Consider the following 53,209-nt stretch of genomic DNA (forward strand, 5'->3'; position numbering starts at 1 on the left):
CTATCCTCTCCTCTCCTCCTCTCCTCTCCTCTCCTCCCTCCCCTCTCCTCCCTCCCTTCTCCTCTCCTCTCTCCTCCTCTCCTCTCCTCTCCTCTCCTTTCTCCCTCCTCTCTCTCCCTCCCCAATAAAATTTGAAGCATAATTTTAAAAATGAAAACTTATTTAACAGGTAACCTGAAGTTGTTTCCCATGGTTACATGAACTCGTTGTTTGTCTTCTGTTTGATTGCTCTGAGTCGTTTTTCCTGGAGGTTGATGATGGTTTGGACGTCTGAGGCTCTTCCTTCACTGTTTGATGAGGATTTGACGACGTTCCATAAAACACTTTATCTTCCACACGACCTCTGACCAGAACATGAACTGATACCACGGGTGTGTGTGTTGTGTGTGTGTGTGTGGGTGTGTGTGTGGTGTGTGTGTGTGTGTGTGTGTGTGTGTGTGTGTGTGCCTCATCTGCGTCCTGTTATAAACGGACAGTCGAGAAGCAGTAAGAAACTCCACATTTGTTAACAGAACGTTCTGGACCTTTTTCAACTATTTTTAGGTGTGAGGCGACAGGAAGGTTCGACCCGCTCCGGTGGGTCCGTTTCAGAACATTAGTGGCCACTCAGAAACAGCAATCTGACCTGTGTTGACTGGACTTTTAATGTGACCCGCTGGACTCTGTGTTCCCATCATGCTTTGGGTGGTTGTGTTCGCTCTGGCATTCGAAAAGTGCAGCGTCCACGCTTGTAACATGGTCCAGTTCGCCCAGGAACACACGGAGAAGGTAGACCTGACATGGCTGCAGAGGTGCTGGTCATGACGCATGGCGGCGGCCGGCGGGCGGCGGCGGCGCGTCAGGGTCACCCTCCCTCCCTCCTCGTCCACCCTCGAGCCAAACGCTCCCTGTGGTCGTCTGCCAGCTGAGCTTGGCTTGGTGCCTGGTCTGAGTGAATCATCTCCTGCGGCGGGCGGCAGAACCTCGGCTCTCCTCTCTGGATTCTGGATACCTGAAACCACCGGACGGATCGGACGTTCAGTCACCCAACACTGAGGTGAAGGGAGATGTTTGTAGTGGGCCCAACGGTTCCTCCGGAGCGTCGCCTGTTTCCAGCTGCTTTCACTTGTATCTTGTATCTTGTTTCTTTACCTCTGGACTTCTTCTCTCGACCCGAAATAATCATTTTCAGATCATTGAGCAGATGTGATTGGTCCATAGTGAAACCAGGCCTCTCTTCTATGCTTCAGACAGGAGAAACATAGAACAGCTGAAACCCCCTGAAGACTGGGCTCAACTGATAACTGACATCAACTAAATCCTAAAGTTGAAGCGTTCAGCAAAGATTTGAGCCTTTTCCAGAGGATTGATGCTCATCAATCGGATTAAATTAAAGATATAGATGCTTTAAGCATCTCAGGTGTTGAATATGGACAGAATATGATCAGAATGAGGTCGAATCCCGTTTATCTACACAGAAAACAGGTTCACACGGGTCTGAGGCTGCAATCACACCTCAACAGGCCGGCAGGTTTGGCCTCACAAGGATGGAGCCGCTAACGACTGCAGGGGACCCAGGGTGGACGTGAGCAGGGTCCCAGGGGACCCAGGGTGGACGTGAGCAGGGTCCCAGGGGACCCAGGGTGGACGTGAGCAGGGTCCCAGGGGACCCAGGGTGGACGTGGACAAGTGCGTACGTGAGGGAGAGCCACAGCAGAATGAAACCAGAACCGAGCAGCTCGTCAGGACCGACTGTACTGCTCACACGTGTGAGAGACTGAGTGGATGACAGCTTTGATAAGAATAGAAAACAGAGTTAGATTTTCCTTTGATGTGACAAACACACGCGCGCACACAGACACACACACACACAACAAATCAGATTTGGGAGCTGTGAAGAATAAATGTATGAAAGGTTAAAAATGGAGGCCTGTCTGATCATTCAATTAGGATCCAAGGCAGATGGTTCCTCAATCACACACACACACACACACACACACACACACACCATTTCACTCCGATTCCCATAATTAATGTGAGATGCCGTGTTCAGCAAAGACAGCGTCACCAGTGTGTGTTAGTGTTACACTTGTCGCCACTTATCGCTGATTGTTATCACGATTCTCCCAATTGTGTGTGAGCAGCTGGTGTACTGGACCAGTCAGCAGCAGGATCAGGATGAGAAGATGGCTGGCTGTGTGTTTCCAATGGGACCAGAGAGCTTTCAGCGCTTCACGCCGGACTCCCTGGCGGCCATCGAGCAGCGCATCATCCAGGAGGAGGCCCGACTCAAGAAACAGTACAAGGAGGTACACACACACACACACACACACACACACACACACACACACACACACAGAAAATGCTACATTCTCCTTCCAACCCAAAAAATCAGACTTCCAGGTGACATTTTCCGTGTGTGTGTGTGTGTGTGTGTGTGTGTCCACCCTCACATCAGGACCTGGGTGATGTGGAGCTCCCGCAGGCCCGTCCTGACCTGGAGGCAGGAAAACAGCTGCCACGGATCTTCGCCGACATCCCGTCTCACCTGGTGGGCGTTCCCCTGGAAGACATCGACCCGTACTACTTCAGAGACAAGAGGGTGCGTCTCCGAGCGTTGTCTTTGTCCGAGAGAGTTCCTCGGAAGGTTCCCAGCTCTTCTGTATGACGTCCCTTGGCAGGTCCTGTTAGAGCGGTTGATGGGATGGAACCCTGCAGTGATAAAGTCAGTCAGAATGTGTAGTTGTTGGGCCTGTAGGCCCCCCCAGGCTGGCTGGAGGAGACCACCCCTCTCATCATGGTCCAGTGTTCCTGCTGTATGAAACGTGTCCACCTCTTAACGCGTCCTCTCTCCTTTTCCCTCAGACCTTCATAGTCCTGAACAAAGGAAAGGCCATCTTCCGTTTTAGTGCCACATCAGCCCTCTACTTCTTCAGCCCACTTCCACCCTGTCCGCAGAATTGCCATCAAAATCCTGGTCCACTCATATCCTTCCGCTGCTGTATGTAGTCCCTGTGGTCCCTGCGGCCGGCAGCTCCACCGATGTGTGTTTGATGGTTCAGGTGTTCTCTGACGTGTTGCTGCTGAGCAACAGCCTTTGTTCTTTATACAGTTCTGAGGGATGGTCGACATTCTAACGCGCTCCCCCGACAATCCCAAACTGTCCTCCCGCTCTGAGCGCAGCCCAAATCACATAGAGACAGGTCACATGACCTCTGCGTGGAGGGAATGGAGGGAGGGGGGTGTGGGGTCTGTGATGGACGGGTCACCTGTCCAGGTGCGTTCCTGCCTCTTACCTGCTGACCTTTGGAAAGGAATAAGTGACGGGGACAGGGGGGATCCATGAAGTGACTTCTCCTAAGACAGAGAAGATGAAAGGAATAGGTCAAGGGTCACGAAGTGCCTTTGAATTTTCCGACATCATCTGATATCCGATTAAATTCCAGATTGGTGAATCAAAGGTCTGGTGGCGCCCATGCCGGCATCCACCTCGAGTACTAAACACCATGCTGACATGACAGACGCAACTTCACACCCAAAAGCGGAGCGGTCCGCGACACCCCGCCCTCGCTCCACCTCACACACGTCTATTTTTATTGGTGGACGCGGTCGCTAACGCTGAGAGACACGCTGCTGCTCTTGGGAGGGGATAAGTGGGGGAAGAGGTCGCCGTCAGAGGTGTGGAGGCACCAAAGTGTGCTCGTTGAGTGTGTGCGTGTTATTATCAGCGCGTGTGTCATCATCAAGTGTGTGGTGGGCCACAGTGGCGCCACGGTGACCAGTGGAGGTGTGAGATGAACACATGCGAACCTCACATGTGGCTTCAGGACGCCAGGATCTGCTGCATTAGACAGGAAATGTCAGCAGAAGCTGAAGCCGTTTCCCATCATGCATTGTTGTGCTCCAGTAAATCCACAGATCACCTGATCACCTGGATGCCCTCACCCCCTGTGGGATCCTTGATTATACTTAATAAGTATTTTTCTTTTCTTTTTTCTTCCTCTGTCTTATAACTGATGGATCAAACACACCAAAACCGGCCGAACCGAGACTGAAAGTTGAAGTATTTTGACTTTGTGGAACCGCCGTATGTCATATTTCTCAATGTGGGAGGTGTAATGACGTTACCAGAACGCTGTCCTGGAGGGTCATAACCGCAGCACTGTTATTACGCCGTAATTAGTCCCTCACTGGAAGGTGACGGCGGCGGGACGCTTGTGTTGTTTGTCATGGGCTAACTGTATTATCCGGCTGCCTGCTGCCACAACAGCGTTTCAGTCAACAAGTCAGAGCTGGTTTGGGCGGCGCTCACGCGGGGAGCATGTTTCTCCTGCCAAATTACAATAATTAGCTTTCATTTTTAGCTGTGATTGACAGGTCTCCTCCCACCTGATGGCCTGTGGCGAGCAGAGCGCTGCGGCTGGAGGTGATGTTTTCTCGCAGGCAAAGGATCAGATCTCGCCGTTACGTGATGGTGTGGTGGGAGGGGGCTCGCCCGCTCCCGCCGCCATTAGTGGAATCGTAATTAGCTGCGCTCAGGGTGGCAAGCAGTGAAACGCTAACGCGAGCTAAAGGTTTCGAGGCGATTCTCAGTCTGACTCCTCCCACTCCCGTGGCCATAGCAACACGTGAAGGTTGTTGACGTTCAGAGGAGTTGAGAAAGTGTCGGTTGAGTCGTGTGTTCTCCTGAACCTCAGCACCTTATTCAGCTTGTTCATCATGTGCACCATCCTGACCAACTGCTGCTTCATGGCCATGTCTGAGCCAGCCAACTGGGCCAAGTATCTGGAGTAAGTATACCTGAGAAGACCCCTGCCCAGGCGGAAGACCGCCCGAGTTACCTGCTCTTCATCACCTCTCTCAGGTACACCTTCACGGGCATCTACACCTTCGAGTCGCTTATCAAGATCCTGGCCAGAGGGTTCTGTGTGGGACCTTTCACCTTCCTGAGAGACCCATGGAACTGGCTGGACTTCAGCGTCATCGTCATGGCGTGAGTCTGACACACACACACACACGCACACACACATGCACACACACATACGCACACACACGTCCTTGTACTTATATCTTTGTGTGGACTTTCATTGATATAAAACAGCTCCTTACCATAAGCATCCCAACTAACTTCTAATCCTGACCATAACCTAAACCCACTTCTAGCCTCAATATAATATAATATAATATAATATAATATATTGACTTATCCTTGCAGGTCAGGCTGGTTAGTGATCAGGTGACCATCGGTTATAGCAGCGGTAGTAGTGGAAGGTTTGAGTGTGTGTGTGAGTGTGTGTGTGTGTGTGTGTGTGTGTGGGGGGATAAATGATCGGTGTGAACTGATCGGATCAATAACTGACCCGAGGCTTCAGCTCTGAGCTGTAATGAAGTGGTGTCACCTCACTCCACTAAAGTGTCCTGGTGAAGGTGACCAACGTCCAGGCGACCAACGTCTCCGCTGAGAAGGACAAAACCCCCATAAGACAGACGTCATCCTGGTCTGCTCACATCAGCGTGAGGGAGCATTGGGGAATATTACGGTTCCTGCATCAGTTCTCCAGGAATTGAGTCCTGGCAGGAAGTCCTCATCAAACTGGACACAAGGATTTGATTGGACGGTTTGAGACAACAAACCGTCCATCCCCCCGTAGATGTTCCACATGGAAACAAACACACTTCAAAAATCTCCAACATCACAAATGGAGACAAACCTGGACTCTGCCCCTCCAGGCCGGTGTTTCCTGGTTACCTGAAACACCTGACCTCTCAGTCCAGCTCGGCATGGCGTGAGGAGGCACACACACACACACACACACAGGCACACACACATGCAGTCAGTTGGTGTCCTTGAACCGGGGGCCGTCCTGTGGTCAGTCATGTCTTTAGATACATAGGGACACATAAGTCAAACACGCACACACACATACACACACGCTCCGCCCCTGACACGTCACCCCTCTGTGCCCATCCTTTATTAAAACCAGAGTAATGGCTGGTGAACACACACACACACACACACACACACACAAACACACACACACTCACAGTGATTGATGCTGTTCCCCCTCCCACTGAGTCAGGAATCCCATGGTAACAGAGTCCATCACCCCACCTCACCCCTGCATACACATGCAGACTCTGGCTCCGCCCCCTTGTGTCCAGGTATTACAGTGTAATGACATGATAATGGCGTCCGTCAGAGCCGCTGCCGCTTCAGTCTCGTCAGCATCAGTTTATTTCCTGCTGTCCCTCCCGCGGAGCCGCCGCCGCCGCCGCCCTCCTGACCACCGTAACATCTGCCGAGCGTTACTGCGACGCATTCTTTAACTCCAGTCCTTAACCGACGATGAAGACGTGAACATCTGTGTGGAAGATAAGAACACGTGTGTCGTCCTGGCTGTGAAGCGCCTGTGGCGTCACCGCTTCCTCATCAACTCCGCCTGAATGTAAACGGCCTGCTCTGGCCTCCATCGCTGCCCGCCCCCGCTGTAATTCAATCAGCCTGCCAGTCACCGGCGCTGAAATATGAGCCGTAATGGATGGCTGTTAGCAGCCTCCAATCAGAAGACTTGATCTTAGCACGGGGCCAAAATGGCTGCCATCGCCAGTGCCCTTCTTGATCTGATTCGGCCTGACCTGTGGACGCGGATTCTTTAGAAACGTTCTTTTTCGAGGATATTCTTTCATCCTTTCATTCAAACGTAAGAATTAATAACTCAGAATTAGCCACAGCTTTAGAACTGCACAGATTCCAGATTACCATTCAGTAAAATCACAGATTTTGGGTGTTTTGATGTTGTCTGAACTTGCTGATGTCACGTCATGGTTTTATACTTCAACCTCTACTTTCGAACGTCCGTTTCACCAGCGTTTGTGATGTTTTTCTTCTTTGTTGTGTGCTGAAATCACCACACTGCCCCCTGCAGGCTGTTAACAGAGTTTATCAAAGTAGGGAACCTGCAGGCGCTGAGAACCTTTAGAGTGCTGAGAGCCCTGAAAACGATCTCAGTCATCCCAGGTAAGCAGCACCGCCACCAGGGGGCAGCGAGTCCAGAACAGATGTCGTAACCTTGTCGTCCTCTCTCGTTAGTCCATGTCTTCCATGTGCCCTCTGACCCGTCCGTGGTCACCAGTGTAATCGCCTGATCTGTGACAGGAAAGGAGGAAAAGTCCGACAGGATCTGAACGTTCAGTTCTGAACTGGAGAAGACGAACAATCAGAATTCACCTTAGCAAACAAGTCAAAGCCAAATGTTTGCAAATACATCTCCCCCCCCCCCCCCCCAGTTGGCTGGAAAAGCCGTTCTGGTTCTGGCTTCTCTCTCCAGTTCAAATCCAGGTCTGACTTGCTCTCCTCAGAGGTCCAGGTCTCCACCCGGCTTCATCTCCGTGTGTCGCTGGTTGCTCCTCAGTGTGGTCAAACCTTCTGTGTGTGTTTTTGTGCGTCTGTCTCCGGCCTGTTGCAGATATGTGACTGAGTTTGTGGACCTGGGTAATGTGTCAGCGTTAAGGACCTTCAGGGTGCTGCGAGCGCTCAAAACCATCTCGGTCATCCCAGGTGAGGAAGCTGGAGAAACGGGTCCTCCTCCTGACGTCACTGTTTATGGTTGCAGTGTTCTGGAGCCGAACGGTCAAGGTTGTGGGAACATCAGAGGTCTTGCACAGATAGGAGGTCCCACCTCAGACATTAGCTGCCTTTAATGCCCACAGGGAACCCAAGGAACAGCGGAGCTTTGGGTTGATGGTTTCAGCTACATCGGGGTTCAACTATTTCTGATGAAAATGGATCTCTCAAACGTCCAAATTCATTCAAACCCCACATGAATCTCGTGCTCGCCTCTGTATGTTTCCTCTCTGCATGTGAGCCTGCACGTTGCGCCGGCAGCGAGCCTGTTATAACATATCTGCCACATGTTATTACACACTCGTGGCAGCGCCCGCCTTCGTCACCAGCCTCCGCACTAATGAGCCGATGTAATAAGTAAAGGCGCCGCTGGAGGACAGTTGGCACGTCTGCAGCCTTTGTGTTCTTCGTGTTTGGCCCCTTCTGTTTTCACCATCTTTTCATGTCTGTTCATGAGTTTTGTGGTTGTTCTGCTTCATGTCGCGACAATGAGAACTCGTGTTTAATGTTTCGAACCCGCTGGTGGAGGGGGAATTGAGGGGATTTTAAAGCTGCAGAGACACCTGCGACTCCACCACCTTTCCTGCCCCTGGTCACCAGCCGAGCCAACAGGACCTGGACTCATTTATCATCAAAGACCTGATTGGGTCTTTGGTTCCAGGACTCGATTATCACTCGTGTCTGACTGCAGCTTTAACCGAATGAGCCTTTTCTTTATTTTGGATTTGAAATTGGTGACATTTCCATTAAAAGTGGAGTCGTTTGTGTTAAATCTGATAAAGATGGCGTCTCTTCAATATTCCCAAGCACATTTTAGCCATTTTTGAAAGCCAAAACAACAAATTTGGACCTAATTTCCTGTCTTCAACCCATTTCTGTGGAGGCTCATGAAGTTGAAGCGGCGCTCATCTTTACGCTGGACTCACGACGCTCGTTCGGTCCAAACGTGACCTTCACGGCAACGTGACCTCCTCCTGTGGTTCATCCGCTCATCTTTTGTCCTCTGTGGGCGACAGGCCTGAAGACCATTGTCGGAGCTCTGATCCAGTCGGTGAAGAAACTCGCTGATGTGATGATCCTCACCGTCTTCTGCCTGAGCGTCTTCGCTCTCATCGGCCTGCAGCTCTTCATGGGAAACCTGCGGCAGAAATGCGTCCGCAGCACAGCGCATTGCGTCAACGACAGCCTGCCCGCCAACGCCTCCTTCTTCTGCAACAACAAGACCTGGACTTCCATGAAGGACTTCATCAACGAAGAAGGTGAGGATCAGCCTCGCGGGGGGTTGTGGGCGGAGTCACTTGTTACGGGTGTTGATGCGAATATGACAGATTAATGGTTGATGATCTAAAACGACCCATCACCATCAGGTGAAGATCTGGTGATTGGACATTGTCTTTCAGTGTCTCCTGTCAGGACAAGACGCCACCCAAACGTCTCCTGCTGCTTAGATTTGGAAATCAAAGCCACTTTGAGTCAGGCTAACGTCGCTGTGGGGACATGCTGCTTCTGTAATCTGCTCTCTGTTCAGTCATTTCCAGTTGGCTCTGCTGTCCATCACACCACAGAAATGTCCCCTGCAGGCCCCGGTATCGACCTGTAAAAAGCTAAGCTGAAATGTGAGAGCCCCCCCATCGGAGAAAGCCTCCCTGACTCGGGAATCGATGCTCCCGTCACCAAACTTTTCCCATCACACCCATCTGATCTGTCTGCTCAGCTCGTGACATCATCGGTGCCGGTGGAAGCTCTGAAATCACCAACGAGCGTCCAGCAGCGACAGCCTTCGCTCACACAGCCACTTCCTGTTAAACAAGTGCACGGGTCGAGGTTCTGGCTCTGTTTGAGCTCTTTGTTTTCCTCCGATGAACTTAAAAACTGTTTGTCTCACTGAAGTGAAATCCATCTGCAGCTCTTTGAGCTCTCTCGTTTATGATCTATTGGATTTCTACATAATGTTAAAACACACAAATGCACACTTTCGTATTTAGCTACTGAATAAAACATCAGCCCAGAGTTTGTTCCCGTAAGGCCAAACGAGAAGTAAAGCTCTCAGGCCTAATTCAGGAACAGCGGTGGGCGGGGCTTCACAGAGGAGGCGGGGCTTGTGAATGTATGGCAGGCGTGAAATTATGGGATTTTGTTCCAGGTTTTCCACTGGCAGGAAGTGAAGGAACTCGGGTTGAGACCTAATTGTCACCGTCAGTTAGCCGCAGGTCTCAGACCGGCAGGTCTCAGATCAGCAGGTCTCAGATCAGAAGGTCTCAGATCAGAAGGTCTCACACCAGCAGGTCTCAGACCAGCAGGTCTCAGACCAGCAGGTCTCAGACCAGCAGGTCTCAGACCAGGTGAGCGTGAGCAGAGTTCAGGTCGCTGTCTGTCAGTGAAGCGCCCGTACAGAAAGCGAGGTGCATTAAAAGCCTTCCAGGTCGCGTGTGTGTGGTTCCAGCGTGTTCGGGTCGGAGATAGAGCTGAAGTAGCGCAGTTAAGTGTTTAATGTACTTGGAGATGGTTTGTGGTGGGATGGAAGTGTTGCTCAGCAGAGCTGGTTTGGCTTTTAGCCTCCCGTGCAGACGCCGTCTCAACCGTTTAATTGTTGGAGTCCCAACAGGGTTCACGAGCGTCGGCCCGGTTTCACGTCCGTGTTTCTGGAACTTCTAACTGAACTCAAAGAAGATCCGATCCGACTGCAGATGTTCCTCTAACTCCAAAAGGACCAGTGTTTTTTGTTGCCCAAAGTTAATTTATTTCAATATCTGTGCTTATTTTAAACGAGGCGTTGATGAAAGTGATTAAATGTGTTTAGAATTGAACCTGTGTGAATCCCCAAAATGATTTTACAAACTGGGTTTTTCCAGAGAACTTCTACAAGGCGGAAGGAGCCAAAGACGCGTTGATCTGTGGAAACGGCAGTGATGCAGGGTGAGTGCTCCACTTTTCCTTCCTGACAACATCCAAACGCGGAAAAAAACGAAACGTCGTGTTTCGGTCACACGTCACAGGTAAAATCAGTGCCGCCACTAGGGGGCGCTGATTAATGAGAGTACGACTATGATGGGAAGCAAACCGAACCGGCTCAATGAGCCGCCTTCAGTTTTAACAAAACCGGAACCACCGACCAAATGCTGACCTACAATGTTGCATTATGGGTAAACTGGCTGCTTGGTTGGTTGATTGATTGATTGATTGATTGCACATCTGTGGTCAGGTTTTAATAGTGAGAAAGGTGTGAGAGATGAGAACGAGCGTTTCAACGTCCCGTTTATCCAAATCTGAACAACGTCTTTGTTGTGTTTTGGCTCTGAGCAAAGAAAAAGGTGTGAAGAGCTCTTGTTTGTCAGGGACGAGAGAAACGGTCACCATGTTTTTGTCTCTCTGTCACTCATCTAACATGGTGCCAGTGTGAGAGCATTCAGTCTTTGGTTCAGAAATGTCGGGGATAAATGTGTGTGTGTGTGCGTTAAGATCGTCGTCTTTCCATGAATGTTCCAAGTGAATCGGCTGGTAACTTCTCATCCACATCATGTTTGTTGCTGAGCTTCTGGCTCTGCTTTTCCAGCCGAGTCTTGCTGCCGGTTCGAGGATCCGCGGTGCTGTGTGAGCTGTCAGAGAGGAAGAGTATCCGTGCTGACTGTCCACGCTGAGAGCGTGACGCTAACTGACACAACTATGAAAAAAACTGCGTCTGTGTCTGTGTCTGTGCGTGCGACTGACTCAAACCAGTGCTGGGGAAACAGCTAGCCTGGAGCTAACTGGCCGTGTCATGTGAAACCAGTCTGAAGATGCAAACGTGTAGCTGACAGGCTAACAGGAAGCTAACTGACGTGTAGCGCGATGAAAGAAACATGCTACGGGGAGAGTCGGGAGATGGAGAGAACAGAGAGGAGGTGAAACAGGGCGGAGGAAACGAGGACGGAGGAAACGAGGACAGAGGCAACGGCCGAGGTTCGTGGACGCTAAAGCAGCGGATCCTTGAGGTTTTTGGGGAAGGCAGAATAAATCTTGTTTTTCTCCATGAAAGGATGTTTACGATTCGTTTCTTTTCAGATGGGGAATAAAAGTGTTCCTGGGCAGAAACCAGCAGGCTGAACCGGTTTCAGACGCCCTGGAGTGACTGGAGCCAGACTCTTTAATTAGTCTGAAATCCAAACCCTCTTTCTAAATATTTGGAATGATTAACACGCGGATTGTGCTGTGTGTTTGTCACGTGACATCCTCACCTCTGCCCCGGCTCATGCGTGCACGCAGCAGCGGGGACGGCCGGCGCCGTCTCCGTCAGGGTGCATCATTATCGGTGCTGACGAGCGCCACTGCTGCCGAAGCATGTTTGCATGCATCAGGTGACCTCTGAGGTCACCACAAGGGCTTCTGGGCCCGTTTCTAAATGTCCAGTTCCTCTGCCAACAACCGGAAATTCATCTCCTGGTCTCGGTCCCAGTTTGTACCTGTGGTTTAAAACCATTAATGAGCGCGTTTGCTCACGCCGATGCTCCAGTGCCAAAATATTCTCGCAGAATACAAAAAAGCACCAAAGAAGGTTTGAAAATGCGTCCAAAATCCTCAAAGTCTTTCCTCTGCTTTAGAAACATTCCCGTCTGTAAACAGTGAAGCAGGAATTGAGCCGCTTTCACAGGCGTCCCTTCAAAGGGGTGAAAACGCTCCTCCACGGCGGCCTCAGAACGGCGCCATCTGCAGGGACGTATCCAGGCTGCGGCTCCTTTCCTGAATTAACTCTTTATTAACATTATCTAGAATGTCGTTAAGTGCTCGTGACGGCGCAGCGCTCAGACTTCAGGCTGTGTCCACCAGCCTGAAACCTTCCACGTGTCCTGGAAACCCCCAAATGTGCCCTAAAGGTGTCGGCGTGCGACAACCAGCGGCTTATTAAGCAGAAACCCCGGGAGGCCTGAAGTTCCTGGAACACCCATCACTGCATTAACGTTGCATTCAGGTGCATGCACCATAGGCCTGTGTCCAAGTACATGTGTGTGTGTGTGTGTGTGTGTGTGTGTGTGTGTGTGAGACAGTGTGTGTGTGTGTGTGTGTGTGTGTGATAATGATCTGCTCATTCTGCTTCCTCAGACACAGGCTCATTTTGCTCTGATGCACTCCTGTCTGTTGTCGTCCCCCCCCCCCCCCCCCACACACACACACACACACAATTCCAAACAGTTAAAACATTATGTTAAGAGCTAAACCGATCAATATTGCAGGATATTGAAAACATTTGTTATGGTGGGGGTGGATACTTTCTGTGCTTGTGTGTGTGTGTGTGTGTGTGTGTGTGTGTGTGTGTGTGTGTGTGTGTGCTTTGTTATTGCTGATGTTGACATTTTGGCATCTATGATTTTAAATTAGGAGACTATAAAGTCGGATACTCTGATTGGCTGCTTGCACCATCCATCAGCCAATCACGTTGCAGTTTGTACCCATGTGATCAAAGTGAAACTACGGTCAAATTAAAATACAGTCGGAAGTTGTGGAGCAGCTGAACTCCAGCGGCACAATCACTCAAAGCTACATTAAAACGTGATCGACGCTGTGACCTTCTCAGACAAGTGAGTGTCGGCCATCTTGATCATGACCTCCGACCTTTGATGCTCTTTTGGCCGCCAGACTGAATTGTGGGTAAACCAGAGGAAGGATTAGAGGAGGACAGAGACAGCAAGTGTCTCCAGCTCCAGAAGATTGAGATCTTATTTTTGTTTCTTTGTTACCGAACCAGTAACTAAGGTTGTGAGAACATTTAAAGCGGAGCGGGTTTCTGGGTGGCGTCCAGAGGTGATGACAGAGCTACGAAGCTGCGAGAGCGATCGTTCCTCTGTTCGAGCTCCGCGAGAGCCTCGCAGTCGCTGCAGCTTCCATCGGCCCGTTGGAGGCCGAGTGAAAATGAAGCTCGCGGGAAACCGAATGAGACGCGGACGTGTCATTTTTCATCCCAACGTCACACTGGGCAACATATTGCCTCTTTCCCTCCTTTTCTACCCAATTAGTCGCCTCTTTGAGTGAGGATATTTGCTCGCCAGGTTTTGTGGCACCGTCTCAGTTCCAGTTCATTGCAGGCGATAAAGACCCAAACAAATGCTCCTCAAATCAGTAAGAAGCATCAGCATTGGCTGAGTAAAGTCTCCAACACTCTCCTGTTGGCTGAAGATGATGATGATGAAGAGGATGATGAGGATGATGCTTCTCTACCTCTTCTCTGACCACGCCAGGACGTGCTGCTGTATTTACTGACAAACAGCTGTATCGACACCAAAAGAGCAGCAGTGTTGACGCTTGCTGGGCTGTGTGTGCTTATGATGATGAAGGCGCTGAACATTCGCCTCTTAGCGTTAGCGAAACCTCTCCGTTTGTTAGGGTCTGACTCGACGCCGCTGCGTTTGAACACATAAATAAGCGACTAATTACATTTTAACAGATAGAGTTTGGATTAAGTGAGGACGTCTCGGCCGCCAGGCGCTATTTCTGCCGCGTAACTCGATCCGCCGACGCTAATTTGGACCCAGCTCGCCGAGCGTCTCGATGCCCCTGAGGGCAGCGCCCCCTTCAGCAAACACAGAGTAACAAGTCCCCCGAGAGCTGGTTTCTCTGGAATTTCCCTGCAGCCCTGATGGAGTCGGCTGCTCCTCAGCTTCTTCAGAACCTCTGATATGATGAGCGTTTACATCAGAAATAATGAACTCTGGACTCTGTGTGTTTGAACATTTGAACATCTAAACCATCCAAATCACCCAGCAGTTACCCCCCCCCCCACAACACACACACACACACACACGCTCACGCGGTTCGTAGCCAGCCTGCAGTTAGATGCTAACAGCAAGACGTTGTGTCTCAGTGGTGCAGCTGCTATTTCAGGAGCTGTTGTGTTTTTAAAGATTATGGAACGATGTCGATGGTGTGTACGTGCGTGCACGTGAGGGTGCACATGTGTGAGTGTGTGTGTGTGTGCTGCTGAGGACAGTGATGGAATAATGCTGATCGTTCAGATCTCCATTAAACGACCTCACAGGAGGTTTTGGGTGGAACCAACGGCCGAGTAGACGAGGTCACACAGCAGACCTCGGATCAGCCTGGACGCCGGCGTTCGTCTGAGCATGAACCCAAAATCAGAGGATCTGATGGACATTAAAACGAACCCAGAGAGGTTCTGTCACCACAGGTCAGAAACACACACAGACATGCACACACACACTCTCCCCCCAACAGAGATAGCACAAAATAGTTTCCCCCGGCAACCCTCTCTGTGATATGGTTGCTATAGCGATGCTAAGTAGTCTCTTCCTTCCAGACTCTAGTTTACCTGAGTGTTATAATTAGAGGTGTCTGTGTGTGTGTGTGTGTGTGTGTGTGTGTGTGTGTGTGTGGGGAGGCTGTAGGGAATATGAAGTGAATACACAGATGTAAGAGACAATCTTTAGAAGATGACATTCGTTGTCCTTCGGTGTAGGAACTGTCTATTTACCTTCAAAATGTTCTTTAGTTTCTCCCGCTTGAAGCAGTTTTTTTATTTAACTAATGCCTAAACTCAAACAATGCCAGCGGTCACCATGGTAACCACGGCATTTGTCGAGTCACAACTTTCAATGCGGACGAGTGTGTAAGAGCTGATCTGAGGGGCTGCTGTGGTGTGACTGGGGGTCTGAAGTGGTGCCTCTCCATTAACACCAACAGAGGTGTGTGTTAGAGATAACTGATGCACACACACACACACACACACACCATCGCACACACTTCACATTCACTCAGATGCCACCACGTTGACTCACTGGATGCCAGATGAGGGAATGGATTTATGCAAGTGTAGGACACTGTGTGTGTGTGTGTGTGTGTGTGTGTGTTTATGTGTGTGTGTGTGTGTGTGCGTGCGTGTGTGTGTGTGTGTGTGTGTGTGTGTTTGGGGAGATTGGCCTTGCTCTCTGTGTCAGACTAAATGGCATCAACCTGACTGGCGGCCCATGACGGCTCGCCTTGTGCGTGTGTTTCCCTGTTTTCACGCTAATGTCGGGTATCGTGCGTTGTTACCAGAATAATCGCGTCATCTCGCGAGTCTCATCGAATCAGCATTGATCCTGTTACTGTTTCTGTCAGCAGATGTGTGATTTTGTAACCTTGTTACGTAACAATAATACGGTAAAGCTGAAATCAGCAACCGCGTTAGCATTGATCGTGGCTGCCATAGAGGTGCGACTCAGCTGTTTATCATCACAAACATGTTTAACCACCCAACCAGGTGGGTCACATGTGTGGGTTAACCTGGTTAAGACCTCTGCTGGTTTAAAATGACCAGATGTGTTCTTCAGGATGTTCCATGCTGATGCTAACCTTGGCTCGTTGTGGGTGGAGTTGACCCAGGGTAAAGGTCGTTGGTTTGAATCCCCAGATAAGCAACAGAGGTCAGCTGACTGGTGGCTCATCCAGAAGTTTTCATCATCACTCTGTCGTCCTTCGCTGAGCTTTGTGTTGAGGTGCATCTGGACAGAAGCACCTGAAGCTGGTTACAGTCCCTATACTGACAGATACTGGCCCCCACTGGCCCCCGCTGGCCTCCAGTGGCCCTCACTGGCCTCCAGTGGCCTCCACTGGCCCTCACTGGCCCTCACTGACCTCAGTGGTCTCCACTGGCCCCCACTGGCCTCCACTGGCCCCCACTGGTCTCCACTGGCCCCCGGTGGCCCCCACTGGTCTCCACTGGCCTCCAGTGGCCTCCAGTGGCCCCCACTGGCCTCCACTGGTCTCCACTGGCCTCCAGTGGCCCCCACTGGCCTCCACTGGTCTCCACTGGCCTCCAGTGGCCCCCACTGGTGTCCACTGGCCTCCAGTGGCCTCCAGTGGCCCCCACTGGCCTCCACTGGCCTTCACTGGTCTCCACTGGCCTCCAGTGGCCCCCACTGGTCTCCACTGGCCTCCACTGGCCTCAGTGGTCTCCAGTGGCCCCCACTGGCCTCCACTGGCCTCCAGTGGCCCCCACTGGCCTCCACTGGCCTCCACTGGCCCCCACTGGTCTCCACTGGCCCACACTGGTCTCCACTGGCCCCCAGTGGCCCCCACTGGTCTCCTGCGGGTTCAGTGCGAGCTGGGCGACCATGACCTTAAATCTGTGCGCTGCCTCTGACAGGCTGCTTGACTGGATGGGCTCCGACCGTGTGGGCAGCGATTAATGTGATTGTATATGAATGTGGAATATCACTTACATAAACGCCGTCACCGTGGTGAAACGCGTAGGTGGTTCCAGTTTAATGCCGATAACAAAGCTTCGGCGGTGAACGCTGATGAGGAACCAGAGGCAGGAAAATGGAAGATTGTTCTGACTGGACGCCCACTGTCTGATGTGTGACTTCTTCTGAATCACAGTCTGTGAAGGTGTCCTCCCGCTCCATGTTTGTTCATATCTGGGATGGGATGTTTGCTCTACCGTCACAGGAAGTGTCCAGATGGGTTTGAATGTCTGAAGACGGGTCGGAACCCCAACTATGGCTACACGAGCTTTGACACCTTTGGCTGGGCCTTCCTGTCCTTGTTCCGCCTCATGACCCAAGACTGCTGGGAAAATCTCTATCACCAGGTATGAATGATGTGCTCAGGCAAGTCCCTGGTGGTGCCTGGAGCCCATTCAAGGAGCCTGGAGTTCCAGCACCCCACATTTGAGCACCTTATAAACAAGCATATTGGCTTAAACACCAGAAACCAAACCAGAACCTGCGTCTGCTTCTGCCTGCAGACGCTGCGCTCTGCGGGGAAGACCTACATGGTGTTTTTCGTGGTGGTCATCTTCCTGGGCTCGTTCTACCTGATCAACCTCATCCTAGCCGTAGTTGCCATGGCATACGAGGAGCAGAACCAGGCGACCATCGTGGAGGAATGTCAGAAAGAACGGGAGTTCCAGGTGGCCATGGAGAGACTGAAGAAGGACCAGCAGGTAGACCAACAGGAGAGCAGAGATTAAAAAATAGGCAGTAAATTCACGTTTGCTTCCTCGGTTCTCTCTAAGGCTGCCGCACAGAAAGCTCTGGACTCTGACTCGGTCATGTCGCCAGAACTTTCTCCGTTTGCTTTGCCACTGGACCACCAAGAGGGGCGGAGGCAGAGTCAGGTCCTGGTGGGCGTGGCCGAGGCGGAGGCCAACCTGTCGGAGGAAAAGCTGCTACAGGTGGACGTGACGGACGGTGGGAAGGTAAGAGAAGAAGAGTCAGGACCTTTTCTGCTGGCAGCACCATTAGGTGGCAAGCATCTTCTGCTTCCTCCCACAGCCCGTCCACCCACTCCTCGCCCGTTCCTTTTCCGCCAAGACTCGGCGAAGTAGTCAAGTCTCCTCCATCTTCAACTTCCGCTTGAGAAGCCGCGGCTCCGAAGGAGAGATGGCCGATGACGAGTACAGCGTCCCTGAAGATGTGATTGAAGGCGTGGGGGGCGGAACCTACAGTGGCGGCACCTTCAGTGGCATCCTGTCTCACCCGTGGCCCAAACGACGGCCCAGCACCTACAGCACCACCAGCAGGAGCTCCCAGGTACTGCAACCACGTCTTAAAGTCACAGAGACTAAAATAACAGCCACATGCCTAGTTCAGATAAAGAGGTTTAAAATTAGGAATTTTACTGACATGATTCACTCTAAGTCTCTGGGTCACTGTGTGTGTGTGTGTGTGTGTGTGTGTGTGTGTGTGTGTGTGTTTCAGGTATTTTATCCCACTTTGAACATCAACGGGAAGCTGTTTGTTACCATGGACCAGAACGGAGTTTCCCCACCACCTCTACAAGGGCAGCTGCCCGCCTGCACCATGGAGAAGGTCAAGGAAGAGAGTGTGAGTTTGTGTGTGTGTGTGTGTGTGTGTGTGTGTGTGTGTGTGACAGAGTTTGAGTTTAGGTATGTGCAAAAGGAAGGCCACACAGATATGGCTAAGCTGGTATGTGCAGCTTTAACCCATGATGCCATAGCAGTGTGTGTGTGTGTGTGTGTGTGTGTGTGTGTGTGTGTGTGTGTGTGTGCGTGTGTGTGTGTGTGTGTGTGGTGGGGGAAACACCACAACTTTGTTATCTGAGATGGACGATATGAGTGTGTGTTTTTAGTTCATGATGTCAGATTGCAGTTATGCAAATATCTGCTGAGTGCTGGACGGCTGCAGGCGGCACAATTGTTTCCACCATGACACACACACACACACACACACACACACACACACACACACACACACACACACTCGCAGAGGTCCTACGTTTCAAACGCTGATATAACCTTGACCACCAGATTGATACGATCTGGAAAGCTAAACATGATGAGCTTAAATGTCACAAACAGCACAGCAACAAAACAGTCAATAGGTGACCTAATCAGAGTTTTTCCACTCCGGACTACGACTCCATCCCATAATCTGATCCTCCGCATGAATGATAGTCACTTAAATAAAGGAGCATCTTCTGTGGAGCTCCACTGATGAGGAAGTGGGGAGATCATAACATTCAAACTCTAAGGTCTTTTATTTACTCAGCTTAAGTGCAGCTACTTCCTGTCTGCTTATACCGACAAGGTTTTAAAAACACACACACACGCACACGCACACACACACACACACACACACACACAACATGTGTGTTTTTGTATGTTCTGTTGACACCTTATTCTTCGTCACTACCATCTTTAATGCGTTATATAGTGTTTTCTTTCTCAGTGTTATTTAGAAAAACTTCCAAATGAGTTTCTTTCAGGATCTTTTCCTCAGTGTTTCAGTGTTAGACATCAAATCCTCCAGGTTTAGATGTTTTATCTTCAATCTTCCAGAAGGGACTCACAAAGGAAGCTGTGGTTGTCGGCTTCACGTCACCAGGGATTACATTTATTTTAACGCTTGGTTTCAGTTTTCTATTTCCCATCAGGCAGCAGGTTACAAGGACGAACGCAGCAGCTCCACGCCTGGAGGTGTTCACTCACCTCCACCTGCCGACAGCCAGACCCACACTGTCACCTACACCGTTATATAAGAGGCTTTAAAGAGGAAACGGCACCAAAGAAGCAGCAGTGCTGACCTCTCCTCAGAGAGAATTATTTTCTAAAAGTAGCATAAAATCCCTGTCACTTTCAGCCGACTTTTAATAAAGAGAAAGAGATAATTGGACTCATAATACGGTAAATTCAAAGGGACGCTGTCATCAAACTGGCCCTGGCTCCTCACAGGAAGTGGCAGCAGACAGTTCCACGGACAACATGACAGTTCCACACCTGCCGGGTTACAATGCTGCCCCCTATAGTCTCGGAGGAGGCGTCACCCTCTGCATAAAGACCATAATGATACAGGCTCTGCTGGAATTGCAAATGACGACAGTCATCAAGGCTTCCAAAAGCATTTAGCTGAGACAGATGTGCGGCGCGGAGCTCCAGCTCTGTCGAGACGTTGGCAGCGAGACGTGGAGCGGCGCCGCAGGGGCCGTGTGGGTGTTCAGTTCAGGTTATAGCTTCATGTTCGATGTTCTCGCGTCTCCGTCGTCCTGCTGCTCCGACTGATGGAGAGACGAGTGGGAGGAGGGAGGGAGCGCTCACGGAAAGATCGCCATGGCAATGCACAGCCGCTAACGGAAGCTAAATTAGTGCTCTTAGAGTGTGTTTCCCTGGTGCTTCCCTGCCTGGCACGCAGACAGGATGTAGGCGTTGTGGTGGGTGGTGACCTTCAGGCCCCGGCGTCATGTCTCTGTAGAGGACCAGCGAGCAGGAAGTGTTATGTCATCACACCTGAGCAACTTCTCCAGGTTGATTAGTGTGACAGGTCACCAAGTTTGCTCCAACATAATAAACTCTATTATTTATTATGTTGTTACGGTCACAGTTTGTCAGCCCCTCCGCCTCCTCTTTTTCACACACACACACACACACACACACACACACACACACACACACACACACACACACCATGCACGTGTGTGTCAGCCTGTGTATTTTGTGTCTTTTATTTAACGTGCTGCGTGTTGCTCTCAGGCTCCCACATCAACCACGGAGCTCAGCACCATGCTGCTTCCTCGTCCCTCGTCTCTTCAGGGCTCTGTGAGCAGGGGCCGGGCGCTCAGTGCTGCCAGCTACCTAACGGATGCCATGGAAGGTGAGAAACAACGTGTCAACACCAGCGCTTGTTTAAAGAAAAAAGAGATTATTATAAAATCCCAAATCCACTTTTCTTAAGTAATGATGAGGTGAGAGTCAGATATGACAGAGGGCTAATCATTATGTGAGCTAAGCTAACTAGCAGTAGGTGACCTTTGAGTGTTTCTTTCTAATTTCTGTACAGTGGACAGACGAGTATCTGTCTTCTTATCTGGATCAGTGGAAGAAGGTAAATAAAAGCTGCCATATTTACATTTCAAAAGACTTTTGGATCACTTCGGATCACTCACTTACATTTTTTTTCCAAATCACTTCTTTTTTTTGATCTTTTTGTTTTTGGAGATTCCATTTTATTAGAAAATTCACAACTCAAAGTTCTGACATTTTTTCGCTTTGTGCGTGTGTGTGTGTGTGGAGACAGGGATTTCGTAACCTTTCTTTTTTTTAAATTTTGCATCTGAGTGCATCTATTAATGGCATGTGTGTTTCAGGTCACTGTGTGAGTCTGCAGGGATACAGGGTTGTGTAACATGTCTGAATTTTTAGTCACGTGTCTGAATTTGTAGCCGTGTGTGTGTGTGTGTGTGAGAGAGTGTGTGAGAGTGAGGGAGATGCCCCGGCAGATGTCAGGGGAACCACTGTGTGTCTTTGTTTATCTCACAGATTTGGAATGAAGTAGCCACACCACAGAGAAAAAGAAGTGTGTGTGTCCACGAGTGTGTTTGTGTGTGTTCACATCTGTGTGCCTGTATTTGTTTGTGTGTGCGTGTTCGTATGTGTCCATGTCAGTGTTTGTGTGTGCATGTTTGTGTTCTTGTGTGTCCGTAATTTCATGCGTGTTTGATTGTGGGTTCTGTGTGTGCGTGTGTGTGTGCGTGCGTGCGTGTGTGCGTGCGTGCGTGCGTGTGCGTGTGTGTTGGCGTGTGTTCTGCTGAGTCACTGTCTCTCCCCTGGGCAGTCGCTGCTCTTAGAGAACAGATCGTTATAGAAGTAAATCTGTTGGTTTAATCGCCCTTCATGAAACCAAATCATTTTATTTGCATTAGTTTTTCTTTTCTCTCTCTTTGTTTTAAAATGTAAAACACCCTCAGTCAGTTGTGTTAAATGAATATTTTTTGTCTTCTTTTTTGGGTTTTTTCAGGAATTAACAGAAATTCAGACAATGTCTGCGACCTCAGTGTGACCTCGTAATCATCTAAGCTCCGCCCAGATTGACTGTGTAGTTTCACACACGTTCCCAGTGACCTCCGCACACACAACTTCCTGTTTATCACCAGAGTAAACTTACATGTAAACATTATTAACCAGTTATACCAAACCAGTTGTTCATCATCCTCCCAGTTTGGCTCCTGTGAATAATGGTTTGGTTCCTGTCAGGTGAGGGTGGAGCAGGTGAGGGTGGAGCAGCAGGTGAGGGTGGAGCAGCAGGTGAGGGTGGAGCAGGTGAGGGTGGAGCAGCAGGTGAGGGTGGAGCAGCAGGTGAGGGTGGAGCAGCAGGTGAGGGTGGAGCTGCAGGTGAGGGTGGAGCAGGTGAGGGTGGAGCAGCAGGTGAGGGTGGAGCAGGTGAGGGTGGAGCAGCAGGTGAGGGTGGAGCTGCAGGTGAGGGCGGAGCAGCAGGTGAGGGTGGAGCTGCAGGTGAGGGTGGAGCAGCAGATGAGGGTGGAGCTGCAGGTGAGGGCGGAGCAGCAGGTGAGGGTGGAGCTGCAGGTGAGGGTGGAGCAGGTGAGGGTGGAGCTGCAGGTGAGGGTGGAGCAGCAGGTGAGGGTGGAGCTGCAGGTGAGGGTGGAGCAGGTGAGGGTGGAGCTGCAGGTGAGGGTGGAGCAGCAGGTGAGGGTGGAGCTGCAGGTGAGGGTGGAGCTGCAGGTGAGGGCGGAGCTGCAGGTGAGGGCGGAGCAGCAGGTGAGGGTGGAGCTGCAGGTGAGGGTGGAGCAGCAGGTGAGGGTGGAGCTGCAGGTGAGGGTGGAGCAGCAGATGAGGGTGGAGCTGCAGGTGAGGGCGGAGCAGCAGGTGAGGGTGGAGCAGGTGAGGGTGGAGCAGGTGAGGGTGGAGCTGCAGGTGAGGGTGGAGCAGGTGAGGGTGGAGCAGCAGGTGAGGGTGGAGCAGCAGGTGAGGGGTGGAGCTGCAGGTGAGGTGAGGGTGGAGCAGCAGATGAGGGTGGAGCTGCAGGTGAGGGTGGAGCAGCAGGTGAGGGTGGAGCTGCAGGTGAGGGTGGAGCAGGTGAGGGTGGAGCAGCAGGTGAGGGTGGAGCAGGTGTGGGTGGAGCAGCAGGTGAGGGTGGAGCAGCAGGTGAGGGTGGAGCAGCAGATGAGGGTGGAGCTGCAGGTGAGGGTGGAGCAGCAGGTGAGGGTGGAGCTGCAGGTGAGGGTGGAGCAGGTGAGGGTGGAGCTGCAGGTGAGGGTGGAGCTGCAGGTGAGGGTGGAGCTGCAGGTGAGGGTGGAGCAGCAGGTGAGGGTGGAGCTGCAGGTGAGGGTGGAGCTGCAGGTGAGGGTGGAGCAGCAGGTGAGGGTGGAGCTGCAGGTGAGGGTGGAGCAGGTGAGGGTGGAGCTGCAGGTGAGGGTGGAGCAGCAGGTGAGGGTGGAGCAGGTGAGGGTGGAGCTGCAGGTGAGGGTGGAGCTGCAGGTGAGGGTGGAGCAGGTGAGGGTGGAGCAGATTAGATCTTCATTGATATGAAGCTGTGTTCAGAGCATCAGAGGGCAGCTGTAGTCAGGGTGGAAGGAACTGGGACCAGTCAGACCTCCGTCAGAAAGCTGAAGAATAATTTGCCTTCCAACAGGACAACAACCTCCAGAAGCTCCAGGAGACCCATGAAGTTCTGGATGGGTTCAGCAGGAGCCCAAATCTGGATCATCAGTGGGCTGATCTGAAAAAGGCAGCACATCTTGTCTCAGTCTGACAGACTCGGAGAACTTTTGTTTCAGGATGTTGATGTTAATAGACTCCTGATGGGTAATAAAACCAGAAGGTGTTTCTATTCACTGAGACCTTCCTGGATCTGCCCTGATTCCCACCTGGAAGACCTCAATAAGTCCAAACCTCAACCACTCCTCCCAGCATGGCTCTAAAATAGGACGACACTCAATCTGACATCCACACATCAGCTCTCATCATCACAGCTCCTTCAGTTTTGTCTCTGCTCACTTGTCTTCCTTTTCTTCTTCTGTTTTTATTTATCTGGGGGCCCTGCAGAGCTGGAGGAGGCCCATAAGAGGTGCCATCCATGCTGGTATGCCTTCGCCCATCGTTTCCTGGTGTGGGAGTGCTGCCCCTGCTGGCTCAAGGTGAAGCAGCTGGTGAAGGTCATGGTGATGGACCCCTTCCTAGACCTGGCCATCACCATCTGCATTGTTCTCAACACACTCTTCATGGCCATGGAGCACTACCCCATGACTGAGGAGTTCAACGGCATGCTGAGCATCGGAAACCTGGTAGGATGGATGGATGGATGATGGATGGATGGATGGATGGATGGATGGATGATGGATGGATGGATGGATGGATGGATGATGGATGGATGGATGGATGGATGGATGATGGATGTGTGGATGATGGATGGATGGAGATAAAATAATAATCTGGAACGTCCCCTTAAATCATGGCCAAGAACCAACAGGAGAACATCTGGTATGGATGTCTACCAGGGTCCCTGCAGATCCCAGATCCGTCACGATGTCTTTATGGTCAGATCACTGACCGGATCCGTCCTGACCGGATCCGTCCCAGAGATCTGGTGCTGTGGTTAGCCGCCGTCTTTAGCTGCTTTTGGATTCTGTCAGAGTAGAAGGTGAAGTCTGCAGGAACCGTGATGAACCTGCCTGAAATCCTGTAAAAACAGGCCAGTGGATTCATCTCTACGTGAATGCAGGCAGTGTGTGTGTGTGCGTGCGTGCGTGTGCGTGTGTGCGTGTGTGCATGCGTGCGTGCGTGTGCGCGTGCGTGCGTGCGTGTGTATCAGAGTTGACAGAAAAGGGTCAGGTGTGTTTGGAGCGCCGTGACTAACCCCCGTGTTTGACCCTACAGCTGCCAGTGATCCGACACGAGCTGATAGGTTGATGCAATATGGTAATCGGTTCACCTCAGGTGTGAACGACTAATGGCCAAATTCACCTTGTTGTTCTCTCTCACACACACACACCCACACCCCCACACACACACACACACCCACACACACACACCACGTGGTGGTTCTTGACCAGAAGTGTTAACTTCACCTCCAGCTCCAGGCAGCCGTCACAGAACTTAAACTTGGTTGTGGGTTGGTTCAGTCGGCAATGACGTAGCTGATTCCTGGATAAGGATGATATCACTGTTTGTCCTACGAGTGTGTGTCTGTGTGTGTGTGTGTGTGTGTGTGTGTGTGTGTGTGTGTGTGTGGCTGAATGTTGAGTGTTGAATCATGATCTTGTGTTTCTGTTCAAATGAAGAGTTTTGCTGTGCTGCTTCAGTCCAAGTCCATAATAAGAGTTAAAGATCAAAACATGGACCTGATATGTCTGCTTTAAACACACACACACACACACACACACACACACACACACACACACACACACACACACACGTTGGTCCTATGTCAGACGTAATGTGAAGGCTAAATGTTCTCCTCTCCCGCGGTTTGTTTGGGTCGCCCACTTCTGTGGAATGTCAGGATAATTCTTTTCATTTATTTATTCATTTACACCTGGTCAGCTGTCCACGCGGCACCGAAGACTGTTTAGTCAGCTGTTACGTAAAGTCTCCTAGAGTTGCTGTCGCCTCCTCTGCAGTTTGATGCACTTCTGCTGCATAAACGCTCTTTGTTGGCTGGAAAAGCCGCCGAGGTCTCGGAGAGGCTGCGTCTCGTCACCACGATCCGATTTCAGTCTGGAGTTGTTAAGTTCCTCAGAGGATAAAGCCTCTAATCCCCGCAGATGTTTACATAGCATTTAGCCGGCCAGTCTGACGGACAGCTCGGAGCGTGTGCGTTATGTAAGGCCACGCGTGCGCGATCATGTCAGGACAGGACTGTGCTGACGTGATCGATGTCCTCACTCTACTTAAACATATCAATACTTCCATATGGTCGAAGCTCTAAAGGACACATTTACTGGAGGCTTTTATTGATATGTGTGTGTATGTGTATGAAGTGCACACTCTTCTCAGTGTTCTTGGCTGAAATGCTGCGCACACACACACACACACACGCCCACACACGCACACACACACACACACACACACACACACACACACACACACTGTAGGTTTGTTCACCGGACTCCTGCTGAAACACTGAGACTGACCTGTAACTGCTGACGTCTGTCATCGTTGAGCCTTTACGCCATCTATTGGGAGTAAATGCACAGATTTGTCTACAGCTTTGAGTACAACTCAGCACTTAAACACACCCGTGCAGATCTCATTGTGCGTTTGGAGATCGCGTCACTTTCACAAACACTCCAGCGGGTCAGGTTTGATAACATCTCGGTGACATGTGAGCCTCACGTGACGGTTTGTCACAAGCAGCCTGATGTAATGAAGAAGCACCAGGACACACACACACAGACTCACACACACTCACACACACACACACTCACACACACAGACTCACACACACACAGACTCACACACACAGACTCATACACACACTCACAGAGAATCCGTGTCATCCTCTCTCTGCTGATGTTAGTGTTATTAGCCAGTGCTGATGTCAACATCATCTGTCTCACACACACACACACACACACGCACACACACACACGCACACACGCAGTTGCTGCTCAGTGATGTTTTTCATCCCTCTGTTGGTGAATCAGAGACTTTTGCACAAACGCACTCGTCAGAGTCTGAACTTAAAGCTGCGAAGCAGCAGGAAAGTGAAAAGGGCAGCAGCTACAGCGCCGCTGTGGGCCGACCGTAGCCGTGGCGCTGGTGGAGCCACAGAGCACAGGAACATCGAGGATCATCTCTCATTTTCGAGGACAGGAGGCTTGTTAAAGATCGTTAATATAAGGAGGTGTGGCAGCATGTCTCTGTGCTGCTGTGATCCGTCCCTGAAGTGCAGACGGTTCCGAGCCGCGATGTTCCGCTGCTGCGAGGCCACAGGCTGTTGCTGATATTTGACAGTCGAACCGTGTACCTTCATTAACGTGGTCACAGCGACACAAACACGCTGGAAACGGCTTTCATATCAAGCCTGTGCATATTTATTATTAAGTTGATCCTTGACCTCTGACCCTGTGGAACCGGAACCTTCAGAGATGTTAGACAGGTGAGATCTCAACTGACCAATCAACTGCTGGGATTCCTTAACTTCTCTTCTCATTTGCGTCTAATCCGTGGGCTGATTGATTTCACATTATCCTCTTCAGAGTTTTCCTCACCCTTTTTGTCCTGAGAGGGCCTCCTTCACTCATACATCACACACTAAACATGTGTGAGAGGACCTCTCCTCATGTTGCTGACAATAGCAGCATGATTGTTGAGGACCTAATCAACGTACTACAGACTTAATGAGCTTAGAAGAGCATCATCTGTGTGTGTGTGTGTGTGTGTGTGTGTGTGTGTGTGTGTGTCCATGGCGTTACACGTTCACGACTGTGCTTCAGCTTCATAGGCGTTTATGGTTGAATACTGCCCCTACAGGCCGCTGGTGTTATTGCAACGGTTTATGTCATGAAACCTCTTCTGAAACTTTTGATGAATATCTAATTCACGCTAGTGTTTAATCGAAAATTCCTTCTTCTCCTGAGGAGATTGGTCTGAATGCTGGTCGTCCAGGACTGGTTGGGGGTCGCACCTCATCAGCCCGCCCTGACCTTGTCTCACATTGGCCAGTTTTTAATATTCCGATCACTTTTATTTTTGGTCCACAGATTGCGGTTCTTACAATAACAGTGTGTGACCGAGTGAGGACCAAAATAATAAATAACAATCAGACTCGGATCGTGTCAGGATAGAGTCACGCTGGAGATGTTACAACAGTGGAGAGAAGCAGCCACTAACTTCCTGCTGGTTGGCTGACCCATTAGCTGTATGATTCAGGTGACCGGGATGGACCGGTCAACACTGCCTCCAGCATCAGTGGCATGAAGCTATGTGCCGTTTTCAGGTGTTCTCAGGGATCTTCACAGCTGAGATGGTGCTGAAGATCATTGCTCTGGATCCGTACTACTACTTCCAGACGGGCTGGAACATCTTCGACAGCATCATCGTCTGCCTCAGCCTCATGGAGCTCGGCCTGTCCAACGTTGAGGGGCTCAGCGTGTTGCGTTCCTTCAGACTGGTAATTGTTGAAATCACAACTTGTTTTGTTGTTCTGGAATTCGACTCGGTCAGCTCCGTCTTATCATCAGGTTTGGAGGAGATTTCCTCAGAGGAGTAAAAGAACAAGCAGGAGAAACACACAGGGACTCTGATTTGTAGTGACAAATGTCACTGTGTGTTAACTCCGTCACCGGTCCTGCTGTGTTTTACAAGCCTGTTTGTCCTCCATCCTCTCCCCCAGCTTCGTGTCTTTAAGCTGGCTCGCTCGTGGCCGACCCTCAACACCTTGATCAAGATCATCGGGAACTCCATGGGCGCCCTGGGGAACCTGACCCTCGTCCTCGCCATCATCGTTTTCATCTTCGCTGTGGTCGGCATGCAGCTGTTTGGTAAAAACTACCAGGTGAGTCTGCCGCCATCCGACCTCATGACGGGTCAACGATCTTCAGGTCGGTCAGCTGTGGTCCTCTTCTCCGCCCAGGACTGCGTGTGTAAGATCTCCAAGGACTGCACTCTTCCTCGCTGGCACATGAAGGACTTTTTCCACTCCTTCCTCATTGTCTTCAGGGTGCTGTGTGGAGAGTGGATTGAGTCCATGTGGGACTGCATGGAGGTTGCTGGACAGCCTCTCTGCATCCTGGTGTTCATGCTGGTCATGGTCATCGGAAACCTGGTGGTGAGTGACTTCAGCCTGTGGGACTGTTAAATGTTATCAGGGCCTGCTCGTGATACCCCTCCCGGCCCAGGTTTCTGCCAATCTGGATGGAGTCTTCTGAAAGGTCAGATGTCAGGCAGTTTGATGCAGAATCAGACAGAAGGCAAGCACGGAGATGAGGCTGACCCGGTTGGACGCCCCGTCAGTCCCGGGGCAGCGGCAGGTCGACAGGGCTGATGGGACGTTCTTTTGGAGGGTTTCTGGTCTCAGATATTCACGTTAGACCACATTCACCCTTTCAGGTCAAACCTACACACACGCCGCTGGATACGGAGGGTTGGTGTGTCGATGTGGTCTACGGTTGGGTTTCCAGGGGGACCTGGTTTTGGTATCAGGGGAAACTTTGGCTCTGAGCAACAATTTGAGCTTAGAGAGAGTTTCCTGCACAATGGTGACCTCAGTGTTAAATTCAACACACACATTGACCTTCTATGTTAGAGGGGACTCTCATTATTTAGCCCTCAAACAGCAGCTTAAACTTGCGAGGAGCAGCCAGACTGTCCTGACTTCCAAACCCATCCTCAGTCTGCCGGTGAGATGCAGATTCTGGTCATCACTATGTAGCATTTACAAGAAGACACACACGTGTGTGTGCAAGAGATAAGAGGTAATTCCCCATCACGCTGTCTGCTGCTGAAAGCACGGATGCTTATCACACTGAAACACACACACACACACACACACACACACAGAGTCGTATTCACTCAACACGTTTCTGTGTGGAGGGAGATACAGGCGATGAGAGAAGAAGAAGAGGCCACTGACAGAGAGACAGAGATGTGCAGAGAGAGAGAGCGGGTTGGTTCAAGCTTGTTATTAAATATCCATGACACCATTAAGGTAAAGAGTGTGTGGGTGTGTGTGGGGGGGGGGGGGGGGGGGGGGGGGGGGGGGGGGGCTTTGTGTAAGAGAAGATGACAGATAAATTATCCAGAGAAAGGACATCTTTCCACTTCTCTTTATCTTTGGCAAGATGAGCACTCGGCACGTGTGTGTGTGTGTGTGTGTGTGTGTTTTGACAAATGAGTGTGTGAAGACGTGCTGACGCAGCAGCTCACCTGCCATCACACACTCCTGCTGTCCTCCTCTTTATCGTCCTGTTTCTGACCTCTTTGATGGGTCAAAGCCATCACGTCTAAATACCTGCTAAATGCGTGCAGTGAGGAGGAAAAGTGACCTGATCCTCAGCGCCGGGTGGGCGGAGTCAGAGGTGGTCGACCGTCGGGTTTCATCTTTAGCCATTATTGATATTAGTTTAATTAATCGTACAAATACTAGAACTGATCGGAAGTTAGATCTGATACTGGTTAAAAGTGGATGTATTTGTGATGCTATTTTATTTCACTATCCAACAATATTTATAGTTACAGTATTTCCATTTTATTGTCAGATAGCCCCTAAAGTAAACAGGAAGTGAAGTGGCCGTCACAGGTCTTTTATTGAGCTGACCTCATCTGTCAGTATGTTTGATTGGCTATTGGAAAGGATCAAGGTCATTGGTTGAGCTGTTGGGCCATGTTGCCATGTTAACCAATCAACAACATTGATCTATTGGAGTTTGGGTTGGACAGCAGCCAATCAGACAGCAGCAAGCTGACAGGTGGAGCACAAACACACCAGCGGCTGGGATCAATACACACACTGTCTCATGTCCGCATCGACTGCCATCCTGAACAGTCATGAAGATTAAAAGAAGGAGAATATATATGATTTTAAAATGTGACATATTCTGACCAAACCGGGAGTCAAAGATAAAAGGACTGATCGACTGTGCAGAAGTTTCAGACTAAAATTCAGACACTTTAATCTGACGGAGTTTGTTTATGTGGATCCGTGTCTACCAGTTCAGACACTGGCAGGACATTTCCCTCACTGTCTCTCTCTCTCTGTCTCTCTCCCTTCCTCCCTGTCTCTCTCTCTGTCTCTCTCCCTTCCTCCCTGTCTCTCTCTCTGTCTCTCTCTCTTCCTCCCTGTCTCTCTCTCTTCCTCCCTGTCTCTCTCTCTTCCTCCCTGTCTCTCTCTCTGTCTCTCTCCCTTCCTCCCTGTCTCTCTCTCTTCCTCCCTGTCTCTCTCTCTTCCTCCCTGTCTCTCTCTGTCTCTCTCTCTCTCTCTGTCTCTCCCTTCCTCACTGTCTCTCTGTCTCTCTCTCTTCCTCCCTGTCTCTCTCTGTCTCTCTCCCTTCCCCTGTCTCTCTCTGTCTCTCTCCCTTCCTCCCTGTCTCTCTCTCTTCCTCCCTGTCTCTCTCTCTTCCTCCCTGTCTCTCTCTGTCTCTCTCCCTTCCTCACTGTCTCTCTCTCTTCCTCCCTGTCTCTCTCTCTTCCTCCCTGTCTCTCTCTCTGTCTCTCTCTCTCTCTCTGTCTCTCTCCCTTCCTCACTGTCTCTCTCTGTCTCTCTCTCTTCCTCCCTGTCTCTCTCTGTCTCTCTCTCTTCCTCCCTGTCTCTCTCTCTGTCTCTCTCCCTTCCTCACTGTCTCTCTCTGTCTCTCTCTCTTCCTCCCTGTCTCTCTCTGTCTCTTTCCCTTCCTCACTGTCTCTCTCTCTCCCTTCCTCCCTGTCTCTCTCTGTCTCTCTCCCTTCCTCACTGTCTCTCTCTCTCTGTCTCTCTCTCTGTCTCTCTCCCTTCCTCCCTGTCTCTCTCTCTGTCTCTCTCCCTTCCTCACTGTCTCTCTCTGTCTCTCTCTCTTCCTCCCTGTCTCTCTCTGTCTCTCTCCCTTCCTCACTGTCTCTCTCTCTCTGTCTCTCTCCCTTCCTCCCTGTCTCTCTCTCTGTCTCTCTCCCTTCCTCACTGTCTCTCTCTGTCTCTCTCTCTTCCTCCCTGTCTCTCCATCTTCATCTCCAGCTGTTGAACCTCTTCCTGGCTCTCCTCCTCAGCAGTTTCAGCTCTGACAACCTCTCAGCTCCAGATGAGGATGGAGAGATGAACAACCTGCAGATAGCGATCCACAGGATCACCAGAGGCCTGGCCTGGTGCCGCAAACAGGTACCTGTCTGCCTGCCTGCCTGTCTGCCTGCCTGCCTGCCTGCCTGCCTGCCTGCCTGCCTGCCTGCCTGCCTGCCTGTCTACCTGTCTGCCTGCCTGCCTGTCTGTCTGCCTGCCTGCCTGCCTGCCTGTCTACCTGTCTGCCTGCCTGCCTGTCTGTCTGCCTGCCTGCCTGCCTGCCTGCCTGCCTGCCTGCCTGCCTGCCTGCCTGCCTGTCTACCTGTCTGCCTGCCTGCCTGCCTGCCTGCCTGCCTGCCTGCCTGCCTGTCTACCTGTCTGCCTGCCTGCCTGCCTGCCTGTCTACCTGTCTGCCTGCCTGCCTGCCTGCCTGTCTACCTGTCTGCCTGCCTGCCTGCCTGCCTGCCTGCCTGTCTGTCTCTCTGCCTGCCCGTCTGTCTGTGCATCTCCTGAACTCCGGCTTCGTGTCTTCTTGCTGCAGGTGGTGGATTTCTTCAATGGGAACCTGAAGCGCCGCCGTCAGAAGCAGAAGGAGGCGAAGGCCATGATGAAGCTGAAGCGGCTGAGCAGCATCCACATGGAGGTCAACGGGGCCGTCATAGGTGCTGAGACTTCAGAGCCTCCAAATGTGGATGAACCGCAATTCAACAAGAGCATTCAAGGACTATGTGGTTGTTCCAGGGCGCCAAATGGAGAAGTACGTCCCCCCGGAGGATGACAGCTACATGACCAACCCAAACCTCACCATCAGTGTCCCCATCGCCCCCGGAGAGTCAGACGTGGAGTTTCCAGAAGATGAGGATGAAGATGGAGAGGAGGAGGAGGAGGAGAGTGAGGCTTCTCAGGAAGAGGAGGAAAGGGAGGAGGTAAAGAAGACACACACACACACACACGTTGACCTAATGTGTGTGTGTGTTGTTAATTGGCTCAGACAGTATAAATAATTGATCACTGACCACAGATCTTCTGGTCTGGATCACGTCACTGTGGATTTTTGAACAGAACCATGAACAGAACCTGTTTTTCCACATCGTGTAAGGGAGCTGTGACCTTGAGACTGACCTTTCACGGACGCCATAAATATTTTCTGATCCCCGCTGTATTTAAATCACGCCTTAGCCGGAGGTCACGTCGACTGCATGCTAAATTAAAAAGCCAAAGAGGTCAGCAAAAACATCCACTGAGCCTGGGATGATTCGGGGATTTATGTTCAGCGTCAGAACAAAAACCGGTTGGTCCTGAAGCGGACTGGAGGTCCGGAGGGGCCGGATTGAGCCGCGTCACACACTTTGGATGAATGTGCCTATAAAAGGAAGATGTAGACTGGGTAGGTGGCAGACAGCTGGTTTCCACCCTCTGGCTGCATGTGTGATGATGAGGACCGACCCAGTTCTGTGTTAGATAACAGGAAGTTAAAGTAATCTGAAGTGTAATCAGTTAGTTTTGGTCTGCAGAGGTAATCTGGCCTTAGACCTGCCTGTAGGCCTCAGAGTGAGCAGATTTACCTGTTTTAGGATAAAAGGGGAAATGAGGTCACAGTTCAGGCCGTCACGTCTCAGCTTTCAGGTCAGCGGTGTGTTTTTCTTCTTCACTGCACTCGATCCTTCGACAGCTCAGCCCTGAATCTGATCCCAGGATCCCTCAGCATTTCTGACATTCCTTCTGTAATCAGGAACAACCCTCACCTGCACAGGTGATCAGTCTGCTACAGGTCACACACACACACACACACACACACGCGCAGGGGTTTTTCAGTGTGTTTCCCTTTGATTCCCTGTCCCGTCTCCATCTGCCCCGCCTGTGTTGCATTAATGTTTTTAATAGGAGCTGTTCAGCCTCATCTCCACTTTGTTCTAACAGGCCTCACGTCTGCTTATGTAAGGATTAAACAGCTGACCTGAGCTTTAATGGTGTCATAAATAACAGGATGGGGCTTCACTGTCTCATAAAGCAGAAATCAGCTGTTGGAGGCGGACAGCAGATGAGGGCAAAGGTCAGGCTGGAGTGTTTACAGCAGCAGGCATAAAAGTCGGTGTCATTTAAAGCTTTTCTTCATTTATATATAAATGTGTGTGTGTGTGTGTGTGTGTGTGTGTGTGTGTGTGTGTGTGTGTGACAGATATGTTGTCTGAAACACGTACAACCTCTCTATGTAGAACGTCTCAGTTTGTTCCTTTTTGAAACTGTTAAAATGTCATTCGGGTTTCTTCAAATTAGTTATTTACTTCAGGGATTAAAAAGTGATGAAAGGAAGTTTAAAAAATTATCATCGGAAGATAGAATGAGCTGATTTTTCAGGATGATCGAGTAGAATTAGTGAGGATTGAATGAGAATCTCTGAGCTGAGGTTTTATTTATTTTTAATTGTATTATTTTATTAAACACATTATGTATATTTTGACCACAGAGGTGAGATCATTTATGAACACCAGTGATTAAAGATAGTTTGGTATTTGACCTTTCATAGAGAGACAGACATTTATGCCCAAATCAAGTACAATAACTTGCTGTAGACGCTGTCGTCTGCATGTAAAGACTGTTGGAATTAGTGAAATAAACGTTAGTCAGTAAAATTAGTAAGTAACTTCTGCTTCACCCTGACTGAGAACACTTACTCGACCTTTGAACCCTGTTTTCACTTATTTCCAGGTCCCCAAAACAGCTTTTCGTGACGCCGACTCATCATTTAAATAGCTTTACTGAAAGATGGCAGATTCCCACTGTCTCACATCAAATAAGTGCAACAAAAAGAGGCAAAATCATTCAGGCCAGACAGATTTAACTCAGCTGGGGGTTCATAATAATTCCACAGATGCTGAATATTTGATTACCGAGACAAAAACACGCAAGTCCTCATTAGCGGCAAACGTTCGTTTTCCACTGTGAGTGAACTGTGTACCGTTGCCACGGCAACCTGACGTCCAGTGACAGTGCAGACGTACAGGCTGATGTGTTTCCAGGGTGTCTGATGAAAAGCCTTTTCCTTTTAAAGGCAGACGGAGGTTGTGTGCCCATCACTGCCGCGGCGGGTGTGAACAGGAAGCAGCGGAACGTACAGGATGTAGTTTGTGTGACGCACATGGCGCCGTGTCCTGAACGGGCCGATCAAAGAAGCTAAAACCATCCGCTTCCAACCTGGAACAGAATTTCTGGGTTTCAGGTTCCCTGAAAAGCAATCACAGGTTTTTGTCAGCCAGACATTTCCTGTTCTGACTTCACAGCCAGGAATGAGAACAGCTCAGTCTGACATTTACAGTCGGACTTTTATTTAAATCCATGTTTTAGACGGCGAGCTGCACGCCACCCGTGTAATAGGGAGAGAATCTGAGGGCTCAGCTCTCATCCTTGTGGAACACCACGGCTAAACACCTGGGTCACAGGTAAACACCTGGGTCACAGCTGCAGGAGGAAAATGTCAGGGAAAGGCTTCAAACTTCTCTGATCCGATGATGCTCATCATCATCATCATCATCATCATCATTTTATTTGATTCTTTTATTTTGTAAATATTAAATAAGCCTGTTTTTATAGAAACTGTCAGCCTGAGGGGTGTGTGTGTGTGTGTGTGTGTGCGTGTGTGTGTGTGTGTGTGCGCGCGCTTTATTATTCATGTTTGCATCTTTTTATGTGCGTGTCAGAGATTAAATGTGTGTTCAGGTGTATTTGACTTGTGTATGTCTGAACAATTTCTGAGTTAGCTGTTGACTCAGGTAGTTGGTTCACACACACACACACACACACACACACACACACACACACACACACACCTGCTGTGCCTTTGTCCAGGCTTTGAATAAACCCTGCCAAATTTCCTTCCTCAGCCTTCAGCATAAATCCTGCCCCCCCTCTCTCCTTCGTCCCTTTTGTACGTTTAAACCTCCCATGATGCCTTGCAAACGGGGATTTTTGAAGTCATCTTGGGGGAAAACTCTTGACTCTGGACTCTGTTTCACATGATCACACTGATGTCACATGATCAGATTCGTATCTGGTCAGAGCACCTGCCAGCTTGGTGATGGTCCACATTTTCGTATGAGCATTTTTTAACGAAGGTCTATTTTCCGTTAAAGTCTTGGCGGTTCTGTCCGGTGGTACAGAAGAGAAATCATCAAGTTTAACATTAAAGCCGCTCAGAAAAAACAGCATTTAGTGGTTGTGACTGGTCATTTTCCTGTTTTAACCAGCAGAAAGATGAAGTCAGCCTGTCAGAAGGCAGCACAGTGGACCTGAGGAAGCCCGGAGAGGAAAGAAGACGAGTACTCGGAGATGGCGGAAGAGGCCATGGACCCTGAAAACTGTTTTCCAGACGGTAAAAAAACACACGTGGCCAAAATGTCGTCATTTACACGCTGACGTGTCAGATGCAATAGTAAAGAAGTTATTCTCTAAGGGAGCAACTTTGTCCCCTGCTCTGTTATCATAATTATTCCAGTAGCTCGATTATATATAACCCCCCCACCCCCCACCCCTGCCCCAGTCCCTTCATAATTAGATGAATGATCCAGAACAAGCTCAGCCAGGTGAGGAACCAACTCTACATTTCTTTCTGACTCAGCCACTTTCAGTCTGGAATGCTGGGATTTGTCTCAGACCCAGTTCAGCACCACGGAGGAACCGTTTAGCCGACGGAAGCAAACGAATTCCCCGGACAGCTGAGCTGCGCTTGTGTTGTTTGGTGGCCATGAAACTGCAAGCGTCGCCATTTATTTCCTTCAGTATGCAGACGACAAGCAGGCATTCATTTATCCATTCCTTCACGGCAGTGGTGCTTTTTTTTTTAGCTTCATTAGCAATCAGCAACCGTTACTCCGCCCCCTTCAGCTCAGGCCCCTCCCCCTTCACCTTCAAAGGCAACATTTGTGCTAAATTTAGACTCACATTCCTTCCAAATTACCTGTAAGTGCTGTTCCCTCGGGTCAGGGTTATTTTCTGAAAAAGTGCCTTTTAAAAGTCCGTTTTTGGTTCATGTTTTATGTTGAGACGTTTGTTTTATCGGAGGCTTTTTTTACATTTGTGCGTCTGTCCGGGCCAGATCTCATCTTCTTAACCGTTTTATCCTTTTTGGGCTCACGGGAGGGTCCACGATGGGTGAAGGCAGGTCCTCCCCAGGGAGAGTCGCCGGGTTCATGGGTGGGTTCGGTGCCTTGCTCAAGGGCACCTGGGCAGTGCTCTGAAGGTGTTCTGGTACCTTCCCTTGGTACCATGTTTTATCTGCACTGGGGCTGGAACCGAGAACCATCCGCACCTCAGCCCAGTTCCCCAACATGCTGAGCTCACCCCCCCCCCCTTCACGACCTTTGACCCTTTATGTCTTATACTTGTACATGCTGATTTTCCATAAAAGAGGTTTCGGACCCAGCTGTGACGTCCTCAGAAGAGCTTTGGTGGGTGAGCAGGCGTTCTGTTGGTAGCTGTTTATCAAAACCACCCCCACCACCACCCACCTGCCCCAGTACCTTCATCAGTAGGATTTATGATCAGGTGAACAGCAAGCACCTTCCTCCTTCCTGACTCAGCAAAAAAGGATTTGTCTTCCAAGGAACGAAGCAAGTTTGCTTCTGCCGTTGGTGGGAAGTCAAGAAAACGGTACTAAATCAGCAAGATGATGGCGTTCCTGAACGCAGCTTTGAACAGGGCGCAGGATGACGAGTCCGGGCCCGAGCTCGGTGCGTCTGTAGGGGTGCTGGTGGCGGCGTGCTGGGCCATTGCTGGCATGTATGGCTGATGGGTATGGCCAATATTTTGGGTTATCATTGAAGGAATTTTATGGTTTTGCTCTTTTCCCGTGTTTTTTTTTCCATTTTTTCAAGGATGGACAGAGCTCCAAAACGGCGCATGCAGGGTTTAGCACAGACGCTAGCTGTCGTTAGCCTTTCACCGTGACGAGTTCCGCCCAGATTCCATCCACAGGACCGTCTCCGTGTGAGGCGCTGTGGATTGAAGGGCTTGCCAAGCGACAGATGTTGTATTGGCTTTGATTCATTTAGAAGATTGATGGATCCTTCACGAGCGTCCTCGTGCGCTGCCTCTTCCTCCATGACTCAGCAGCGCCTCACAGCAGTCAGACATTTGTCACCTGTGGGATCATCTGCTTAAACACAGACTAAACATTCTGAAATGTGATCCCAAGTCTCCGTGATCCAACGAGTTCCGACAGCAACACGGAAACTTCGGCAGATGAGACGGATGAGGAGGACCGACATAAACGACGCCAGCGTTGCCTGAACGACGACGGTGCAGGAAGCTGATGATCCTTCACCTCCGGGCTCTCCATTAGGAGCAGAGATTTGCAGACTGAATCAGATTTCAGCCTCCCGCGGTGCTGCTGCCGCTGCCTGGTTTTCCCCTCCTGACTCAGCTCGGTCCCCCTCACTCTGGACCAGAACCACCAGCGTGCTGACCCAGCACAGCGGTTCCTGCTCTGCCAGCTGCTGCCGAAGTAGGGCCAGAAATCCCACTAACATCAGCAGGCAGATGCCAGCTGTGGCATTTGTGTGTTGTGTGGTCTGCGTGTGTGGTGTGTGTATGGTTGTGTGTGTGTGTGTGTGTGTGTGTGTGTGTGTGTTGAGTTGCCGTCCGCTGCTGCTAATGTCGTCCCTTCATGTGTATGTTGTTTAGCCAGAACATTAAAACCAGTTGACAGTTGAATTGGGTAAGGTTCTGGCTGAGGAGTGCACATGTGTGGGTGTGTGTGCGTGTACGCACGCGTGTGTGTGCGTGTGGTGTGTGGTTCATTCCTTCACGCTGGGATTACAAAGTACCAACAGCAGCATGTTTTCCTGCTGCGGGCCTCTGGCTGTCAGGAAGACGGAAGTGTGTGTTCGGACCTGAATGGCGCCGCTTCCTCTCCACTAATTATTCACCACACCAGAAAAAGGTCGGTTTAATGGGAAAACCTGGGTGACGAGTGTTAACGAGTCCGAGTAGAGCAGCGCAAGAACGTCCCCGAACGGATGAAGGTCGGTAGTTTTGGTTTCACCTGATACATTCAAACCAACAATCAGAGTCGCAGGACAACCGGCGTGCTCAGGCGCCGCCCAGGCCTCAGCTCACCTGGACGTTCTGGGGCCCGTTTGTTACCTGTCGTCATCTTTACTGGATTTCTTTTTTTTTTTTTTTTTTTAAATGAAAAGGTCAGAATTTGATTTCAGATTCAAAGAAATGTGACATTTGCGGGAGGACAGATTCAGTTATTGATGTTTACTCATCATTTTCTCTTATCAGTCTCTCTCACACTCACTCACAACACACACACACACACACACACACACACACACACACACACATTGATGACCTCAGTCTTGTGTCATGCAGCTTCACTACATTAACCAATGAGGTGGCATTTAAACAACCAATGAGGCAGCTAATATAGCTCCTGCTGTCAGTGCAGGCATCTGTGTGTGTGTGTGTGTGTGTGTGTGTGTGTGTGTGTGTGTGTGTGTGTGTGTTGTGAGAACAGGCTGCAGCTCAAGCATCTCTGGCTCTGAAAGGTCTCTGGTTTGGGGCAGACGTTCCCTTTAGCCAGGCCGCCACCACTGATGCTCCAGAAGTTGGACTTGTTTGTTTATTACAGATAATCCTTTTTTTTTTTTATTATTCCTGGACATTTGAGAAAAATCAAAGAAAATATGGATTTAAAATACATATGAAATAAATAAATGACATGAATGTCAGCGGGATTTGTTAAAATAAAACCAAATTATATAAGCAGCTCCTGTAAATGTTAAAATAAATGTGAATATTTTGTGTTTATAACACTTAGTCAGCAGCTTTTCTGTCTGAATTCACAGTGCTTTAGCGCCACCTACAGGCAAATAGATGAAGTTTACTGAGGAGGCCCTCGGTCACAGCGGAGGGGGTAGTTCTGAAAACACACACACACACACACACACAACACACACACAAATGCCAGTTTGGGTGATTGAGTGTCAGATTTACCACTTGCTTGTTTGCCTGTTTTCATTGGATTACTCCACCAGTATATCAGGAAAAGCTATTAGTAACCATGGCAACAGAACGCCGAGATAATCAGAGGTCTAATTACAGAAGCAGGCAAATGCTGCAATCAAAACCATAAACTGCAGCTTTTAGTCTCCTAACGGGGACAGAGAGTTACCAATCACTTATCAAAACCCCGCGCGTGTGTGTGTGCGTGTGTGTGTGTGTTAACGTACGTAACACACTGTCAAAGTTGCTACATTTCACACTTCACACTGCGGTTGCACCAGAAATCCAAATGAGGCAACAGTTGTTTTAAAAATGTTTTATTTCTTACCTAACTTTTTTTTAGTTTTTTTTAAAAAAAAACTTTCAAATGGCATTTAAAAGTGTTTATTTTTAATCACGTGCACATCGGGATTGAGTTGGAGGCTTTCAGCTAAACTGGCAGTAGCTGTGCAGCAGCAATAGTGTCTGTTGTGTTGCCAATTTGGTCTCATTTGTTGTAAAAATATGCAACAACCTCCACATTAAAAGGACATTTAGCCACATGTCAGCTGCTTCCCTGTCCGCACCAGGGGTCAACACGCCGTCCCAAAGGAAGCGGATCAAGCTCGTTTATAGTGACGTTTGTACCGCGTGGAGGGAAATGTGACGCGAGCCGCCATCCTCGGCCAGCGGGCACGTCAGCATCACTCGCCCGGCCGGCCGGCCGTCCCCCGGGTTCGCCGCCCTGATCGCGAGCGGACGTCAGATTGTGGTTCATCACCGCTGTCGCCCTCGTGGACTCGCTGATTGAATTTAAAAATGTTAGTGACAAGTTCCCAGCGCCACAGGGAGGCGGATGGAATCCGCCCCCCTGTTCTGCAACATGTGACACGTGACCCACGCCGGACACGTGTGTGTGTGCGTGTGTTTGTGTGTGTTCACACATGCGGCGGAGGGTTACCACATCCAAAAAGCTGGAGCGGCCATCTTGTCTTTGTGTCAACAACCCTCAGAGGATTCCAGCAGCACATCTGGATATAAGAGGCTGAACTGCAGATGTGAACTGGCGCGGCTGCTCCAGATATCAGCCGCCTCCTCCTCTGGAGCCGTTTGGAAGCAGCCGTTGGTCAAAGGAACAACTGGCGCTCGCTTCCATTGGTGCTGCTCGTAGCCCCTAATGTAGAGTGGCAAAGGGGTCATGTGACTTCTCCCAGCCAATCAGAGAAGAGCAGGTCACAGCAATGAATACCAGAGCCAACACAAGTCCCTAGAAATATATAAAAGACGTTTTAACCATTCTTTAAAGACAACGGATGCTCCAGATTTTTATTTGATTGATTATCTATAAAGGTTTGTGACCTCAGTTATAAATCGGTACATTTGGATGAGGTTTCCTTGACCTAAAGATGGGAAATGTTTGTTAAAATAAAAGCCTGCTGACATGAGTTATGCAAGAGAACACACCACACACACACACACACACACACACACACACACACACACACACAGCATTTAAAGGCTCCTTATGCTCTGGGTCATGGAAACATGAGAACAAAGCGGCCCTGGCGTGATCCAGTGTGTGGTTTGTGGTTGGGATGCCAGTGTGCCCTGGAGCAAAGCGAGACTAAAGCTGAATCCAGGAGACGTCACTTCTTTATCTTCATGTCTGTGTAAATTCTCAGTCATCCAGGTCATTGTATCCAAGGTAGTTTTCTCTGTCAACTGGACTGGGTTTCTTCTCTTGAAGACGTTCGCCTTCTATCCAGAAGGCTTCTTCAGTTCTGAAATCGCTGGTGAGAGAGCTTGAGAATATATAGCCCCTGGACCATTTGCATGCTAATGATCTGGGTGGTCACCTGAGAGTCGTTAGCAGGGTCGTTGGTCGGGTCGTTGACCTAGTTTCTGTTGAGATGTCTCCCCTTTGTCTGCTGGGTCACATGGTGATGAGTCACTGGGTCCTCTTGGAATGGTGTGAATGTTTGTTTTGCTGTTGGAAGGAGTGGAGGACTGCATTGTATGTGGGTGATAGGAAGTGCCTCAGGCCACCACCCCTGTTTAAGGATGGTTTCTCCAATTTAACATGGATAGCTTCCTTGACCCCCCTTTCGAACCAGCGGTCTTCTCTGGCCAGTATCCGTACTTGGCTGTCCTCGAAGGAGTGCCCACTCTCCTTTAAGTGTAAGTGGACTGCTGAATCCTGACCCGAAGAGGTGGCACGTCTGTGTTGTGCCATTCTTCTGTGTAGAGGTTGTTTGGTTTCCCCAATGTACAGTTCCTTGCATTTCTCCTGGCACTGTACAGCATAAACAACATTACTTTGTTTGGGTCTTGGTGTCTTGTCCTTTGGGTGTACTAACCTCTGTCTGAGGGTGTTGCTGGGTTTGAAATGAACCGGTATGTCGTGTTTCTGGAGGATCCTCCTAAACTTCTCCGAGACTCCAGACAGGTAGGGGATGGAAACGCTGCGGCGTTTGTTTCTCTCCTCCTCTCCTTTGCTGAGGTCTTGCTTTCTTGAGGTTTTGGTGAAGGCCCAGTCTGGGTAGCCACATGTTTTGAGAGCTGTCTTAATGTGGTTCTGTTCCTTCTTTCTGCCTTGGGATGTGGTGGGGTATTTCCCTGGCCCGGTGTTGGAGAGTTCTGATCACTCCCAACTTGTGTTCCAGTGGGTGGTGAGAGTCAAACTGGAGGTACTGGTCGGTATGTGTAGGTTTTCTGTAGACTTCGATGGTGAGATTTCTGTCCTCAGTGATCTTGACTGCGCAGTCCAGAAAGGCCAGACTGTTTCCTTTTACCTCTTCCCGGGTGAATTTTACATGCTCGTCTGTTTTGTTGAGGTGATCGGAGAACGCTTCCAATTCTTGTATTTGAATTTTGACCCAGGTGTCATCCACATACCTGAACCAGTGGCTTGGCGCAGTTCCTGTGAAGGATGTCAGGGCCTGGGATTCCACCTTCTCCATGTATAGATTGGCAACTATAGGGGATACTGGTGAGCCCATGGCACAGCCATGTTTCTGCCTGTAGAAGCCTTCTCTGTACTGGAAATAGGTGGTGTTCAAACACAGGTCCAGCATGGTGCAGATTTGGGCCGGTGTTAAGGTTGTTCTTTCTGTAAGATTCTTGTCCAATAGAAGGTGCTTGTGGATGGTGTCTATGGCGCTGGCGGTGGGGATGCACGTGAAGAGTGACGTGACATCATAAGATACCATAGTCTCTTCTGGAAGTAGTGTGAGTCCAATGACTTTTTGAGGCAAAGTCTTGGGAGTTTTTTGATGTGGTGTGGGGTGTTGCCAACCATGGGTGACAAGATGGAGGCCAAGTATTTGGAAATGTTGTAGGTTACCGAATTGATGCTGCTTACTATGGGTCTGAGAGGGGTCCCTGGTTTGTGGATCTTGGGCAATCCATAAATGCAAGGGATGGTTCTCCTGGATATAGACGGTAGTATTGTGGTCTGTCAATGGCTTTATCCTTTTCCAGTTTCTGTAGTAAGTCTACCACCTTCTTCTTGTATGAGCTGGTGGGGTCCCGTTTGAGTTTCTCATACGTGGCGGTATCTGTCAGAAGACTGAGTATTTTGGTGTCAATACCACTGACTATGACACCAAAATACTCAGTCTTCTGACAGATACCGCCACGTATGAGAAACTCAAACGGGACCCCACCAGCTCATACAAGAAGAAGGTGGTAGACTTACTACAGAAACTGGAAAAGGATAAAGCCATTGACAGACCACAATACTACCGTCTATATCCAGGAGAAACCATCCCTTGCATTTATGGATTGCCCAAGATCCACAAACCAGGGACCCCTCTCAGACCCATAGTAAGCAGCATCAATTCGGTACCTACAACATTTCCAAATACTTGGCCTCCATCTTGTCACCCATGGTTGGCAACACCCCACACCACATCAAAAACTCCCAAGACTTTGCTCAAAAAGTCATTGGACTCACACTACTTCCAGAAGAGACCTATGGTATCTTATGATGTCACGTCACTCTTCACGTGCATCCCCACCGCCAGCGCCATAGACACCATCCACAAGCACCTTCTATTGGACAAGAATCTTACAGAAAGAACAACCTTAACACCGGCCCAAATCTGCACCATGCTGGACCTGTTTTTGAACACCACCTATTTCCAGTACAGAGAAGGCTTCTACAGGCAGAAACATGGCTGTGCCATGGGCTCACCAGTATCCCCTATAGTTGCCAATCTATACATGGAGAAGGTGGAATCCCAGGCCCTGACATCCTTCACAGGAACTGCGCCAAGCCACTGGTCGGTATGTGGATGACACCTGGGTCAAAATTCAAATACAAGAATTGGAAGCGTTCTCCGATCACCTCAACAAAACAGACGAGCATGTAAAATTCACCCGGGAAGAGGTAAAAGGAAACAGTCTGGCCTTTCTGGACTGCGCAGTCAAGATCACTGAGGACAGAAATCTCACCATCGAAGTCTACAGAAAACCTACACATACCGACCAGTACCTCCAGTTTGACTCTCACCACCCCACTGGAACACAAGTTGGGAGTGATCAGAACTCTCCAACACCGGGCCAGGGAAATACCCACCACATCCCAAGGCAGAAAGAAGGAACAGAACCACATTAAGACAGCTCTCAAAACATGTGGCTACCCAGACTGGGCCTTCACCAAAACCTCAAGAAAGCAAGACCTCAGCAAAGGAGAGGAGGGAGAGAAACAAACGCCGCAGCGTTTCCATCCCCTACCTGTCTGGAGTCTCGGAGAAGTTTAGGGAGGATCCTCCAGAAACACGACATACCGGTTCATTTCAAACCCAGCAACACCCTCAGGACAGAGGTTAGTACACCCAAAGGACAAGACACCAAGACCCAAACAAAGTAATGTTGTTTATGCTGTACAGTGCCAGGAGAAATGCAAGGAACTGTACATTGGGGAAACCAAACAACCTCTACACAGAAGAATGGCACAACACAGACGTGCCACCTCTTCGGGTCAGGATTCAGCAGTCCACTTACACTTAAAGGAGAGTGGGCACTCCTTCCGAGGACAGCCAAGTACGGATTACTGGCCAGAGAAGACCGCTGGTTCGAAAGGGGGGTCAAGGAAGCTATCCATGTTTAAATTGGAGAAACCATCCTTAAACAGGGGGTGGTGGCTGAGGCACTTCCTATCACCCACATACAATGCAGTCCTCCACTCCTTCCAACAGCAAAACAAACATTCACACCATTCCAAGAGACCCAGTGACTCATCACCATGTGACCCAGCAGACACAGGGTGAGACATCTCAACAGAAACTAGGTCAACGACCCGACCAACGACCCTGCTAACGACTCTCAGGTGACCACCCAGATCATTAGCATGCAAATGGTCCAGGGGCTATATATTCTCAAGCTCTCTCACCAGCGATTTCAGAACTGAAGAAGCCTTCTGGATAGAAGGCGAAACGTCTTCAAGAGAAGAAACCCAGTCCAGTTGACAGAGAAAACTACCTTGGATTCTTTATCTTCCTTCTCGCTCTGCTGATGGCTATAATTGTCGCTGATGTCGGGACAAGTTCTGGTGCTCCTTCGGATATTTGTCGTAATCATTTTGAGCTCAGTCTCGGTAAATGACCATCATTCCTCCTGGGTTGTTGTTGCCTATGCGTCTGCCCCCCCCCGGCCTGAATACCCGTGGCCCCGTGGCCCCTCCCTTGTGTACAAAAGATGTGTCAGATTATAAAAATCTGAGGCTTTTGTTGGCGTCTCTGCTCGTGGATCCAGAGCCACCTGCAGCTCAGACCTACTATCCACTGTTTTCTTCTCCGGAATTCTGAGATGAACTCTCCGCGGTTGTGGATTTCCCTCCTGTCTTTTCCTTATTCCCACTTCAACGGTCCATGGAGACCCCCAGTACGCTGAAGCCCTCGCCTCCACCGCCCAGTGGTCCAAGGCGCTGCTTTGTGACTGGCCGTCCCTCACGGGGCTCCTGGTGATGCTCTGTCCATGTAAGGGCGCACCGCTCGAACCATATTCCCCGGGTCAAGCTGAGCATATGCCGGGCTCACTGAGAGTGCGGGGTTTCGGTCCCCAGCAATAGCTCAAATGGGTGGCCCTAGTGGAGGGAGCCCTGGTGTTTAGGAGCGTTGACCACACCAGGAGGGAGCCCCACAGCCCCTGATGTGGATTTATTTGTGTTGGAGGTTTCTGTTGAGATTGAGAGAGGTTTAACCTGGTCACCTCTGGTGGTCTTCACACTTTCTCTCTGCCTCTGCATGTCTCTCGACCACAGTGTGTGTGGCCCGTTTCAGTGCTGCGACCTCAACACGACGGCGGGACTCGGCAGATGTGGTGGAGGACGAGGAAGACGTGTTACCAGATCGTAGAACACAGCTGGTTCGAGTCCTTCATAATCTTCATGATCCTGCTCAGCTCTGGAGCACTGGTCAGACACACACACACATGCATCAGAGTGATCTCTGGAACATCTTGATGGCTCATTATCGGGCCTCTCCACTGTCCCCGCAGGCCTTTGAGGACATCTACATTGAGCAGAGGAGGTGGTGAAGGTTATTTTGGAGTACGCGGACAAGATATTCACCTACATCTTTATTCTGGAGATGCTGCTGAAGTGGCTCGCCTATGGCTTTAAGAAATACTTCACCAACTACTGGTGCTGGCTTGACTTCCTCATCGTTGATGTGAGTTTATTGATGTTTGATTAATAATCATTATATGATTACTAGTTTATCATTTAAAAAGTGGATGTTGTTTAACCTAAAAAGGCAGATGTACAGTAATGGATTAGAAAATGGCTGGCTATAAATGTGTGAATAGTTCAATTTAGTAATGTCAAACAGAAATATGAGATGTACTCACATGAAAGTGGCCATTTTTATAGTTGTTTTATGATTATTGATTCTTTATTGTCTAAAGATATGTAACTAAATCAATAATTCTAATAACACAAGTTTTGTTCATTAACTGTTTTGCCTTATTTGAAATCCATCTTCGTAAAATGGAATCTTCGGTTTCTTTGATATTTCTCATTTTTGTTATGCTGAGCACAGAACAAAATGGCCACTGAGTAAATGAGGAGTCCAGATTCGATCTGTTAGAGCGCGCGGGGCGCCCCCCTCCTGGCCAGGCCACGTCACGACCGGCAGCAGCGTCAGTCTGGTGAACGTCTGCCCTCTAGTGTCGGAGCACACCGCTTCTGTCCATCTTTTCTTCGGTTGGAGCGTTTTTATGTTGTCACAGACTCCACATGCGCGCACTTGACACATGAACAAGGTCAAAGAGATGCCGGATCACATGGAGGCTGAGGGATGTTCCATGTTTTTGTCTGGTGGATAAAAGACTGAAAGGACTGAATGACAGAGAGTCCTGACAGCCAGAGGCCAAAACACACACACAGATACACACACACACAGATACACACACACACACACACACACACACACACACAACAGGCTTTTGTATTATGATTTTCTATTCCACTGAGCTGAACCATTCTGTGTGGAAGTCTTCTCCATCTGTATTTTGTGTGTTTGGGTCGTGGTTCGGCTGACCACTGTCGGCTCGGTCTCCTCGGGACCGTGGCGGACCGGACGGATGGTGCCGATGTGTTGCATGTTGGCGTAGGGTTGATGTAGATATGTACTCTGTAGATCTCACTGCTGGGCCAGCTGGCTCAGATCATCTCCGTGGACCTGTTCAGCACCGTCAGGGTTCTGAGGACCCTCAGGCCGCTCCGTCCTCTTCGGGTTGCATCCCGCTTCGCTGGTATCAGGGTAAGAACCTGCAGACAAGGATCGCTACGATGTCGGATTTGACCTGAGAACTTCCTCGTATTCTCTTTGTCTGCAGGTCAAAGGTCAAGCCTGTCCGTTCCTTTTTCTTTTTCTTAGCTTGACAGGAACTTTCCTATTCTGCAGGTCTCAGCTAAAGTTCTAATCCAAACCTCTCTCCTCAGCTCTGATTGGCTGGTTTCCGTGACGGCGCCCCACATCTGTCAGTGTTGGTAGTTAACTCTCCTCCTTCTCTCTTCCTTCCGCTCTACCTTTCCTTCCTTTCCCCCCCTCCATCCCGTCCGCCCTGTCTCACTCCTGCAGGTCTCACTCATCAGTTTGGTCGCCAACACTTTGGGTTATTCTGACTTCGCAGCCATCAAGTCGCTGCGGACGCTGCGGGCCCTGCGGCCCCTCAGAGCCCTCTCCAGATTTGAAGGCATGAGGGTAAGAGTCAGTATTAATGGACGTGCACAGCAGGAAGCACCAGCACCCTCATTCAGCATCAGCGGAACATTAATTATTATCATTAATGATCTAATGGCCACCAACAGTGAGTGGCAGTTGACAGTTATTTTAATTATTAAAATTCTTGCTTATTACCATAATAAGACTAAAGAAATATGAGAATACGATGAAAAAATAAAGAATAACAAGCACAATTGGAACTGTTTGTTATCTATTGTTTAAAATCTTAACTAATTTAGCACAGAACACAAATGACCTGAATTAATTACAGCAGGATGATCAATAAAGTGAAATCAGCTCTGGTCTTATTCATGTCTCAGGATGAACGTTACCCATTAAAAAAACTGCACATATTTTGTGTTGTTCTCATCCTCCCGTTTCCTGTTTCCTGTTTCTGATTGGCCCAGTTCACTTCCTGCATCACATGACCTGTTTGATGGCGTTTTCTCTTTCAGCCAACCAATCACCAGAGTTTCACCTCAGAGGTTTTAAACATTTAATCTTCAGCTCTTTTCTTCAACAGTATTATTGAAACCATCACAGTCGAGCAGAAAACGCAGATACCTTTTCCAGGAAGTGTGTGTGTGTGTGTGTGTGTCCATGTACGTGTGGCTCATTCTGTGTTGTGTATTCTCGTGTGTCTCTGATCGATTGTGTGTTTGCGTGTGGTGTCCATCCGTTTCTCTGTGTTTGTGTGTCTCTGTGTGTGTGTGTGTGTTTTTCCTGTGTGTTTGTGACGGTGTGTTTCTGTGACGCAGGTGGTGTGAACGCTCTGATCGGGGCCATCCCCTCCATCATGAACGTGCTGCTGGTCTGCCTCATCTTCTGGCTCATCTTCAGCATCATGGGTGTCAACTTGTTCGCTGGCAAGTTTGGCCGCTGCGTCAACCGGACGGGCCACATCTACGAGGCCGCCTTCATAAACAACAAGTCTGAGTGTGAGGCGCTCAACGACACCTCGCTCTTCTACTGGACCAAAGTCAAGGTCAACTTCGACAACGTGGGGGCCGGATATCTGGCTCTGCTGCAGGTGGTAAGAGGCTGGAGATTCCGTCCCCGAACAGAAACACAAAAGTTCCTCGCAGCTGAGTGGAGCCTGGAGGAACCTCCCAAACATCCACATACTGGCCAACACCATGATACACCAAGACCAGACGTTCCTAAATCCAGCCTTCATCCTTCCCATGACCTTTAGCCACACAGCCCTCACACACATATATATATATATTACATTATTTCCACGGTTTCATTCACAGAAATTCACCTTTCACAGCATCATGACAACATAAATATAAATATCCTTGGTCAGATGTGGAGCTCACGTCAGCCTCGCTGATCTTGAACGCACCCTGTTGTACCATCATGAGTTTCTCCATCATCTGTGACTTTTCTGTTTTTCCAACACTGTATTTATCTCCTCTGTTCTTTCCCTCCATCCTTTACTCAGCCGCCCACACTCTTTCTTTTTCTCCATCTCTTCCATTTCTCTGCTCACCCTCCGTCTCCCTTCCTCTTTGTTTTTCCACTGTCTCTCTTGCTCAGTGTCTCTTTGAACCCTTAAAATGAAATTAGATTTTTATTCGACGTCATCAGGCACCATCCTTCTGTCTGGTCATGTGCTTCTCCTTTAGTTTGTGTGCTTTTATTTTCCGTCATCCTTCACTGCCTCTGTAGGAGCCCTGAGAGGTTCCAGTCAATCAGCGTCTGAGGTCTTTTTTTTAGAACAAATTCCAGCCAAGTGGGAGTAACAAAGAAAGAAGAGAGAGAATTAGATGAAAATGGAGGTATCACAGAGGTGACATTCTTCAGCCAATCGGGACATAAAACTTAACTGTGTGCTGGTGGTTGCCATAGTAATGGGTTACTCAGCATTATTCTGTTTGACTGGTTGCCATGGCAGCTGCATCTCCTCCATTACCATCCAAGGAAAGAGACTTTTATGGATGTGAAATCTGACTCTGACCTGTTTTATTCTTCATAAATGACGACATCAGTTGGTTTTTGTATTTTCACTCACTCAGATTGAATGATTAGTTATTTCTTGTGAATGGACACTTGAGCAGGGTCGTGCGTCTTGTTGGGAACAGAATCTTCTTTCCTCTCCTGCTATTAGACACTTCCACTGTGCTTTTCTCACTTGCATCACACACCATAATAATTGCACTTTGTAACTAATGGCAACAAGCTGATTTTGCTGACAAAAAAAACGTCCATTCAGGCCAATGTATTATGCAGCTTCCTCCACCTGGCCCCTCCCACCGAGGAAGGACGTTCATAAAAGGACATGTTGACTCCTCCCACTGAGGAAGGAAGTCCATAAAAGGACCTGTTGACTCCTCCACTGAGCAACAGCCCAGGTTCTGTTTCCATGGCTCGGCGGCTCCACTCTATTGATGTTCTGCTAAAATTTGAAGTCGGCTTCCAGATCCATTTGGTTCAATTATTCGCATTCAGAAATTGTTGAGCGTGTTGTCACGGTAACGACAGCGGAGCCCCGAGGTTTTGACAAACATGTTGAACACTGGTTGGTTAAAGACTAAAAAAAGCACCAAAAGTTCAGTACAAGAACATCTTGCCATCAGTAAATGGCTCCAATTGTTTTCTTATAGTTTAAGATTCTGTGGAGAGAAGATGAATCATGAGAGGATGATTTAGATTATTTTTACAGATTTTATACCTATCGGAGTAAATGATGAAAACAATCTTTCCTCTATTAATCGTGTTTTTAATTTTTGTTTTTAAGGCAACTTTCAAAGGTTGGACGGACATTATGTTCGCAGCAGTGGATTCACGAGCGGTGAGCAAAAACACTTCATAAAAATACGGCAACAAGTTGTTTAGTATTTAATGTTAATGTGTGTGTGTGTGTGTTGTGGCTCTCTTTCAGGTGGAAGAGCAGCCCATCAAAGAGGTCAACCTCTACATGTATCTGTACTTTGTCATCTTCATCATCTTTGGATCCTTCTTCACTCTTAATCTCTTCATCGGCGTCATCATCGACAACTTCAACCAGCAGAAGAGAAAGATAAGTCCCACCACAGACTCTCTCATTATGGATGATGATGATAAGCTCTTCTTCAAAGGTTGGAGAAACTCCAGACCTAAACTAGTTCAACGCTGAGGCAAATGGGATGGCTTCCCTTTTGTCCGTCTTCCTCTCCTGGGGGATTTAATTAGTTCATTTCCACACGTTGTCTTTAGTGAAGATAACGGAGATGTTCTGGGCTGTTTACTTAGGAGGACAGGACATCTTCATGACGGAGGAGCAGAAGAAGTACTACAACGCTATGAAGAAACTGGCTCCAAGAAACCCCAGAAGCCTATCCCCAGACCTCTGGTACCAGAACACCTCCTCTTCCCCTGACATTCATCAGAACCAAAAAAGTAAACATAACTACGTGTTGCTCTCCTTCTTGGCCAGAACTCGCTGCAGGGCTTCTTCTTCGACCTGACGGGAAAACAGGCTTTTGATATCATCATCATGGTGCTGATCATCTTAAACATGATCACCATGATGGTGGAGACGGATGAGCAGTCCCCCCAGATGGAGTACATCCTGAACAACATCAACCTGGCCTTCATTGTCATCTTCACCACCGAGTGCCTCATCAAGATCGTGGCGCTGCGCTACTACTTTTCACCGTTGGCTGGAACATCTTTGACTTTGTGGTTGTCATTCTCCATCGTTGGTGAGTCTGGTTCCAGGGTTGCCGAAGCAGCACCTACCAACCACAGGAAGGGATGTTTGTGTGTGATCTTTGCTTTCACCTCACGGATGCAAAACAGTGGCTTGCTAATGCAATGTTTCGATAACGTCATGTGAGTGGTCGGGTTTGGGAAGCCACGTACAAAGGGTCATAGCCACAAAAACGTGGCGCACACGTCTAACCAATGGAGTGTGTGGAGAAAGAGTTCGCTGAGGCGGAGAGGAGTTTATTGGCTCTTCGGCCGCTGTACGTCCCCGAGGACGGTCCTCATGGACCTGTGCGAGGAGCTCCGGCTACACTGGGAGCCGCGTCCAACCTGAGCCCATACAGGTGCTGGCCACACTGGGCTTCCTCAACACGGGCTCATTTCAGCAGAGCCCGACCGTTCGGGACTGAGCCAGTGGGCCGAGCCGATCCGTGCCAGCTGTGTGGGACGGATTACCAAAGGTCACGAATGTGATACCCGCAGTGGAAGAGGAGAGACGGTTTTCCTAATGTAACCGGAGCTCCACACTGCACACCACTGCTCTTAAAGCACCACAAGATGGGTTTGTCCATGTAAACAGGAAGCATTTCAGTGAACCAACATTGTTGCGAGGTGGCCTGGATCCACACAGGATCCACTGGATCTGACCAACATGGGGGGCTAAATCATGTCATCGTCCCAAAATGGATCCCCTGACAGGTGTCGAGCGTTACGCCCCTGACCATCATCCTGGCTTCAGCTTCATGACTCGTTAGTGGCCTCAACAAGCCCTTATTGTCTTATTGTGTTTTGTGTGATCCGGGTGGTGGTGCGACAAATTCCCAAATTGAAACTGATTTCATTTAGTTCAGAATATAACGACCCTTCCGTTTATAATTAATGACGTTTGCGAGGTTCCATGATGAAATGCACGTCTTGTACACGATTTAATCAGCTTGCTTTAGCTAATAAAATGCCACAACTGCGTGCGTGTGTGTGTGTGTGTGTGTGTGTGTGTGTGTGTGTGTGTGTGTGTGAGTTTATGTGAAAGAGAGATCACCTGTGGCTAAAGGCAGCAATAAAATGTAAGCCTGACAATTATTTGTCCACACAGCCACCATCCACGTGGCCTTGGATGTTTTTTCCCTGCACCAAGGTCTTGTTTCGTTACATATAGTAGCACAGTACACACACACACACACACACACACGCACACACAGCGCGGATGTTACAGGTCAATCATGTTTGATTTGTCTCCAAGGACCACCCTTTGGCACCTCTGATTGCTGGTGTTACCTTCACCTCCCCAGACACCCCTCGTCGGCATGTGTCCAACCACACATGAGCATGTACAATACTACACACACACCAGGACACTAAATCAGTCACACACACACACACACACACACACACACACACAGACAGACATGGAGAGAGAGATATAGGTACCAGGTAATTAAGCTTTCAGTGTGGCTTGATTTGTGTGTGTGTGTGTGTGTGTCTGTGTGTGTGTGTGTCTGTGTGTGTGTGTCAGAGTCGGGCTAGTTGTGCTGGTGTGTGTTCTTTGTTTAAGAGGGGTTGTTTTGGTGACATCAGACAAGGTTCTTTGAATTTAGCTTATTTAAGTATAGTGTTTGAGAGAAGAGCTGGTTCAGTCACACTTTCCATCCCTCCGTCCCTCCATCCATCATCCCTCTCTCATCCTCCTCCCTCCCTCCCTCCTCCCTCCCTCCGTCCATCATCCCTCTCTCCCTCCCTCCCTCCCTCCCTCCTCCATCCATCACCTCTCTCCCTCCTCCCTCCACATG

General features: G+C 49.5%; 1 pseudogene; it reads left to right on the top strand.

Moving 5' to 3' along the window:
• Positions 1 to 2,125: 2,125 nt before the first annotated feature.
• On the top strand, positions 2,126 to 51,418 carry LOC101061989 (sodium channel protein type 4 subunit alpha-like; annotated as a pseudogene).
• Positions 51,419 to 53,209: the final 1,791 nt, after the last annotated feature.

This window comes from Takifugu rubripes, unplaced genomic scaffold, assembly GCF_901000725.2.
Source record: "Takifugu rubripes unplaced genomic scaffold, fTakRub1.2, whole genome shotgun sequence".
Lineage (NCBI taxonomy): Eukaryota > Metazoa > Chordata > Actinopteri > Tetraodontiformes > Tetraodontidae > Takifugu > Takifugu rubripes.